The following is a 72,089-nucleotide window of genomic DNA, read 5'->3' as shown; positions in this document are numbered from 1 at the left end:
CCATAAAAGGAGAAAGAGTTTTGGTGTGAGTTATCTAGGCAGTCAACTTTGAGAAGAACTTAGTTCTTGAAATGAGGAAGTTCCTCAAAGTATTATTTTTGTTGCTATCTCTGTCTAATGTGTGCAACCACATGTATGTGCACACAAATGCATGAATACACACACAAAATCAAGAATGGAATTGTCTGAGTGTAGTATACAGGCAAAATCAATAATCAGTCAGGTCAGGAATCCATACTTGAAAACCAGAAAACATTAAAAATTATGATAGGAAAAAAAGAGGGATTTTATAGTTTTTAAATTATCATCATGAAACAAAAAGAATGCACTTCCATAAGATTTTGAGTGATATCTAATATTTTTATTTTTTTTTTAAAGATAAACCATCAAAAACAAGAAGCCAAAACAAAACTCATAGCAATACAGACCTGTCAACATGAGTTTTGTTTTGCTAAAATTTTTGCAAATTTTATATTAATTTTTCTCTAAACTGTACTCAGGACTGTGTGACATAAAGGAAAGACAGATTTCCAGAAAACATAAATCTATCAACAGTGCATTAGCTATTTTATTTAATGTTTATATTTTTATTGTTATCTACTAAATTAGCTTTATAGAGAATCATGGTGTTTTCTTCCCACTCTCATATCAATCTTTTGTAATTTCTAATACTTTCTCTAATTTTTGTTGGTGCTAATTTTTAAATACTTGCATAATTTTATATATTTAATTGACATGTGTGTGACTCTTACATAATTTTAAAATTTTTAAAAAATGATAATTGCACAATTAATGTTAGCATCTTCAAAGCCTCTAATGTACATGAATAATAGTGTTCCTTGTTAAAAGGACAATGATGCTAGAATTTAATTCTTTCTAATGTGTCAATACTACTAATTAAAAATAACAATTTTAATTTCACTGAGAATGCAGGCATTACAATTGTACATTTTCTTGAGAGACTTCTGATTTTACATCTTAAGTAGTTTCACAAACCCTCACACTGGTAAAATTTATGGAAAATATTTTGGAAAAAAAACAACCCTTTATAGTCCCTGAAGAGGCTTGGAGCACAGCTCAGTGTCAAAGGGTTTGCATAGCATGCTGAAGGCCATGGCCTCAATCCCCAGAAGAACAGAATAAATAAATAAACAAACAAAAAATAAACAGAAGAGTAATTTTCTGGAAATAGTTCAAAAACTTATGGCAAATGAAGAAATGTTAAATGAAGGAGATTTACTATAATTCAGTAATAACAGTGAAATTAAGTGATATTAAAATTTAGGTTTGCTTTATATCTTGATTTGCTAACTCATTGTGATGGGAAGAGTCCACACTGGGGCCTCCAAAGGCACTGGGCACCCTCTCCTGCCAGCTGCCTGTGGGAGAACTAATTTCCCAGCCCTGACAAGATGATATCATTTTTCTCATGACCCTGAGTTCCTGTTGCTAGAACTATGTGTCCATGAATAGGAGAAGTAGGACCCAGACCCCACTACTGCCATGGAGATTGGCATACCTGGGCATGATGCTGTTGAGAACACCTTGACCCCATAACCCACTAAATACACACACACACACACACACACACACACACACACACATAATAATTTCTTAATATTGGGATGGTTGTTGATAGGGAGAAGAAAACTAAAGGCAGTTTATTTTGAAATGATAAAATTATTTTTAAATAGATAGGTGATGGTTGCACAAATCTGTGAGTATATTAAAACTATTGTACTATAGAGCTTTAATCATTGAGTTTCAGGGTGAGCAAATTATATCTTGATGAAGCAGTTTATCTAATTAGTTAAAGCATGATTAATACTGATTATGAGTTAATCATGTCCACACTAATTTACTTCAAGTTTCAAATCTAATATTTTATATATTTTTTACTGACAAACACAAATCTACACAAAATGTGACTCTCCTCGTGCACTATACATTCTATATTTATATGCAGAGATGAATATAAATGGAAGGGAAAATGCTTGAAGCATGTAAACCACATCAATATTTAGGTTTAAAGCAGGGAGTTGGTCTTGAGAGGACTGTGAAGAAAGGTGACATTAGTGTTAAATGCATGTATTTCTAAAACCCTATTAATTAATTACATAAATAAAAAAGAGTAATCCCCAGATATCACAGGTACCCAACTATGCACTTTCAATACTAATGAAAAGTAGAAGATAATACTTAAGTCCTAAACCTTATGAAATATTAAATTCTACTTGCTTGTCATAACCACTTTTATCTTCACCACAGGGATTAGATTATTTATTCATTCACCTTCAGTACAAATTAAATTTGGGGTCTCCTGTCACTGAAAAGGTTCTGAAAATCATGATCAGTCACTGCACAAAAAGTATAACTAAGATCCAGAGGAAAAAAAAATAGGTTGCCTAAGGCGACCCAATAGTAACTATGATCTCTCAACTTCCTTTTCTCAGGGTCCTCATCATGGAATGAGCATCTCCATCTCAGTTAACACTTTCTTCTGGTAGAGGGCTGTGTACTTTGATCCCAGTGATGATCATCATGAGAACAACTTCTTCATGGAAAAGACATGAGGATGCCTACACTGTTGTGCCAATATGGTTTCTTTATTCCTGCAGTACAACCCCCCCCTTGGACCTGTGCATTTTGAGTACAGTATTTTCTCTGTCCTGAGATAGAGGTACTATGAGATAGAGGTAAGTTCAAGGCAGAGATGCCTTGATTTCCAAATAATTATACTGAGGAAGTGTTTACATGATTAGAGAATATGGAAGATACTAAAAAAGGCAGATCACACCTCAGGCAGAGAGAGAACCAGGAATAGATGATACATCAAAACTCAGTGCCCTGTTCCCACCACTGCTCAAGCACACTTCAATGTTCATCTCATATGTATCTCCTATTTGTAGAGGAGCAGTGATAGAAAGCAGGAGTTCAGTGAATACATTATGTTGAACTCTTTGCCTAGGTATAAGAATGCCGGGAGTGGAAGATGAAGTTCAGGTAGAGCTCTCAGGAAAAAGAAAACTAATAAAGAATCCTTTGGATGGATGGATGGATAGATAGATGGATAGATGGACTGATGGTCACATAGAAATAGAGTCAAAAATGTGTAATTTTTGATAATTAATTAAGAGAAAAATGGGACTTTTAAATTTGTATCATTTTGGTATGTTTGAATGTATGGTATTAGAAATTGAACCCAGGAGTGCTCTAAACTGATCTGTTCCCCCCAGCCTTTTTATTTTTCATTTTGAGATGGGTCTCTGTTGCCAAGATTGGCTTCAAACTTGCAATCTTCTTTCCTCAGACTACCAAATTGCTGAGGTTACATTCATGCACCAGTGTACATGCATGAATAAAGATTTTGAAATGTGCCCAACCCTTTGACCCAGATATTTTATCCCAATGTGGACACAAAGAATAATTTTTCAACTGTGGCATATGATCCAGTTATGTGTGCAAATTATTTTAGGTAGGTGACATCAAGCATCTTTTCCAAGGGCTACAAGTGAGTTGAAATATTTTCTTATTCTTTAATTATCTTAAAGATAATAGAGTCACTGTAAATTTTCAGTGCTTTAGTAAGCACATCTGATAATTAGAGGTGGTTTAAACTCTAATATAATGACCAGAACTAACAAGTAAAGCTATTAGCAATTGTTACTGTAAAATGCTCTATTCACACTCAAATATCTACATTCATAAATTATTTCCTTTATGCTGTCAATGCAGAAATTTTTTTTAAAAAAGAAGCCTAATTAGATGTAATGCTCAGGTGTGTAGAGACTAGGTGATGCAACAAAGCTTGGTCTCTAGGCAGTGTTGCTTACAACATAGAAAATATACAAAATTGTTCATCCTTTGTTTCTTGCACAGAACTGCAGAACCTGTAATTTGACTTCTGTGGTCTCACTAGCAGAACACCATGGCAGAAGCTCTTCCAGTTCCCTCTGTAGTGCTTATCTGCCCAATCCAGTATGTTTGCCCTTGAGACTCTGGGCCCTGTGGTCATTCTGTCTCTTTTCTGCAGGCCTAGGGTTTGCATTCTTTTTCTTTGACAATTGCTGCCAGTTTGAAAGGGTGGCCTGAAGGATTTAGGGGGCTCTGGGAAGCAGGACAGTTGTCTCACTACTTGATGGGGCAGAAATATTGATGGCTATCAGGTATGTGGAACCTGACTTAAAGGTGTCAGACCTGAAATTAGGCTGCCTATGGGAGGGCAGCATTGGTGCTGGACTCCATCTGCTGGGATTGGGGAAGGGCCACTTGGATTTACTTTAATATATTCTTTGTCACAATATGGTGGGCTGCCAGAAGCAGCCTAGGTTCTTCTAGGCTAAAAAAAAGAGTCATTCAATAAGCTTCATGAGTTGGTGGTTGAGTTCAAGGAGACCCTGGAGAAGGGGCAGGTGTATAAGGCAATGCATACATGGGAGATGTGTGTGAGTTTATGCTTCAGCTCTGCCATGGAAGAATTCTATCAATAGCCTATATGACATGCAGTTCACCCAACATAATGTCAGCCTGTAGAAAGTCTTATTATATCATGATTGTTCTTTGAGAGTTCTTTATTTCTCTTAAGCAAGCAGAATTTCTGCTCACATCCTGTGGACTGGATGACATAGTTATTTTGAGTTCACAGAAGTTTATAAAAGACAACTTTTCAGGGACAGTGAGTTCCATAAAGCAGATTGGTCTCTATATTGATAATTTCATTATGAGGTCCTGGCTTAGTGGATCCAGGGATTCCTGAAGGATGAGTGGCATTGGCACAAGGAATGAGACAAGGAGTCGTTCCATTTAAGAAATCTCCAGAGAGAGAGAGAGAGAGAGAGAGAGAGAGAGAGAGAGAGAGAGCTAATCCTGCTTTCTCTGGGTTCTTCTGTATTAAGCTTTTTCTTATCATTATGGGTACAGAATCATTAATAAAATGAGTCATTAATTTACAATTTCCAGATTTTCCCAGAATGTAACATTTCTTTGTTTAATAGGTTCCAGACTACGAAACCAGATTCTGTGTCTCCTAACCTATCATTAACCTTTAAGTTTAGAGCACACCTGGACTTTATTTCTAATCTAAGATCCCCATCTAAAAGTCCCCTTAAGTCTTATGCTTATTATAACCTAAATCTATAAACTATTCTTAAGTCATCTTAAAAAAAAACATACAGCTTAAAGACTTAAGAATCTAAAAATGTTTTTAACAATATTCTAAAAATGTATCTTATAAAACCTATTTTAATTAATGTCTACATTTATTCTCATAAAACTGATTGAGCTGCTTTCTCAGAGAGTTTGTTTGTTTTTTAGCCAAGGTACAAGATTTAAGGGTCTTAAATCTTTGTAATCTTTAACTGAAAGGCAGGCTGTATACGTCAGTCCACGTGCTGCCAATATTAAATATACTTATCATAAATTTCTGTGTAAGGTAAAGGATGGTCTATTGGAGAGGGAAATGTATTTTTATTATCCTTTTCTCCCCTGGATGGATACCATAACCTTCCCTTAATCAAATAGGCTACATATGGTGGGATTTGTGCAATAGTCATAATAACTATCTGTTTAAGCTTTCTGAGAGGCTTGAGATGTGGGTGTGGATTCTTAGTTGATATAATCAATTGAGATGCCTAGAGTTCCTGTAGCTTTTCCCAGAATGATTTTGTTCATTAATAGATTTTTTTTTCTGTTTTGACCTCAATGTCCTGAGAGATAATAGAACAGCCCCTAAGGCATGAACTACCCATTATGTTCTGGCCATCTGATTTTGATTTGGTTTAGCAATATGTATACTCATGCTTCCTGTTATCATTATGAGCATAAAAATAAAAAGTCCCAATTACATAAAAAAATTGTCCCATGGTTTTGGTTTCCCACAAGTGAGGCCTTGCCAGCACTTTCATCCTCAATGTGTCCTTGTCAGACAGCAGGAGGGGGATGCCTTCACCAATCTCATTTTCTTTATAGTAAAAAGTTTAAAGAAGTGTACACTATATTTAGAAATTCCACCTTGAAGAATACCTCTATTGCCTGATCCCTTTCACTAGAACCTCAGAACAGAGGCAGAAAAGTTCTAGAAATTAGAAGATCTTAGATCTGCATGATCCAAGGCATTATTGATCCTCCTCCCTGTAGTGGAAAATAGTTGAGTAATAAATGCCTTATCCAAAAGCTATTAAACATCAATTTCTGGTGATGTTGGAAGGTTTGGGCCAGGTTTAAAGGAAAGAAGTGAGTTGGGCTAAGAAGATAGGCAGTGTCCAAGGAATTGTTACATATTGAAGGGGCTTGAAGATGTGGTCTGGGGTGAAGGACTACTGTGTCTCATCTGATAGGCCTGAATATAGTGGTGTTTATTCACAGTTTGTTTTGTCAACCGTCCCAAATTATTTCCAGTGCCTATGGTCTCCTAACTTTACTGTCTTCAAATGTGGCACCTAGAGATAGGCTGATGTTGCAGCTGTCCTGATAATTCTTTCTGGAAGTTCAGGAAGGGTTTCCCAAGATTGGTATACTGTATTAAAAAATGAAAAACTGGATATAAAGAAATGTGACTTGCTCTGTTTCACATGATTTGTGGATGTCAGGCATCCTGACTTTGGGCCTGGTGTTACACATTTTACACCCCCTTAATTCAAACACAGTGCTTATTAGCTCTTTAGTATTTACTGTCAGGTCTGTGTCTATGACACTGAATCTCAATCATCCTTGGAATATGTTCACAGGCCTTTGTGATTCATTCCAGTCCATGCTACATGCAGAGTCATGGCACAGAAAATATGTCTGTACAACATCTCAACCCTGATCCTCTGTTTTGGGTATCTGGGGTTGTGGCTCAGAGATCCAGTGCCCCTGAGTTCAATCCCTAGTACAAAAAAAAAAAAAAACAACCAAACAAACAAAAAACATAACAAAAACAATTTGGGCATGGTCATTCCTGTTTAGAGATTTTTTGATTAATTTTTAACCCCTTTAATAGGTACAGGCCTAAATAGATTATGTGGTACTTCTTGTGTGAGAGTGAGTATGTAGTGTCTTTTGAAGAACTGGTCTGATCATCTAGGCAATTAATTATGTGGGAACTGAATTGCTCATGCTCTCACTTTCTGGTCATTTCAGTATCCTCAGAATTCATAGTGAGATTTCTTCTTTATTTCTGTAATAGTAATTTGTATTCTCTCTCATTTCTCCTTTCATTGTATTGCTATATATTATGGACTTAATGATCTTTTTATAAAACCAGCTGTTTACTTGATTTGCTTTGCAAAGTTTCTCTTTGCAATTTCATTGATTTCTGCTCTTATTATTTCTTCTGTTGTCCTTGGGAAGGATGTAATTTGGTTGTCTTTTTTACAGTTTTCAAGGTTGAAAATTTGAAGTATTAATTTTAGATTTTTTAAATTTTCTAATGTGTATATTCCATGTTATCAAATTTTTCTCTAAGCCCTACTTTTGCTGTGAGAAGTTCTGTCAGGCACACCTGTAATCCCAGCGACTTTGCAGGCTGAGGCAGAAGGATTGTGAGTTCAAAGCCTTAGTAACTTAGCAGGTCTCTAAGCAAGATAGCAAAACCCTGTCTCTAAATAAAATATTAAAAAGGGCCAGGGATGTGGCTCAGTGGTTAAGCACCCTTGTGTTCAATCCCTAGAACCAAAAAAGTAAGAAATAAAAGTAAATCTTTGCATTTTTAGTTTAAAATATTTTAAAATTTTTCTTGTGGTCTCCTATTTCTCCTATTATTCATTTATATGTATGATATTTAATCTCCAAATATTTGGGAATTTTTAAATTACCTTTTGGTTATTCATGTCTGATTTATTTTCACTGTGGTGTGCAAGCACATTGTATAATTTCTATTCTTATTAATTTGTTAGTGTGTGTTCTCTGGCTAAGAATTGTTCTGTGTTGGCAGTTGTTCCATGTGATTCTAAAAACACTGTGCAAACTCTTGTTGCTGTAAGACATACAGTCATGTTCCACCAAACTCATTGACATTTGATTTGGATGTGCTGCACATGCCTATTTTAGCATCTTGGAAGGCTGAGGCAGATGATCTCAAAGTTCAGGGCAGTGCCCACAAATTACCAAAAGTTTATTTCAAAACTAAAATGTTTTTAAGAGTTCAAGATGTAACTCAGTGGTAGACTGCCACTGGGTTAATTCCCAGTACACACATAAAACAAACAACCACCACCAAAAAAAAGGAGGCAAGGATATGTTCAAAGAAATGTATGGTATTGCAGTTTTGTGATTGTGAATACATCAGAGGGTACTTTTCTGTTACTGGGGATGGAACTCAGAGGCACTTTACCATTGAGCCACAACCATCACCTTTTTCTTTTCTTTTTTTTCTTTTATGTTGAGGCAAGGTCTTAAGTTGTGAAGATTGTTCTCAAGCCCATGATCTTCCTGCCTTTCAGCCTCCTGAGTTACTGTAACAATGGGCCTGCATCATTTATCTAGCTGGCTACACTAAATTGTTTTGTTTTAATTCCAGTAATATCTTCAGTTTAATGTAACTATTTTCTTATAAATGTTAAAGTTATTTTAATATTTTGACTTTTTTTGCAATTATACTTAAAACAAACATACCAATATGTAATTATATAAAATGTTTACTCTCTTTATATCCTCATTATAAAATATTTTTCCTGTTGTCAAGTTTTATTTTTTTTTTAATTTTTTAGTTAGTCTGTTGAAATATTAAAATACAAGCACACACATTAGCATTGGCTTACATAGGGTCAGGATCATCAATGTCACTGTTTTCCACCACCACATTTTATACCACTAAAAGCCTTGTGGAGGGTATAACCCCTGAGGTTATTTCCTATCATAATAGTGACTTAAGGATTACAGCACAAAGAAACTGCCTGAAGCTGCAGAACAGCTAACTTTATTTTTTTTTAAGTAGGAGTAGACTGTAAAACAATAGTTGAGATCTACATGTACTATGTCCTGAGTCCCCTTGTGGTCAACAGAAGGTGACCATTTACCCTTCCCTTCAAAGCACTCCCTTCTTGGTGTCAGACTTTCCTGCTCTGCCCCCATCTTTAGCAGAAGCTAGTGGACCTCTGGGGTCAGCTCCTCCTCAGCTACCAACATGTCTGTTAACATCATACCTAGCTGCACATGCAATGTCTCAGGTCCAGCTTTCAAGACTTCTAACTGATGCACTCCAGCCAGCAAGTAGGCAGTACTGCCCTCTCTACTGCTGGCTGAAGTAGGAGGAAGGCAAGATTTGGAGGGCATCCTGGTGAGCTGGGAAGCAGGGCATTTACTTGGTCCCCTCATTCACACTTCTGTGAATACTTACACTACTCCACTGAGAAGGGATGGGAATAACCCATGGAATCATGAAATCAGAAAGATGGGATAGCCTTGGCTGACCTGCCATTGGCTGCTTGTTTCAATGTGAACCCCTCCAGGAACATCACCAGAGGTGTGAGGACAAGTGCATGAAGTACTGCATACATGGCATACATTAAAGGCATCTGAGTGGCAGGCCACTACCCTCAGGCTAGGCGTCTGAGCAGCAGGCTGCTTACCCCAGAAGCACAGCCCTGGGCATGAGGCCATGTGTTGCAGTCCCTGTGCTTGCTCCATGGCCCACTCCTTGATTGGTTGCTGCAAGGGCAGTTAGCAGAATTGCATTGGTGGCTGCCTGTAACCTGCTAGCTACTGCCCGAGTGTATGTATGTGTATATATATATATATATAGTAACTGCGCAATAAAATCAGACCTGCTTCTTGCTTGGTCTCCAGAGGTCTTGATCAGTGACTCTGAAGCCACATTTTTCTCTTCCCTGTTCTGTGGACCTCCTCGCTGCACAAAAGAGAACCCATGCAGCTGGCGCCTGAGCAGGGGTCTGAGATAAGCCTATAAGACAGGGTATGGCCCCTCAGAGAGTTGTGAGGAAAGGCAAAAGGGAAACCTACTGAGTTCCGCCAACGATTCTCACTCTCTTAGATACTAGAGGTTTAACCCTGAATAAAAGAGAAGCCCAGAAGTTCTGGGATATAAACACTAACCCATGGATAAGTGCTACTGATGTTTCTGATCCACTACATTTTTTTTCTATTATAACAGCTATTCAGCAAAGTTTAGGGGGCCTGCAATAGACTCTTGTCATATAATGATGGCCCTGAGGAAAGATAAGGTTGTGAATGACAGACGGGGGGAAAAGGGTGAGGGCAACAATCTACTTCAAAGTAAGCAACTGAAGCAGGCTTAGGAAAGTGGAGGCGAGAATCTACTTCAAAGCAAGCAACCACAACAGCTGCAGGAGGGAGACAAATGGGAAATGGTACCTATAGCCTTCATGGTGCAGGAAGAAGTGACCAGAAATGGTGCAGGTGTGCCTTCTACTGATAGGCAAAGATTATATTCTTCACTGAGTCAATGGAAACTGCCTCCTTATGAGGCAATGCCAAAGCCAGCAAAGGACTATGAACATTTAGAAATTTTGCCTCCAGACAGACCCAAGCCATGGTCTCCCAGAAACCCATTCCAGGAGGCCAGAGATCCTTTTGAAGACCTATGTAAGATAAGAGATGAGAAGTAGAGTAAGGGAATACAAGCCTTCCCAGTCAACATGGCCCCATACCAGAGCACCCTGCCACTTGGTATCCACATGCATTGGATTCCCTGAAGAAGATAAAGAAGGCAGTAAAAGAGGATGGGCCCCAGAGGAGGCCATTTGCAGAGCAAATGCTTGAGTCACTCAGTCTTGAACTTAATTGCCCTCAAGACTGGAAAGACCTAGCCAGAGCAGCTCTTGAGCCTGCAACATTTTTGAAGTGGAAGGCATTATTTTATGATGAATGTGAACAGCAGGGGGACAGTAACCACACCACGAATGTTGACCTCCCAGGTGAATGCTTGCAGGGAGAGGGAATCTACAGTTCCCCTGTGGTACAGGCTATAGGCCCACCAAATTATTTTGATCAAGTATGGCTCTGTGCTCTGAGAGCCTGGAGGAAGGTACCAGCTAGGGGAGGTACAGTTTCTATACAGAGCTTAAGGCAGAAAGCCACTGAGAACTTGCCATAATTTATTGACAGGGTAAACAAGGTGGTAGAAGGGAAGTTATCTCATGAAGAAACAAGGGCAGCCTCAGCCAAGGGATTGATCTGGAATAGACTAAATAAGGAACATAAAGCAGGAGTGGCACCAGTACAATGGCACACTGGATGACTGGATTTTGGCCATATAGGATATAGGAATACAAGCAGCTCAAGCCTCTCTGCTGGCTTCAGCCATGGCAGTTGCATAAAAGCAGGACTAAGGAGGCTTGCAAATAGCTAGTCAGAGACTGCAAAAAATGAGCACCCTTTTTCCTATTGGCCCTTTACAACCTGCTGGAGTAAATCCCCAAGAATTAAGATCCAATACTTTATGGTAAATGGGTGTCACACATTTTGCTCCTTTTGGAAATTTAAAATATATTCATATAATCATTGATATCTATTCAGGTTGTGTAATGGTCACAGCCTCCACAGGAGAAAGCACAAAAAGGGTCATCTCTCATCTACTTAAATGTTTTGGAATTACAAATGTTCCATTGCCTATTAAAACTGACAATGGGCCAGCCTATGCTAGCAAGACATTTCAAGTGGTTTGCAATGATTGGCATATACAGCACTTAACTGGGATCCCCTACAACCCTTAGACTCAAGGCATCATAGAAATAACACACAAGGAATTAAAGGCCATGCTACAAAACAGAGGGAGGAAATTATACCAAGATCCCTTGTGATGCCTTGAAAAGAATCATATTTGCTTTAAATTTTCTTTCAATTCCAAAATGTTGTAAGAACATAGCAGCCCATAAGCACTGGGGCCCCCTCTCGGGGCCCTCCCATCTACCTATGGTCTCATGAAAGAATCCCATAACAAATGCGTGGGATGATCTGGGGCCCCTCCTAACCATGGGTGGAGGGTTTACATATGTTAACAGGAGACTCACCCCATCTGGGTGCTTGCCAGAAAGTCAAGCCCTGGAACCCCAGTGTGGGAGGCCAACATAGTACCTGACAATGTTTGTCTCCTCTTCTGATTGGTGTGGCATCATCAGACACTGTGTGATCTGGTTGCCTAGGTAACCCAGAAGATTGCCCCTATTTTTAGGGTATAGCAACTGTGTCTTCCTGCATGGGCGTGCCTTCCTACATCCCCAGGAGTAAAGCTATGCTCACCTGTTCTTTTATAATATTACCCCTTGCCCTGTTTAGGATAGAATGTTCCATGGAAACACCATTTGTGTGTTCCCTTCTCTTACTCTGCCCTTGGGTGTGGCCTTTCTAAATGTCAGTCAACCTGCTGACAGCAGACATCATGAAAAATGACTCAGCCCCTTGAAACATGACCCCTTGCCTCATTTGAATAGCTTCTCCTCAATAAAAGGGGTCAGCATATGTGGGCTCTCTCTCTCTCTCTCTCTCTCTCTCTCTCTCTCTCTCTCTCTTCAGACCTTAAAGTCAGAAGAGGCATCACAGCACCCCCAAAGAAAAATGTATTTCTGTCTCTTGTGTGGTTATTTTGTGCAGCCTAGTTCCCCTGGAGTGACCCCTGAGTGTTTTAGTCACGTGCAACTTGGCACCCCAGAACCACCTACCAAGAAGATGAAGGGACTAACTCTGGAGGAGAAACCTCACAAACAAAGGACTCAACAATGCAAATGGACCTCAAATAAAAGTAACCTGGGTGATATTAAAGGTCTTGTTGAACAAGCCATGATATTGGCTCCTTTGCCCGGTGGCACCCCCATCCCTGAGCCTATGACAGTGGTCCTAGTTTGTGCAATGCTCACTGCTAACAGTGAAGCCTCCCATGAGTTTAATTGAGCTTTGATCACTAGGCCATCACCTTTAGCAGTGGCTAATTAGGACAGGGCTTTACCTAGCTCTTTTCCAATAATTCCAACATTATTGATCCTGAGTTATCCATCCAAGAGGTAGCCATACTCTGGAATGCCAGCATTTTCATACCTACTCTGCCTATTTGTTTCTCCATAGTAGATATTGAAACCTATATTCCAGGCAGTCCTCTCTGTTTTGCTCTTGCCAATGAAACTAATGTATATAACTATAATAAGTCATATGTTAACTATAAAAAGTCAAATAAGATATGTCAGTGGGCTATCTCTCACTGACCTTAGAGTTATAGTTAATGATACCTATAGCCATAGACTCTTCCATGGCAAATGCAAGAAACCCTTGCTGCCAACATGCCCAACAACACATTTTGGAAAGCCCCCCTCAGATAATGATAGCATCTCATGGAATCAATGTGTCATTGCCATAATTTATCTCCTTAATAAGAGGAATTTCTCTAGGGAAGAGCACCATCTATGTGACCTGGGCAGGCACAGCTCCCTGGAATGTAAATGATGTGCCCCAAAACCATATGGGCTATTGCAGTAACTGCTATACAGGACAAGCCACTACCAACCAGCTTGCGGGATATCAGTATGGCATGATGGATATCACGCCAATATTGCTAGCTGCTAGACCCATCAAATGGGAAGCAGCCAGCTAAATGAATGAATCTACATTGAGTCCAGACCCTGACCATAGATTTGCCTTTGTGCCAAATTATACACATACCCACTATGCACAAGCTTGTGTTATGCCACCCTTTGCCATGCTAGTAATCAATGATATTGATGGCATAAATATCATTCATACAGAGATCCCCTGTACAGTCAATACATGCTTCTGGCTCAAAAATTGTCTAACCAATGCTACGAAAGCTAAACATGTATGTATCCTCAAAGTGTCCCCAGTAGCCTGAACTCCTCCACTTTCTGGACAGTGAACCTTTCCAGAAAGTGGAGGAGTCCATGGGACATGGAGATGAAGAATCTTCTGCATGACATCCTACATTTGACAAGGCATGCAATTAGCTTCATCATCGCTGGGATTATTGCCCTGATAGCTGTCATCACTGCCACAGCCACTGCCGTTGCTTTGCTCACTCAAAGAATCCAGACTGCTCAGACTGTAAACAATTTGTCTACTGCCATGGCAGAAATCTTTGCCATTCAGAATGATTTAAATAAACTGCCCCAAGCCGCTATCTTAGTCATTCAACAAGAACTAGACCTCCACCAGGAACAACTAGATATTCTGTTTATGTTGCAAAGGCTCACTTGTGATCCTGAATTTTATAGTACTTGTGTCACCCAATATGCTGTATCTGAAAATGTAACCTTACACTTCTCCAATTTTTTCTCAGTATATTAAGGGTGCTTGGGATGCTTACTATGTTATGACTAGGCATAACCTCACCAAGGTACCACAGTCTGGCTGGGCACAATTCACGAGCCACTTGTCAAGCAGGAATGAACTTTATTTTTAGCACACACGCTGCACCACATGAGCTCTCCAGGAATTCCCCGAGAGCTCAACAGCCACCACTGGCACTTCCTGCGAGCACTCTACCGGAACTCCTAGGTCATTTTCTATTTTCCCGCTCTTGAGGCAGTCTTCCAGGTCATGTGGGTGGAGCCAAAAGAGTCCCCCAATGAGCAGCTCCATGGTCTGAAAGGGCGGGGAAACAGCCAATGAGCATCACCACAGAGGAGCCAATCAGCTGGAAGTTTGCTAGGGCCCCTTCAGCTGTGGCTCTCAACATCTCCCCCTCTCTGTTTAAACAACAAGCATGTGGATTAGGGACCATGCCTGCCTTAGGTTGTACAATACTACATATGGTCCTTACCCGTCATTGTATGAGCTGACCTCAAGGCGTTAGCCTCCTGTCTTAGGTTGGTACCACTGCAATTGGATCTTATCCATCATTGACTACTGGTCCAGCATACAGCCACACCTGCGGATAGGCCTTTGTACCAGTGGGGGGTGAGGTTCTTTGCCTCACCTCTGTTGGCCCCCAAATATTAGCTGAATGACCATCACAAGCAGAAGGGAGGAGGATACAAAATGCCTCGACACCAAGCCAATTGACGGCTCCTTTTGGAAAAATTGTACCACCGATGACATCATCAGCAAAAATACCCTGGCACTACCACAAGTCGCAGCACCAACAGATAGTTCACAATGCATGCAAGTGATACATAGTACAGGCAAGTTCTGCAAGCAGTTCAAAGCAGAAGAATCCATTAATATGTCCATTTCCTCCCAAAGCAAATTGACTTTTTGACTGAGCATCACTTGTTGAGTTACATTATTTATTGATGCATCAGTTTATACAGTTTGTTGTGATAACTATTGCAGAAACTGTAGTTTGGTTTTATCTTTATCTTCACCAGCACTAAGATGAAGATAGGAATTCTGACAATGATGGCTAAAGAAAAAATTATGTAACATTCCAGCAGGCACTAAAAGAAAGCAATTTTCATTATCCTGAACAGAATTATTAAATATAATGAAAAGGAAAGGTGAAAGTAAACAAACAGATCTGTTAACCTCCTTTTTTGTTCACATATTAAAACAATCCTCAACAGCTCTTTACCCAATTTAAATTAAACCATTTAAATCACGTGAATAAGAAAAAAAAATATTTGGATCCATTTTTTCATGAAGGCTCATCATATATGTTATATGGACATACCCACATACAAACATACAACACAAAACACAAGCATGCACACATAATACATACAACACATAACATAATATTAAAGGTCTTGTAACTTTTTACAGGTGAAATCTCCATTGCAATGTATAAAAACTCCATAGTCAAAAAATAGAACAGATCAGCAAAACACTAACCTAGGTCTGTATGAGCTCAAAAAACAAAAAAGAACTTCATGATGTGGGAAAGGGCAATAATAAAATAGATATTGAAAAAAGCATCCTGGTTTCATTAGCCTCCAGGTGTAGGAGAACCACTGTTGCAGATGTAAGGATAGCCAAACTGGAGTTCTGGATATCAAGCTGTTATGGATTTGAGCCAAATCATCTTCTTTTTGGTCTGTAGAAATCACTTTAGTTAATCTCTCTGGAATGCAAATGGGCTGCTGTTCTCCCTGTGGAAACACACAAACAGACCCCGGACTCCAGACAATCACTGGGTCAGGACCTTTCTATTGTCCTGTTAGAATATCCTTCCAAAGTACCTTGAGCTTATGTACATTTTTTGGACACATATGGCTTTCCGCAGCACTAAGCCTTGATGAATCCAAATTTAAAAGTTAAGAGTAAAAAGAGTTATTTTAAATTTATCTTTGGGGGATATATACCCCTTCCCAATTCCCTATTTTTGCTTTAATAAGTACATTTTAATAGTTTGATGAACTCTTTCAAATATGCCTTGTCCCTGTGGATTGTATGGGATTCCTGTTATATGAGTAATGCCAAATGATGAGCAAAATGGTTTAAAAGAGGTAGAAGTATAACCAGGGGCATTATCTGTTTTTAACTTTTTTGGAACGCCCACAGTGGCAAAATTTTGTAAGCAATGAGCTATAATATCTTTAGTTTTCTCTCTGGCATGAAGGGAGCCCATCAAAAATCCAGAAGAAGTATCAACTGTAACATGCAAATATTTTAATTTTCCAAATTCTGGCAAGTGTGTGACGTCCATCTGCCAAATATGGTTAGGTATCAGTCCCCTAGGCTTGACTCCAAGATTAACTTGTGGTAAAAAGGTCACACAATTTTGACATTGTTTTATTATTTGTCTAGCTTGTTCCTTAGTTACTTTAAAATGTTTTTGTAAAGTATTAGCATTGACATGGAACTTTTTATGAAAATTTGTAGCTTCTTCTAGTGTAGAGAAAATATGTATGTCATGTGTAGTTTTATCTGCTAAATCATTGCCCAAACTAAGGGCTCCAGGCAATCCTGTATGTGCCCTGATATGTCCTATAAACAATGGATCTTTTCTGTCCCAGATTAGACTTTGTATAGTGGAAAACAAAGAGAAAACAGTAGAGGAAGGGGAAATCCTACCAGCATCCTCAAGGGATACTATAGCATTATCTATATACTGACTATCGGAAAATAAATTAAATACAGAATCTTTAAACATCACAAAAGCTTGTAATACTGCATTAAGCTCTACCTTTTGAGCTGATTGTTTGGGTACTAAAAATGTAAAAGTTTGATCAGGTGTAACTATTGCTGCTGTACCATTATTTGACCCATCAGTGAATATATTTGGAGCATTAATGATAGGTGTTTTTCTTGTCAGTTTTGGAAAAACTACAGGATCCGAAGACCAAAAAGACAACAAAGGATTAGATGGTAAGTGTTTATCAAATGAAACACTAGATTTGCACATGATTATTGCCCAAGTATTTAACTCATTAGCTAACTCATCAAATTGATCCATAGTATATGGAGTAATAATTTTATTGGGAGAAATTCCAAACACTCCCTTTGGTGCTTTTATTCCTTTGAGTATTAATTGTCCTATAGCCTCAGGATACCTAGTAAGAATAGTGTTAGGAGAATAAGATAAATGTATCCATAATAATGGACCTTCTTGCCAAAATACTCCTGTAGGAATATTTTTTCTTGGTAATACAATAAATAATAAAGGCAAACTTATATCAATTCTGTCCAAATGCATATTTTCCATATATGTTTCAATGATTTTTAATGTATTTCTTGCTTCAGGCATTAACATGCGGGGTGAATTTGGATCTGATGAACCCTTTAGAATATCAAATAAAGGTCCCAACTCTCCTGTTAGTATGCCTAGATAAGGCATTTTTCCATTTATGTCTTCTAATAACTTTTGAAAGTTGTTAAGTGATTTGAGTTGATCTATTTGTATTTCAATTTTTGGTGGACAGACCATCGATGAGGATAATAGAACTCCTAAATAATTAATTGGAAAATTTAATTGTACTTTATCTATTGCTATCTCTAGATTATATATATATATATTAATTTTTATTGTTGATTGTTCAAAACATTACATAGTTCTTGATATATCATATTTCACACTTTAATTCAAGTAGGTTCTGAACTCCCATTTTTACCCCATATACAGATTGCAGAATCACATCAGTTACACATCCATTGATTTACATATTGCCATACTAGTGTCTGTTGTATTCTGCTGCCTTTCCTATCCTTTACTATCCCCCTGCCCTCCCCTCCCCTCCCCTCTTCTCTCTCTACCCCATCTACTGTCATTCATTTCTCCCCCTTTTATTATTTTTCCGTTCCCCTCACTTCCTCTTGTATGTAATTTTGTATAACCCTGAGGGTCTCCTTCCATTTCCATGCAATTTCCCTTCTCTCTCCCTTTCCCTCCCACCTCTCATCCCTGTTTAATGTTAATCTTCTTCTCATGCTTTTCGTCCCTATTCTGTTCTTAGTTACTCTCCTTATATCAAAGAAGACATTTGGCATTTGTTTTTAGGGATTGGCTAGCTTCACTTAGCATAATCTGCTCTAATGCCATCCATTTCCCTGCAAATTCTATGATTTTGTCATTTTTTAATGCAGAGTAATACTCCATTGTGTATAAATGGCACATTTTTTTTTAATCCATTCGTCTATTGAAGGGCATCTAGGTTGGTTCCACAGTCTTGCTATTGTGAATTGTGCTGCTATGAACATCGATGTAGCAGTGTCCCTGTAGCATGCTCTTTTTAGGTCTTTAGGGAATAGACTGAGAAGGGGAATAGCTGGGTCAAATGGTGGCTCCATTCCCAGCTTTCCAAGAAATCTCCATGCTGCTTTCCAAATTGACTGCACCAATTTGCAGTCCCACCAGCAATGTACAAGTGTACCCTTTTCCCCACATCCTCGCCAGCACTTGTTGTTTGACTTCATAATGGCTGCCAATCTTACTGGAGTGAGATGGTATCTTAGGGTGGTTTTGATTTGCATTTCTCTGACTGCTAGAGATGGTGAGCATTTTTTCATGTACTTGTTGATTGATTGTATGTCCTCCTCTGAGAAGTGTCTGTTCAGGTCCTTGGCCCATTTGTTGATTGGGTTGTTTGTTATTTTATTGTCTAATTTTTTGAGTTCTTTGTATACTCTGGATATTAGGGCTCTATCTGAAGTGTGAGGAGTAAAGATTTGTTCCCAGGATGTAGGCTCCCTATTTACCTCTCTTATTGTTTCTTTTGCTGAGAAAAAACTTTTTAGTTTGAGTAAGTCCCATTTGTTGATTCTAGTTATTAACTCTTGTGCTATGGGTGTCCTATTGAGGAATTTGGAGCCCGACCCCACAGTATGTAGATCGTAGCCAACTTTTTCTTCTATCAGATGCTGTGTCTCTGATTTGATATCAAGCTCCTTGATCCATTTTGAGTTAACTTTTGTGCATGGCGAGAGAAAGGGATTCAGTTTCATTTTGTTGCATATGGATTTCCAGTTTTCCCAGCACCATTTGTTGAAGATGCTATCCTTCTTCCATTGCATGTTTTAGCCCCTTTATCAAATATAAGATAGTTGTAGTTTTGTGGATTGGTTTCTGTGTCCTCTATTCTGTACCATTGGTCCATCTGCCTGTTTTGGTACCAGTACTATGCTGTTTTTGTTACTATTGCTCTGTAGTATAGTTTGAAGTCTGGTACCGCTATACCGCCTGATTCACACTTCCTGCTTAGCATTGTTTTTGCTATTCTGGGTCTTTTATTTTTCCATATGAATGTCATGATTGCTTTCTCTATTTCTACAAGAAATGCCGTTGGGATTTTGATTGGCATTGCATTAAACCTATAGAGAACTTTTGGTAATATCGCCATTTTGATGCTGTTAATTCTGCCTATCCATGAACAGGGTATATTTTTCTGTCTTCTAAGATCTTCTTCTATTTCTCTCTTTAGGGTTCTGTAGTTTTCATTGTATAAGTCTTTCACCTCTTTTGTTAGGTTGATTCCCAAGTATTTTATTTTTTTTGAGAATATTGTGAATGGAGTGGTTGTCCTCATTTCCATTTCAGAGGATTTGTCGCTGATATACAGGAATGCCTTTGATTTATGTGTGTTGATTTTATGTCCTGCCACTTTGTTGAATTCATTTATTAGCTCTAATTGTTTCTTTGTAGACCCTTTTGGGTCTGCTAGGTATAGAATCATGTCAACTGCAAATAGTGATAATTTAAGTTTTTCTTTTTCCTATTTTTATGCCTTTAATTTCTTTCATCTGTCTAATTGCTCTGGCCAATATTTTGAGAACTATGTTGACCAGAATTGGTGAGAGAGGGCATCCCTGTCTTGTTCCAGATTTTAGAGGGAATGCCTTCAATTTTTCTCCATTCAGAATGATGCTAGCCTGAGGCTTAGCATAGATTGCTTTTACAATATTGAGGTATGTTCCTGTTATCCCTAGTTTTTCTAGAGTTTTGAACATAAAGGGATGCTGTACTTTGTCAAATGCTTTTTCCGCATCTATCGAGATGATCATATGGTTCTTGTTTTTAAGTCTATTGATGTGGTGAATAACATTTATTGATTTCCGTATATTGAACCAGCCTTGCATCCCAGGGATGAATCCTACTTGATCATGGTGCACAATTTTTTGATATGTTTTTGTATCCGATTCGCCCGAATTTTATTGAGGATTTTTGCATCTAGGTTCATTAGAGATATTGGTCTGTAGTTTTCTTTCTTTGAAGTGTCTTTGTCTGGTTTCGGGATCAGGGTGATGTTGGCCTCATAGAATGAATTTGGAAGTTCTCCCTCTTTTTCTATTTCCTGAAATAGCTTGAAAAGTATTGGTATTAGTTCCTCTTTAAAGGTTTTGTAAAACTCTGCTGTATACCCATCCGGTCCTGGGCTTTTCTTAGTTGGTAGTCTTTTGATGGCTTCTTCTATTTCCTCAATTGATATTGGTCGGTTTAGGTTGTTTATATCCTCCTGTCTCAATCTGGGCAGATCATATGACTTAAGAAATTTATCGATGCCTTCACTATCTTCTATTTTATTGGAGTATAAGGATTCAAAATAATTTCTGATTATCTTCTGTATTTCTGAAGTGTCTGTTGTGATATTGCCTTTTTCATCCCGTATGCTAGTAATTTGAGTTCTCTCTCTTCTTCTCTTCGTTAGCATGGCTAAGGGTCTGTCGATTTTATTTATTTTTTCAAAGAACCAACTTTTAGTTTTGTCAATTTTTTCAATTGTTTCTTTTGTTTCGATTTCATTAATTTCAGCTCTGATTTTAATTATTTCTTGCCTTCTACTTCTTTTGCTGTTGTTTTGCTCTTCTTTTTCTAGGATTTTGAGATGAAGTATGAGATCATTTATTTGTTGGTTTTTCTTTTTTTATGGAATGAACTCCAAGCCATGAATTTTCCTCTTAGAACTGCTTTCAATGTGTCCCAGAGATTCCGATATGTTGTGTCTGTGTTTTCATTTATCTCCAAGAATTTTTTAATTTCCTCCTTGATGTCTTCTATAACCCATTGATCATTCAGTAACCTATTGTTCATTCTCCAAGTGATGCATGACTTTCCTTCCTTCTTCTATGATTGATTATCAGTTTCATTCCATTATGATCAGATAAGATGCATGGTATTATCTCTACTCCTTTATATTGTCTAAGAGTTGCCCTGTGACATAATATATGATCTATTTTTGAGAAGGATCCATGTGCTACTGAGAAAAAAAGTGTAACTGCTTGATGCTGGGTTGTATATTGTATATATGTCAATTAAGTCTAGGTTATTAATTGTGTTATTGAGTTCTATAGTTTCCTTATTCAACTTTTGTTTGGAAGATCTGTCCAGTGGTGAGAGAGGTGTGTTGAAGTCTCCCATGATTATTGTATGGTGGTCTATTAGACTCTTGAACTTGAGAAGAGTTTGTTTGATGAACATAGCTGCACCATTGTTTGGGGCATATATATTCATGATTGTTATGTCTTGTTGGTGTATGGTTCCCTTGAGCAGTATGCAGTGTCCCTCTTTATCCCTTTTGATTAACTTTGGCTTTAAATCTATTTTATTTGATATGAGTATGGACACTTCTGCTTGTTTCCGAAGTCCATATGAGTGATATGATTTTTCCCAACCTTTCACCTTCAGCCTATGTATGTCTTTTCCTATCAAATGTGTGTCCTCTAGGCAGCATATTGTTGGGTCTTGTTTTCTGATCCATTCTACTAGCCTGTATCTTTTAATTGGTGAGTTTAAGCCATTAACATTTAGGGTTATTATTGAGATATGGGTTGTTCTTCCAGCCATATTTGTTGATTTATGTTACTAAACATGGTTTGTTTTCCTTTTTGATTATTTTCCCCCCTTTACTGTCCTACTTCCCACTGTTGGTTTTCATTGTTATTTTCCATTTCCTCTTCCTGTAATGTTTTGCCAAGGATGTTTTGAAGAGATGGTTTTCTAGCTGCAAATTCTTTTAATTTTTATTTATCGTGGAAGGTTTTAATTTCATCTTCCATCCTGAAGCTTAATTTCGCTGGATACACAATTCTTGGTTGGAACCCCTTTTCTTTCAGTGTTTGAAATATGTTATTCCAGGATCTTCTAGCTTTCAGAGTCTGTGTTGAAAGATCAGCTGTTATCCTGATTGGTTTACCCCTAAATGTAATCTGCTTCCTTTCTCTTGTAGTTTTTAAAATTCTCTCCTTATTCTGTATGTTGGGCATCTTCATTATAATGTGTCTAGGTGTGGATCTCTTATGATTTTGCACATTCGGTGTCCTGTAGGCTTCTAGGATTTGGGATTCTGTCTCATTCTTCAAGTCTGGGAAGTTTCCTCATATTATTTCATTGAATAGTTTGCTCATTCCTTTGGTTTGGCCCTCTATACCTTCCTGTATCCCAATGACTCTTAAGTTTGGTCTCTTTATGTTATCCCATATTTCTTGGATGTTCTGCTCATGATTTCTTAACAGTCTTGCTGAGCTGTCTATGTTTTTTCAAGTCGAAATACTTTGTCTTCATTGTCTGATGTTCTATCTTCTAAGTGTCTACTCTACTGGTAGTATTCTCAATTGAGTTTTTAAGTTGGTTTATTGCTTCCTGCATTTCTAGGATTTCTGTTTGTTTTTTATAACCTCTATCTCCCTGTATAGTTGATCTTTTGCTTCCTGGATTTGTTTGTGTAATTCATTTTTGAAGTGATCTTTCATTGTCTGATTTTGCTGTCTAATGTCTTCCTTGAGACTCCAGATCATCTGAAGCATGTATATCCTGAATTCTTTATCTGACATTCCATCTGCTGCAGCTATTACCTCTTCTAAAGTTGAGTTGACCTGCATTGCTTGTGGTCCTTTCTTTCCTTGTCTTTTCATACTGGTCGCGTTTCTTTCTGCTTGGTGAAACTGTTGTGTTTTTGAAATTTTCCCCTATATATTTATATTGCTCTTGTATAGTTGAAAAGTCTCCCTTGCAGGGTTGGGCGGCGGCTGTGCTCCTCCTCCAATTGGGGTGATCTGTCTACCTCGCTGCCGGGCCGCTGGGCCTGTTCTACCAGTCGGTCACAGGTCTGCCTACCTTGCCGGCGCGGGCGGCGGCTCTGCTCTGCCCCTCCTCCAATTGGTGTGACTTGTCTACCACACCTGTGGACCGCTAGGCCTGTTCCGGGTGCGGGCGAAGGCTCTGCTCTGCCCCTACTCCAATTGGGGTGACATGCCTACCACACTGGCCTGTCGCTGGGCCTGTTCTGCCTGTCGGTCGCAGGTCTGCCTACCTTGCGGGCATGGGCGGCGGCTCTGTTCTGCCCCTATTCCAAATGGGGTTACGTGTCTCCCGCGCCAGCAGGCCGCTGGGCCTGTTTTGCTGGTCGGTCGCAGGTCTGCCTAGCTTGCGGGCGCGGGTGGCGGCTCAGCTCTGCCCCTACTCCTATTGGGGTGTCGTGACTACCACGCCGGCAGGTCGCTGGGCCTGTTCCGGGCGTGGGCAGTGGCTCTGCTCTGCCCCTACTCCAATTGGAGTAATGTGTGTACCACGCCGGCAGGCCGCTGGGCCTGATCCGCCGGTCAGTCGCAGGTCTGCCTACCTTGCAGGCGTGGGCGGCGGCTCTGCTCTGCCCCTACTCCAATTGGGGTTACGTGACTAACACGCCAGCGGGCCGCTGGGCCTGTTCCGGGCGCAGGGGGCAGCTCTGCTCTGCCCCTCTGGCTTGATGACAAAGTGAGAGAGACTCAGGTGTTTGTGAATCACTTTCTTTACCAGGATACCAACTGTTTCTGTCGCCGCTGGTATCGATGAAGTTCTCTCCTCCGCCGCTTTCTGATGACATCAGATCTCTGCCATGTTGGTATCCCATGCGAATGGCAGCATTTTGTTCCCTTTGCCGGTGACCAAAGCAACGGGTGAGTCCTGACCGGCCCTCACAAGCCCCATCTCAATCCTGTTGCCACTGCCTATGAAGGCTCGGTTGGTATTTACCTCCACAGTATTCAGCAGGACCCGGACCGAGAAGCAGTTTCCGCGGGTTCTTTAGCCCTGGGCCAGAGCAGTTCCGGGAGCCGGAATTCGGCCACTCCGTGCTCGGTGTATGTTCTGATAGGAGCAGGCTCCAAGAAGCAGTTTCTGCGGGTTCTTTAGCACTGAACCTGAGTAATTTGTCTGCGAGACGCAGCCTGGAATTACCTGTTCTATGTCGAAAACAGGGATGAGATATGGGTCAGCTCTCCAAGATGGTGGCCGCTGGCTTCCTCTGTGGTCTGACCAGTGTGGAGAACCGAATTGGACCACTTCCTTCCCCCGTCTCAAACCCAGAATTCAGCACTGAGAATGGTGATTGCACAGCTGGCAGAAGCCCGCAGAAACCCGCAGAAACCACAGCGCTGTATCTTTGCGTTGCTATGTCGTTGTTTCCCAATGCGTGCCGCAGACTCTAGCCGCGGGGCAATTTGCTGAATAAGCAGCGTGACCCTCCGTGTATACAAATCTCTCGCATTTGAGCCCCCGTAGCTGATCCTCGTGCAATGGAAATCCTTCCTCTAGGTTTTGGAGCACCCCAGTTTTGCAGGAAATTCCTAACAAGACAGCTTTTAGCCGTTCTAACTCGTCATTCTCCCGCACAGTGATGCAGTACATGGGGGTAATGCACTCCCTTCGCCGCCATCTTCCCCAATAGATTATAATTTCTTAATAAGTTTGTAAGTGTGGCATAACATTCTAGCAATGTGTTTTTATTTTTGTGTGCTAATAATACATCATCCATATAGTGAAATATTTGTAGTTCAGGATTTTGATTTCTAAGTGGCTGGATAACTTTGTTAACATAAATTTGACACATAGTTGGGCTGTTAGCCATCCCTTGAGGGAGTACTTTCCATTCATATCTCTGATCATGACCTTCATGATTCAGCGCACGGATAGTAAATGCAAAACGTGGACTATCCTCAGGATGAATCAGAATTGAAAAAAAAAAAAAAACAATCTTTAATATCTATAACTAAAACATACCAGGTTTTTGGCAAAGCAGACAATTGGGTAATCCCCAATTGAGCAGGTCCCATAATAACCATCTCATTATGGCTCTTAAATCTTGCAATAATCTCAATTTACCAGATTTCTTTTTGATGACAAAACTGGGAGAATTATGGGGAGATACAGAAGGTTGTATATGTCCTTCCGCTAATTGTTGTTTGACCAGGTCATGGGCTGCTTGTATCTTTTCTTCAGTCAGGGGCCTCTGAGGAACCCATACTGGCCTTTCTGATTTCCAAGTATTTTTTATTGTCTCAATGACCCCTCCTGAAAACCTAATCCATGTCTATCTATTTCTTCATCTATTTGTATTGGTGCCACTATACTTTGTCCTTTTTCTTCCAATCCTTTTCTTTTCCTAAAACCTTGTCTAGCCATAATAGTGGACACATTTGAATTGATGTTATTTGTTAATGATAGTCTTAATTGTTCTAGGACATCTGTCCCCATAAATTTATGGGAAGATGATCAAATACATATGGCTGTATAGTCCCCTTACATCCTTCAGGATCCTTCCAATATAATACCATTGCACTTCTATGGGGATTAATCGCCACTCCTAGGCCTCGAAGCATTTGAGTGGCTTGTTGTAATGGCCAAGGTTTTGGTCATTCTGGACAAGAGATGATGCTAAGGTCTGCACCTGTATCCAGTAGCTCATTAAATTCATGTCCTTGAATATTTATTTTTAGAGTGGGGCAAGAATCTAAATTTAAAGAAAGCATAGCCCAATCTACACCTGTGGAGCCTAATCCCCTGGAACCTCTTTCTACAGTACAACTGGAAAATTTATCATGTAGGCTGGGTATTATTAATAACTGTGCTATTCTATCTCCTGGTGAAATTACTGATATACCCCATGGAGAACTGGCTATAATTTTTATTTCACCTTCATAATCGGGAACAATTACCCCAGGACTTATCATAAGACCCTTTAGAGTAGAAGAACTACGTCCCAATAATAAGCCTACTGTTCCTTGGGGAAGAGGTCCTTTTACCCCTGTGGGAATGATTTGAACTCCCATCTCTGGAGTTAGTACTGCTCTGGCGGAGGTGCATGTGTCCAACCGTGCGCTCCCTCTGGTTTGTCTAATGAAGGACCTAATGGATAACATGTTCTAGGCATTACCCTGATGGTGTTGCTGGGTTCCTCCAATGCCTCATATATTTGTGGTCGTGGGCCCCGGAGCACTGGGCCCCCCTGTCCATTTTTTGGCAATGGAGCCCGATGCCTTTCTCCAAGATATCATAGGTAAACACCTGGTCCTTGTCCATTTTTTGATAATGGAGTACCCTCTATGGTGGTTTGAGAATGGCATTCATTAGCCCAATGTCTCCTTCTATGGCATTGTGGGCAAATACCCAGTATTCTACCCCTTTGATACCCAGTTTTGTTAAACCCTCCTCCTATGGGCAATTCCTTTTAAAATGTCCTGTTTGTTCACAATTGTAGCATGTTTTTGGCCTGGCATCTAAAGCCTGTTGTACTGTAGCTACCAAGACTTGTTCTTGTTCATTAATGTTTCTACATAATTTAATATATGTGTTTAAATCTCTATGTTTCCATGGTCTAAGGCCTCCTTGCACCATCTGTTTACTTGCTCAAAGGATAGCTGTTTAATTAATTGCATTGCTTGTTATGTATCCCAAAAAACTCTGGTAGCTGTTTGAATAAGCCTATCTATAAATTCAGCATAAGGTTCATTAGCTCCTTGTATTACCTTAGATAACTGACCTTGTAAATCTCCATGTCCTTGTAAAGTCTTCCATGCCCTAACCTCATCTGCAGCAATTTGTGAGTATATGGCTGGATCATATGCAATTTGTTGCTGCTGACCCTCATAAAGTCCCTTTCCTAACAACATATCTAGATTTCTCTGAGGATAACCTGCTACTGCATTTTGCCTAGCTGTCTCCATGCAGAATTCCTCATTGGCAACCTTCCATAACAGGTATTGTCCTCCATTTATCACAGCTTTACACATATTAGTCCAATCTGCTGGCATCATGTTCAAATTGGTAATGGATTCAACCATGCTTACAGTGAAGGGTACTTGAGGACCATAGGTTGTTACAGCCTCTTTTAGCTGCTTCACTGTTTTGAAATCTAAAGCATGGTGAATTCACTGCCCTCCTGCCTGATCAAATACAGGGCATGCTAATCTTTGAGGTCATGTCTCAAGATCCCATCTATCAACTACGGGAGTTGGGGGCCTCCCAGCATATGTTGTCTCCATAGGTGGAGCTGTTGGTCGGACACTTACACCCTCTGGTGATAGAAAGGTGTTAGTAGCAGCCTCCCATTGTAACTTCTCCCCTGATATCCCTTCCTCCTCTAGACCTTTTTCCTTTTTCTGACTAACTCAAGAGATTTCCTCTTTTACTTGATGTAAGATGTCTTCTCCTAGAGTAAGCAAACAAGATTGTACCAACATCCATAATGGTAATGTGCCAACTGGCAGAGTTCCTGAGCTTTCCTTTTGTATCTTTTTAAAATCTTCACCATGATGGTTCCATTGTGATATATTTAACAACCCCTCTTTAATGAACCATGGGCTACACCTTTGTATCGTCTTAATATATGCCCTAAATATTCTTGAGTTTACTGAGATGCCTCCTTCCTCTAGCACTTTACTTAACGCCCTTTCAGTTAGGTTCTTACTAATTTTTAATTCCATATTTCTGTGACGAAGATACCCCTCACTAAGATAATGCAAAAGAAAACCAAGACAAAAATGAAACAAAAGTGGAACAAAAATTCATTATATCAGCCTTTCTTCCTCCTGAAATGTCCATCGGTCATTTCTCCCTATTTGTTCCTCAAACACAAATAGTTTTTCCTCAGATGTGAGCAGTTTTTCTTCTGTCTCACCCATCTCTAGGGACAGGCAACTTAAAACAAAAGTGAAACAAAATGAAAGAAGGATCTTAAAATGGCTACCCATCCTCTCACCCTGCCCTCAGGGGCAAGCAGTTTACCTTATCACTTACCTGCAGTCATCCCCGTACTGGCCACCAAATGCTGCAGTCTGGCTGGGCACAATTCACGAGCCACTTGTCAAGCAGGAACGAACTTTATTTTTGACACACACACTGCACCACACGAGCTCTCCAGGAATTCCCCAAGAGCTCAACCACCACCACCGGCACTTCTGGCAAGCACTCTACTGGAACTCCTAGGTCATTTTCAATTTTCCTGCTCTTGAGGCAGACTTCCAGGTCACCTGGGTGGAGCCAAAAGAGTCCCCCAGTGAGCAGCTCTGTGGTCTGAAAGGGCAGGGAAACAGCCCAGAGGAGCCAATCAGCTGGAAGTTTGCTGTGGCTGCTTCGGCTGTGGCTTTCAACACCAAGGCAATTGTCAAAATCAATGAGATGAAGGTGTCTATCTTGACAATCTTTTCTTTCTTCCAGGGATTGACTCATCATTGGAAAAACCTGATAACCATATTAACTAATCCTTATAATTCTATTACCCTGGCCCTATTAGTCATAATAATGATAATATTTTCTTGTGTTGTGAGACACTTACATGACCATGTAAAGGCCACCGAACAAAAAACAGCAATGCTGGCTAAGTCCTTGCAGCACAGTCAGAGGGGGGAGATGTGGGGACAATTGCATGAAGTACTGCATACATGGCATACATTAAGGGCATCTGAGTGACAGGCCACTCCCCTTGTGCTATGCGTGTGAGTGGCAGGCCACTTACCCTGTAGTCACAGCCCTGGGTGTGAGGCCATGAGTTGCAGTCCCTGTGCTTGCTCCACGGCCCACTCCTCAATTGGTTGCTGCAAGGGCAGTTAGTAGACATTGCATTGATGGTTGCCTGTAATCTGCTTAGCTAATGCCTGAGTATACATACATGGTAACTGTGCAATAAAATCAGACCTGCACCTGCATGGTCTCCAGAAGTCTTGATTAGCAACTCTGCAGCCATACTCTCCTCTACCATGTTCCATGGACCTCCTCGCTGGTTGAGAGAGCACCCATGCACAGAGGCACCAGGGGTTAGGGCTGACCAGTGTTTCCATATGTGGGTGAGGCCCTCACTCTCTGTTTTCTTGAGGCATTAGCTTTGGTAAGTTGTGAGACTGCCTGGGGACCCCCCACTCTTTGTGGGATCTCAGACAAGTGAGATACCTAGGGCTGGCTCTGAAATGTGGAAACTTGGCCACCAGGTTGCAAATTATGTTTGTTTCAGAACCAAAAAAATTGAGATCACTTCTGTGCTCCCCTTACATGAGCCTCTTCCTCACACAGATGACCCCAAATTCCCTTAGGATGCTGTCTGGTCCCCCTGCCCATGACATGTATATAGCTGTACATAGTTACACTAGCACAGCCTGACTTACCATCCCCAAGCAGGCCCAGGAACAGCCAGAACTGCAGCTTTGGGAAGCAGAGATAGGTTCAGACATGGTCCCTCCCTGTTTCCATATGTTTCATCATTGCAAAGTCCTTATGCTTCTCAAAGCCTCCCCCATTTTCCTGCCTGCTTCTTGGGGGTTATTCTAGCTTCTACTCCTGAGGATATGATCAGCTTCTACTCCTGAGGATATTGCTCAAATGTACCAGCATTACCTGGGAATCCCTAAGGCTACCATCAGTTGTCTCTAATGTGCAAATTTAGAAATAGAATAATAATAAGAGAGGTAGGGGAAAAATAACCCCATCAACCCAAACCTGAATCCCACAGAGAGATCTAGGGACAGTCACTCCTCTTGGCTGAACTTCCCCTTCTCTACCTTGAGAAGGTTGAAGTGACAGCTTCAGAGATCAACACCCTTTGACATAGGCATTACAATGAGATTTAGAATGGGCCCAACTGCCTCCTCTCATTGTTTGAAATGGTAATGTCATAAGGGGTCCCAGCAGCCACAGCACCTAGTGGCCAAGGCCTTTAGCCCTTCCCCTCCAGATGGATCAGATTCAGTGTCTGATTTCCAAGGAAAAAAAAATGCCAGAAGTCATGGAATATTCAATTAAGTAATAGAAAGTCTGCATTCTATGTCTCCACCACTCCAACCACCCCCCCTCTCTCATGTTCACTGTAGGAAATTAAGCTGACATCTTGTCCCCATGGATGACCCCAAGAGCAAAGATCCAACAGTGTCCTAAACAAAAGACAGAAAAGCACAAAGACTCACCCAAAGTGGATCCTGCCAATAATAGCAATGGACTCTGAGGCAGATCCTTCCATCTGACCCTCAGAGGAGGCCACAGCCCAAGCCTTGTGACAGATCTGGAAGCAGATGCACCAGGTGAGCTGGCCTGAGTCCTGATGCTGAGAAACTGGAATCTCACCACTGTAGATGTCAGCCAGGGAATTAGAGAGATGCTGCCACACAGCAGTGGACAATTCGTGGGTCTTTTAACACCTGCAGTCTGCCCTTCACCCCACCTCTGCCCAGGCTCTTTCCAGTCTTACTGATCTACTTTCCAATATTGTCCCTGGCCAAAGTCACTTTTGCCTTCTACTTTTTACACTGCTAAGTCTTCCCCAGGACATTGCTCACAGAGACAAGCCAGGCTGATTCCTTCTTGTCCCTCAGATTTCAGCAGAAATGTCAACTCACTAAGACTTTCAGACCCACAGTTAGGAACTCAGACCTCCCTGCAGTGCCAAATTGGATTCTGTTATAAAAGTTGCTCCTTTCTTTCATGCTCCTGGAGAACAGGGAACATGGCAATCACTTCCGGAGCTGCACCCAGGCCCCAAACACCTGCGGCATGAGTGTGCACTAGGTCTTAGTGCTAAATGAAAAACTGAGAGTGTATCAGACACCTCTCTGTTGCTGAGCAGCTCACACTGTGCAGAGATGTAATCTGGGGAGGTCCACTTGGGTGGGAGGCAAAACACACAGAGTGCTCACCCCTGCTCCTCTTGCTCTGTTGACCGTGGTGGGCACTTCTGACCCCTAGTGGCCAATACCAATACTACATTACAGGCAAGAAACCCAGAATCAAATCCTTCCTCTGGGTTTGGATGTCCTCAAGGCTGTGGGCCCTGGGACCCAGGAGGCAAAGGAATAATTTGCAAAGTCCAAGGTTTATGGAAGGACATTATAGTGTCTTTTGTCCCCCTCTTTCCTTCTACAGGCTATGCAGGGAGTCCCTAGTTCTCTCAGGAGGCTTCTTCACCTGGCCAGGACAATGATCCCAGCCTTACTTCTAAATAAGAACTGCAAGTCTCCTACAAGCACAATGTATTTTCTGGACCCTGGAGGAGTGTTTCAGTGCTCTGCTTCACTCTGATCCATGTCTCAAATTCATCAAGCACCAGACTGCTCTCTCAGGAGAACCTCTAGAGATGAGAAATACTTTTCTACTACTTCATTGGGCTGTGGGTCCAACTGAAATCACCAGAAACTTCTAGGAGTCTATGGAACCCTTGGATCACCTGGTGAAGGCGACATGGATTTGAGGCTTCCAAGAGATGAAGATGATGGCCTCAGCCTCTTCACATATAGGGGATCTATTTCTACTTCATGGTGACCAAATTGGTAGGGACAGGATCCCACAATCTGCCCTCTTGAGGCTGCTCTTCAGGTGTCTCCAACCCAAGCAGACCTTGGAAAACCTGGAGATCTCTGCCATTATCCAGGCCTGTCCCCTTTCCCATACAGTGGTCTAGGAGACCGGACCTAGAGTCCCTGTTGCAGAGCTGAGTACAACCACTACCTTTCTCCTGTAACATATCTAATGTGTCCTTTTACACTGATTTTCTCCTGGCAAATCAGCATGTAATTAGACAGAGTTGGGCCACCTGATCAGCCCAAAAGGATTGGTATATGAAATATTAATCTCAGCTATTTATAAAATTCAAAACTGTATAAAGTTCTAAATAACACTTATATAGTACTGTGTAACAAGAAAATCAAGTTGTGCCCAAAACTTGAAGTGTGGTTCTTATGCAGCCAAACAATAATCTGTTATCATCATTATAGAGAGAAATTTCATAAATCATGATCATCACAATCACCATCCTAACTGTAAAGAATGATGTTTGCTACTATTTACTATTTTCCCAAGTCATTTCTAGAGAACTTCACCTATTTCACTTCTCACAATGACACTTTGATTCAGGTTTTAATACTATACCCCCTTTGTGACATCCAAAAAGATCAGAGACTGAGAAAATGGAGCTGGGATTCATTGTTTTGGCCATTCTCATGGCAAAGTACACAGAGCACTCCATCACCAAAGTACAAATGTACAGATGATTCAGTTACAATGGCTCTGAGTACACATATACATACCTATATTGCTTCCCCATATAAGGAAATTCTTCTTGAGTTTGCTTTTCATTGAGAACAATGCAATAATTACTACTGTTCAGAGATTGTTCACAGATTCTTTAATTAGCTAAGAGAAGCTGCTTCCATTTATATGTCTAATCTGTATATTTCTATGTAATAATATTTCTACTTTATACAGCAGCTTGCTCTCTGTTAGCTTCAAATGTTAGAAAAATCATAATTATTTTTTACTGAAGAGTTTAGTAATATTGGCTGTTAAAATTTGGATGAGTGTTCCCAAAGTTTCATATTCAAAAGCCTGGTCCCAGGATTGTTGAAGGAGTTGCTATGGATCTTTAGGAAGTGAGACCTATTAGAAGGTCTTTAGGCATTTGGAAGCATGGGTTTGAAAAATGGATTGGAAAACCTAAATCTATTCTTCTTTCTCATGTTCTTCTTTTACTTAGGTGGGAGAACTCCCTACAATATTTTCTCCCATAATAACATGCCATCTTTCACAGAGACCCAAATCACAGGATCATGGTCTTGAAACAAGATTTAAATTAAGCCTCTTTTGCTGGGAGCAGTGGCACTCACTTGTAACCCTAGTGGCTCAGGAGGCTGAGGCAGAAGAATGGAGAGTCCAAAGCTAGACTCAGCAACTTAGCAAGGCCCTAAGCAACTTAGCAAGAATCTGTCTCTAAATAAATATTAAAAAAGAGCTGAGGAGTCTTAGTGGTTAAACACTTCTGTCATTAATCCCCAGTACCCAATAAGCTCACTTTACAGTGCCATACTGGTTTATATTTGTTGTGAGAATATATATATATATATATATATATATATATATATATATATATATGCAGTAAAATTTAGAAAATATATTTAGCAAGACATAAATGACAGAGAATCATTTAATGTGAAATAGACTAATAAGTTACAATGCTTATTTTGCTATGTGTACATATCCTCTGCTCCTAGTTACATTGACTCCATTGAGGAAAGTTTCTGTTAACATAGAATATTCATGCATAAACCCAACATAATTGAGCCAGTCTGTATGATTTACAGCACATCTGGTCTGTGTGACCAAAGAGATGGCAATAGTGTCTCTCAAATCTCAGTTGTGACATTCCTGAATGTCTCTGTACATAGCCAGATATTCTTGGTGGGAAATATGACCACTCATATTTAAGGTTTTATGTGTAGTTAAAAATTGAAATATTTTTAAAACTAAATTTAGCATTTCAATTTTGAAATTGTATATCCACTTTTCATAAGTCTTTCCTTCACTACAAATTTTGATATATAAAAAAGATGGGAATTTTGTGAAAAGCTTTTACACATTAGAGATATTTGTAAAGATTTACTTTAATCTTAATACTCAACAAAATGTCTAAACCTCCTAAGATTCTTCCAAATCTGCTGCATTTTTGCTCCCTGTGACTTAAATAATTTTTTCTTCATAAACTGTCTTAGATTAACAGGTGACAACACTGGTTTCTCTTGTGTGGATTGTCTGATATCAAATGACTGATAACATTCCTCGGAGGATTCATAGACTGTAGGAGCTACAGTGACCTAGCTGAGCTGTACTGCAAACAGATCACTCATACAATGGCTAAAAAGTGCATTTCATTCTGACTCACATAAAGAAAGTATTGAGATTTGGGGGACAGAGGTAGGAAAATCTCTGCTCTTTTCAATAAATTTATTCTGTCTTAAAAATTAATGACGATTTATCCAGGGATCCCAAAACTGACATGGGTTCATCTGCATTTCAGTCCCAGAGATTATGAGAAATCAATGAGAATTATAGTGAAGACTTTTTGAGGGCCAGGCCTAGAAGTAATGCTTATCACCAATGTTTGTGTTTTTCCAGAGAGGCTTCCATTTTTTGGTGCCACCTTTATTAAGGGAAGGCTGAGAAATGTAGACTGTGTGCGTCCCAGAGAAAAGAGAGAGGGCACATTTTGGGTAATATACTCTTAATCCTGCAGGTCTTTTCCCCAGATTAGTTTTCTGATGTTTTGTGAGGTGTGGGAGAAGGGATGGTCACGTGGGGTAGAGAGGACTAGCAAAGGGAAGAGAACTGGCAGCAGAGAGAGGGGGTGGACAGGTAGACGAATTACCTACTCCTACTTTACTTAATGCCTCATGGTTATAAATTTATGTTTCTCTCAAAATCTTTTCTATTGTGCCCTATATGTGTAATAAGAATAGTAATGCTTTACACTGCTGTCATATAGTTAATTTTTTTTTATTCTATTTTATCCTTCATTATTGTAATCCCTACATACTACTGGTTTCTGTATTTATTAAAATTTATATATGGATATATACATGTGTATGTTTATGTATATATATATATATATATATATATATATATATATATATATATATATATCTGTGTGTGTGTGTGTGTGTGTGTGTGTACACTATTTTCATTCTTTGTGGTGTTTTCACCACAGTTCATATTTAGAGATAATTCTCTATTAACATATTCAGATTAATTCCTTGCACTCAAGTCTGAGTGTGTGTTTCAAGAACGTGTTCAGTCCACAATCCTGCAATATCTTAGTTGGTGTCTGTTATAAACCTTCTGAGCATTGAGCTTCATATTTCTTTGTAGATATGTTCCTGGGTGATGTTTCCACATGGGAGATTTGGTGGGTCAGGTCTTACTATATAATATCCTAATACTTTATTATTAGGTGCTTCAAATTGTCAATTTTTAGCATTGCTGTGACACAGATGCATCTTCTCTTTGCAGTTTCTATAGTGTGCTTTTCATCACCATGATTGTGGGTGCATTGTATCTGTTTTCAAGTTCCTTCTGTGATGAACAAATAACATGTTGTTATTTCTGGGTTTTCTAAATTTATTCATTTATCATTTCTCCAAAAATTTCCAAGAACTTCCTAGAAGCTCCAGAAGCATTCACTTGAGGATATTCTTCCCACTGGAGAATACTAGATATCACTATAATGCTGATTTTTCTGAATAAGTGTCACTATTCAAGACATAAGAGGATAAGAAATTAAGAATCATGTGGTTCAGTGGAAACATTTTGATTTTGCATTCAGGTAGAGTGGATCCTGAAACCCAATACAAGTGTTTAATAGTCATGGTGCTTGGAAACATTCCATTATATTACACAGAATATGCCCCATTAATAAGAAAATGCAGAATGATCCAAGTGTCAAATGCTGGCAATTTTTCAGTCTCATCTTTGCCCACAACCTTGATGGTGTGATTTTACTCCTATACCCGTCAACATGCAGAATCTCTTCCTAAACCTTGAATCCGGGCTTTCCTTATTTGCCATGGCCCATATAAAGCTATGATTATGAAAGTGTGTTAGTTGGGTACCTAGGATCAAAATGTTCTGAATGCTTTAGCTTTCATAATCCTGTCATGGGAACAAGTCCACATTAACCTTTTGGAGGAAGAACTTTCATGGGAAGGAGAATGAAAGTGTTTCAGTTGATAGCTCATTCACTGAAGTTCAGCAACATTCTCAACCTGAGATAATCACATGCAGCATTAGACCCCAGCTGAGCCAGTCTGAGTTGATCACTGGCTTAATCAGGAGCCAATAAATTTGAGTATTTTTATGCAATGATAGATAACTAAATCATTCATTGTAGGCAGGATGCCAAGATTCAATCACCTATAACATAGAAGATATATGGCAAACTAGAATTGACTCGTGCTCATTTTCTTTTCTCCTAATTTAAATTTAAAGTCAGACCTCTTGTTAGATGGTGTTGAACTACACATAAATATATGCAGACACACGTGCTTATGATGGGTGCTAAAGCTCTCACAGTAATCCACACCACAGAAAACAGACATCACAGCCTTGCCATTAGGTCCAAGTTCAAATTACAAGATTTCTTTTAATCTGTTTAAAATAGAGCCTAAACTATTGAGAGACTTAAATGCATGTAACCTCCACCCCCTGGGACATCTGTCTTCCTTTGTTTGCTTTGGTATCTGAAGTGGGAATGGCTCTGTGCCCAGCATCAGATGAGACACAGTGATTGACTGCTGGGCAACTCCTGGTTGGAGCTCCCTGCTTGCTCTCAAGGCAGCATCTCTCCTGGACTTTGGCCCTGGGTAGAACTAACAGTAAAAATCTGTACTCTCTTCCTGCTGGCTTAAAAGGAGGGCTGCCTTCTCCCAAAAGTCAGGGGAGCCAGAGCTCTGCAAGCTGGAGTAGCTGCTGTGACCTGAGATGTGTTGGAGGCTTAGAGCAGAGTGAGTTTTCAAGATATACCTCCAAAATTATACATACTTCATTAGGAAGTTTATATCGAAAACATGATAACATTTTGGATAGTTTGGGTTAAGTTATTGCAATTGATTTCATGGTTCTTTTTAATATTTAATGTGAATATTAGAAAATCTTAAATTACACTTGTGACACATTTTATTAATGTTGAAAGTTGGTGCCTTACAGGGTTGTTTCCCAGTTCAAAGCTCATACTCATACTCCCTCCTGAAAAGACCAGAAAACAGATAAGTTAAATGAATTTTAAAATAATAGCCATTGTGTCATTTACATTTATGAATAATATGTCCACACATATTTAATAAATTTACATGACCAAGGTTGATATGATACAAGGTTAATGCAAATATCCTCCTGGATGGGCCAGATCCCACTACTTAGAGGAAACCATGCCTTAAAACCCAAAAGCCTGAAACTCTGGGATCAGTTTTCAGAACCTCGGAAGGAAAAAATAAATGAAATAAAAGACACAGTGGGGTATGAATGATATTACAGAGATTCCAGAGGCTGAGGGAGAAGGATTCCAAGTTGGAGGTTAACCTGGGCAACTTCGAAAGACCTTGTCTCAAATTTTTTTTTTTAAAAAAGGACTAGGGCTGTTACTCAGTGATAGTGTATCCATGGGTTCAATCCTGAGTACTGGAAAAAAAAAAGCAAAAAGTGGGGAACAACAGCCACCTGTCACTGAGTCCTCAATTTATCCTTGGTTGGATGTACTCTACTGTCACAGACTGCTCATTATGCTCAGAACAGAGGGCCTGGCCTGAGGCCATGTGCAATCTGGGGCACGTGGGTGAGATCTTTTCAGTCCAGTGCAGAGCTAGTGAGGAGGGGTGGGCTTTGCATTCTGCTGTGGCTTTTGTCTCTGGAGCCCACCGTTCTTCTGCTTTGTCTCTGCACATACTCTCCTGTGCACCCGGGTTGCTCTGCCACACAGGTGCTGGAAAATCCAAAGAAAAAACATTGGTCACCCTGATGCTTAGGAAATGGTGAGTGTGAGGGGTGCATCTTGAGACTCAGGAGGCTTTTGGGAACTGGAGGGACCCACAGTGGTGGAAACTGGAGATGATGGAAAGGGACTGTGTGTGTCCTCTCCAGAGTGTGCCTATCTGGCCCTCCTCAGGGCAGCTCAGCTTCAAGGGCACTCTGCATGGTAGCAGGATGTGGTGTGGTAGCATTGGAACCCAGAACACCCTCTCCCATCACTTCATGGTTGCTTGAGCCCCCACCAGAAGGCACATCTGGGATCAACATGTGGGCAGCCCAGCATCTCCACAGATTGTGTGGTGAAAATTGGGCTGATCATCGGGAGAGAATCCCAGCTCTGTGTGTGGGGTTCCTGCATGAGAATAGCTGTTGTCAACAGGGACTGCCCACACCGCCCCCCCCCTCCGCCCCACTGTTTCTCCTTCCTCCTGAGCTTTTTAAATATATGGGAAGCAGGTTTCAAATCTGGAAGCCAGTATTGCAGACTACCTTTTCATTGCTCTCTGAATAAATTCTTCAATTTCCAGCACCCTTTCCATTGTCAATGTGAAATTTTTTTTCTCCACATGATCAACTCTTTGTTTCCCATGCTGCATGAAAAACGGATGCAGCATTTTTCAGGTTTTTTTTTTTTCCTTTCAAGTAGTGGGTGGCAGTTTTTAAAGATTTTGTTTTCTGTTTTAAGTATTTTGCCTGAGGAAAATAAATGTAATTTCTTGATCATTTCATGGAAAAAAAAATTCTTCCTTCGCCTTTGTCTTCTATAGGCACAGACAACTCACCACAGTGCCTTTGAGATTCTCCTTCAGATTTCACTGTGTGAAGTGTTCTCATTTTATTCTCCCATCTTTTCCTGGCACTGAGTTTCAGAACTTCCTAACTAGGGTGCCCATCCTCCATGTCTGAAGCCTCTTGGGGTGTCTAGTGAGTTCCATTTTCTGGGTTTTGTCCTCCTAGAAAGCAGTTGGAGGTGTGGGTCTAGAGCCGCTCAGGGGAGTAGCTGGAGGCCCTGCTATGGTTTTTCTTTCATCCAAAAGGCATTTCCATTGTTTGTTGGGTTGGTTTTAATTAGCTATTGTAAATAGCAGCAAATGAAGTCAGGAGTGAAGTCAATTGTTTGACACACAGATTCCAATCTCTTTAACTGTGGACCCAGAATTATTATTACTGGATCAAATGGTAGTTCTATTTTGAATTTTATGAAGAACCTTTATACTGATTTAAAAAAAAAAACAATAAAAGAGCAGGTTTTTACTCCAGATGTGTCTCAGTGGAGTGGGTAGGTGCTTTGTGGTGGGGGCTCTCCCCATGGGTTGTGGGGAGATGAAGAAACCCCTGACCCATGTCACCTCATTCCTACTCTGGGACTTAGTGCCTTGCTCACTGGAGAGGGAGGAGCATGTGGAACCACACTGTTCCCAGGCTGTGTGATGTCTTGGGTGGTAATTTTGGGACCATAAATGCCTGTTTGAATGTAGGTCATTTTTTCAGGTTTGTTTTTAGAGGATGAGAGATGAGTAAAAGAGAAGAAAAATGCCCTGTTGAGAAGCCCATTGTACTCTTTGGTGTTTATGGTCACTACCCAGTTGTAGCAGTGCCAGTGGTCAGTATAGGCCTGTGACTCTTCCTGGTTCTGGGAATTGATGCTCCACTGTTGGCTCTTCATCTGGTGACTGAGCTTATGTCAAGTGTTTGAAGAAGGCATTTTTTGAGGATGTGGATCATGGGGCTGCTGAATCTTCTGCTCCTGATCTGAAAGAAAAGGGTGCTAAGGGAAAATTTGACACTTCAGTACTGAGTAATGTCAAGAAAGTGTGTGAATTCTATACCTCAGAACCAGGAGCTCATAAGGAAGAGCCCAGTTTGGTGTGGAGTCAGCTGGAAAGTTTACTGCAATAAGAGTGAAGTGGTCACAGGGACACCAAGTGAGAAGGAAGAAGACAAAGAGCCATGAAAAAAATGTCCATGTGCATAGTGATTGAAAATAAAACCAAACATCATGTCTTCTGACTTTCCACAGAAAACTGGCTTTCTGTGTGTGGAGAGTAGGTCCACCTCCATAGTATGGACTCACGGGAGGGTGTAGGTGCCTGCATAGCAGGGACTAAGCCTCTCTGGTGTGCAGATAGATGAATAGACCCCAGACCCCACTCACTTCATTCCTGCTCCTGGACTAGATGCTCCACTGACTAGAGAAAGAGAGAGATGTGAGACCCTCCTGGAAAGGCAACATGATGTCCTTTGTGGTTATTGTGGGATCCCAAAGGCCTGTATGCATAGGCCACTTCTAATTCTTTTTTTATATTTGCACTTAGAGGATGCGAGATCAGTAAAAAAAGAAAAGATCCTTGCAAGAATCCCACTGTACCTCTGGTTGTTAGATCACTCCCAGTTGTACAAATGCCATTGGCTTCTGAGTGCTTACTTCCAGATTTGGGGTTCTTTGGTTTGCTGTCAGGTAAGTGAGGAGATGTGGGAACATCAAGTGTGTGGTGTCTCCAGCCAGGGTGTCCTGGGCCTGTGCCAGGAGTTTGAACTCGTTGTAGGGTGTGGGCAGTGTTCTCCCATTGCCTAAATGTGAGCCTAGCTCCTTTAGTTGGTGAACTTTCTCAGGTGGTGGCCTGAAGAGGGAATGCATTTTGGTTTCAGAGAAAGGCAGGGGAACAAAGAAGAGGCCTGTCCAGAGGCATTTCTGGAGGACCAACTTGTGCTTCAGAGGTGCCACAGAAACCTGATGTCATTATGGCAACCATGGTGACTGTGGTGCAATTCTGAAAGAGGAGTTGGTGTGCTGAGAAGAGCAGGGCTTCGCCTCCAGGTGCTTGGACTCAGAGGGTGTGGGTACCCTATCATGGGTGCTGAGCCTCCCAGGGTGTGGGAAGAGGAATAGATACCAGACCCAAGTCACTCCATTCCTGCTGTAGGATGAGAAACACAGAGAGAGAGACCGAGAGAGGGAAAGTGCTAGGCCTGATGAGTTCAGCATCAACTTCTGTGGCAGAGGTGGATGGGAGAGGCAGTGCCCAGCTGTTAAACAGATCAGTCTTTTTAAAGAAACATTTTAAAGTTTACACCCAGAGTAAATTCAGGGGACCTTCAGGAATTCATTTAAAATTAAAAAGACTATGATGTGAAATACTAAAAAAGAGACCCAAAGGCAGTTTGGTACAAACAGCAGGCAAAAAAAAAAAGAAGAAAAAAAGAAGAAAAAGCCTTTCATTGACTATTTTAAAATTTGTTTTTGCCTTTGTTACATTTTGATTTGTTTTTTGAATATATACTGATCAAAAATGATAGGCATTTATGCATTTGTACAAATACCTATTTGTTTATGTTTATTTTTAGCTTTTAGCATTTAGTTCAGTTAGCTTTATGCTTTTTTTCCTATTTCATGCTTTATAATTTTTATTAGTAGTATTATTTTGTATGGGGGGTGCTGGAGATTGAACTCAGGGCTTTATGCATGCGAGGCAAGCACTCTACCAGCTGAGCTATATCCCCAGCCCCTCATAGTTTTTTTTCCCAATTTTAATTTTTCTATTATTTGAAAATTAGGTCATTGATTAGTATAAGATGAATCCATCTTATACTAATCAATATTATCTTATACTTCACATCGACTATTTCACAACTCTTTGTTTATAATTCCTTCTTTTTGCCAACAGGGAAACTCTACTGTTCTCTCACTGTTCTTTTAATTCTTTACCTCTATTCATTTTTTTCTTAATTATTGTGTTTTTGTTTGGTTGTTTTTTGTTTTTTATTCTCACCTCTTAAAAATACATCTCTGCATAGACATCACCCACCTGTAGGATCTACAAACCCTTTTCAACCACCCGATTTCTTCTTCATTTCCTCTTAAAGAACTGTATCTATAGTGGGAAAGATACACATTCATATATCCTCATTGCTCCCTCATATCTACCATTTTATTTGAAGACTGCTATTATTTATAGATCATTATTTCAAAGACTAATATGTTTAGTACATATTGATTTTGTTCTTATCAACTTTAATTTCTTTTCTGTATATTTTAATTCATTTATTTTTTACTTTTTAATTTTTTCTATTTTCTATCTTATTCTTATTTTTATTACTTTTTTCTTTCACTTTTAGATTTCCCTCGACTCTCTTCCTTTCTTTTACTCTACTAACAACCAACCCCTAATGTACTCTCTTCCACTCTCTTTCATTTTCAACTCTATTTTTTTGCTCCTTCTTCCTCATATCATCACATCCTACATCACTTCTATTATTCATGATTACCACATGAAATTGTACATTCTTACATAAACTTACTTTTATTATTTTGGGCAATAACTGATCATATCATTTCTCAATATTGTAAAAATCAACATTGTATATTTCATTGCAAGAGATATTTGGTTTAATACTGTAAATTGTTTGCATCGGTTGTTGTTAGTGTCTGTCTCCCCATAAACTGTGAGATAGAAGTAACTTCAAGGGATATTGTAAATCCACAAGGTTGAAATTCTACTGCCTCAAAACAAACTGTTAGATGGGTAGGCATACAAACAACATAAAAAAAAAAAAAAAACAAGGGAACAAATTGCCTCCAGTAAACCAGATTACATCAGAAACAGAATCCCTCAACACCATAGTGAAGAAAAGTCAAAGAAAAAATTTAGAAAGTATGTAGTTAAGAATGAGGTGTTTCACTGGGTGGTGTAATGCATGCCTTTAATCTCAGTGGCTTCAGAGGCTGAGGCAGGAGGATTGGAAATTCAAAGCCAGCCTCAGCAACTTAGCAAGGCCCTGAGCAATATAGAAAGACCCTGTCTTTAAATAAAATATTAAGCTGGGCAAAGTGGTGCATGCCTGTAATCCCAGCGGTTTGGGAGGCTGAGGCAAGAGGATCGCAAGTTCAAAGTCAGCCTCAGCAACTTAGCGAGGCTCTAAGCAACTCAGTGAGATCCTGTCTCTAAATGCAATTCAAAATAGGGCTGGGTATGTTGTTCATTTATTGAGGGCCCTGGAGTTCAATTTCTGGTACCAAAAAATAAATAAATAAAATATTAAAAAGGGCTGGGGATGTGGCTCAGTGGTTAAGCACCCCTGGGTTCAATCCCTAATTTTGAAAAAATATTATTTCAACAGAGGCACTAATAATAATATGGGGAAAGAAGTCTTGGTGTTTAAAAGTGCTCATCAAAAAGCACAGTATGTACCTTAATCCCAGAAACTTTGTGGAATGAGGCAGGAGATAATAAATTCAAAGCTAGGCTCAGCATTCTAGTGAGGCCTTCAGCTACTTAGAAAGACCCTTTCTCAAAAATTAAATAAATAAATTAAACTGGGCATGTAGCTTAGTGGTATAATGCCCCTTGTTCAAATTCCATTGCTAAAACACACACACACAATAACAACAAAAACGAAGGTGCACAAGCACACAACACACACACAAATTCTTTATCTCCTTTAGCAAATATAGCAAAATACCCCCAAAAAGGCATCTCCAAACATGTGAAAAGAGATCACACAACTCTACTGCAGAGCAGAAAGGCCCAGGTGTGACCTCCCTAACAAACACATTTTTTGGTGTGGATTTTGTGGTGTGTGTGTGAGTGGTACTGGGGATTGAACTCAGGGGCACTCAACCACCAAGCCACTTCCCCACCCTTATTATGCATTTTGGTTAGAGACAGGCTGTCTTGCTTTTGCTGAGGCTGCTTTGAATTCACAATCCTCCTGCCTCAGCTTCTCAAGTCAGTGGTCTGACAGGCATGTTTCACCACATGCCTTTTAGTTCATTTATTTCTTTTTTAATTTTTTATACAGGGTCTTTCTAAATTACCCAGACTGGTCTCCAAATTTCAATTCCCCTTCTTCGGCCTCCTGAGTCACTGAGGTAGAGATTTGTACTGCCACACCCTCCTGGAAATGTATTTAATAAGAACACATGAACCAAATGCCCTTCTCAGAAACTTAGAAATCACAAACAAATTGGAAGACTTAGTGCAAGCACAGGAGGAAAAAAATGTAGGAAAATTAAAGGTCTAAAAGATATGCAGGACATCATCATGTTCATCTCAGCAGAGGAAGAGTGACAGAGATTGTCTCTGGGCCTGTCTGAAGCTGAGATAGCCAAAAATCTGCCAATTACACTGAGATGCATTAATAGACAACAGATCCATAAACAGATCTTTAATACCATGGCACACCAAGTGGAGTTCTCACACCTATCCTGAACATGATACCGTAGGGCAGCAGGAAGCACTTCCTTTTAAAATCCACAAGGACCGTCTACATAAAAGTTCACAGATTAGTTCACAAATTTTAAAATCCAGTTTCAGACACTTGAAATCACCCCAGTTTTCTTCCTGTTCACAATGGAATAAATACTGAAGCTAACTGCAGATGAGAAATTAAATGAAACACCTCCTTCTTAAGCAACAAGTGGTAACAAGAGAAAAAGGATTAAAAAAAATCTGAAGCAAAAGTAAAATAAAAATACACTGAAACTTATGGAATGCAGTAAAGGAGGAAAAAAAAAACACAAAAACAAAATCAAGATGTTAACAGTGAAACTTTACAACAAGGATGAAGAAAATTCGGATCAAGTAACTACACATCTCAAAAGGAAAACTGCCAACTAAAGACCACAGAAGCAAAAAGAAGGAGAAAAAATGAGCACTAGAACAGAAAGACCTGCTGTAGAGGACAGAAATCATCAGCCAAACAATATGCTCACTTTTTTGAAAATATCAACAAAAATACCAGGCACAGTGTTTTGTGCCTATAATCCAAGTGTCTTTGGAGGCTGAGGCAGGAGGATCATGTGTTCAAAGCCAGCCTCAGCAAAAGCAAGGTCCTAAGTAACTCAGTGAGTACCTGTCTCTAAGTAAAATAAAATAGAATAAAAATAGAGCTGGGGATATGGCTCAGTGGATGAGTTTCTCTGGGTTCAATCCACAGTACAAAAAAAAAAATCAAAAGAAATGAGAGACAGTTCTCAGGACCACACCCAGTGGAGCCTCCTCACATGCTCCCTGCCACCAGGTCCCAGTGGGATGGAATCTAAGTGCAGAGATAAGGGGCTGAGGGAGGCCCTGGAGAGTGCAGGCACACCTGTTAGTGGGTTTGCTGCAGAGTCACAGGAGGCCAGCAACTATGCCCAGTACTATAGAAGAAAGGAGACTCAGGACCACCTGAGAACATCACTTTGCCTCAGTGACAGCCATCCCTGATTCCTTTCTTTCTTCCTCCTCTTCAGAGCTTCTTGCTCAGATAATATGAGTCTTTATGAATCAATCCTGAATGGTGGAAACTTACTGTTTAAGGCTCAGAATCAACACATCTTTTTCCTGTGCCATGGTCATACCCTGTCACAGAAGGTACCTCAGCATGTGGGAAGATGTTCCCTAACAGCCCACTGCACCTAGGAGATTCAGGGACAGTAAACTCCTGCAAGAAGGCCCACAGGAGACTTCTTTGACTCTTTATTTGAGATTCATTTCCATGGTGGTGAAGCCTACACACACTCTAGCAGTGGGGAGCTGGGCAGCACTGGGCTCCCCTTTAGGGCAAAGTTTGGCCCTGAACCCACTGAACCACAGCACAGCTCCCCTCACCTCCCTGGGATCTCAGGATAATCTCAGCCCTCAGGATGGAAGATACAGAGCCAGGTACTCAATACTGCACACAGAGGAGAATTAACCTTAGGTATTATTAAGGCTGGGCACAAATGTTACCCCACATATAGAACTCCAGTAAGGGGACACAGACTTATTGTAAAATGCCTCAGAACTCACATGAAAAGCCAGAGTTGAGCACCTCCCAGAGGACCAGGCCCAGCCCACCACCCACCTTCTTGTTCTACCCCCTTCATGGGGCCTTGTTTTCACCAGGATCCAGACAGTGAATGGTGAAGACATGAAAAGACACCTGCAGAGCAGGTGTATGAGGCAGAGGTGGGTCAGGGCGTGGTGGGTGTTTTCACAGTAGCTGGGGAGGTCACAGGAGTCTCCATGGAGCAGGTACTGTCAGAACAAAGACCTGAGATATTGATCACCTGCAGCCCAGGGCCCACAGAGGACTCAGTAAAGGGACAGTATGCAGTGAAGGCCCTGAGTCTAAGTAACCTTCTGCCCAGAAAAGGAAATAAGCCTGTGTAGCTGGGGGTGAGTGAGCAGAGGAACTTCAATAGATGAAAGCAGAGGCCCTGAAGAAGCAAAGCCACCAGGAACCAAGTCTTCCCACATATTTTCTCCAAGCATAAAGAGCAGTGTAGATGCTAATTTTCTTGTCCATCTGGAAAAATTTAAAAATCACTTTCTTTTTAAATATAAAACTTAGCAATGTTGTAATATATTATACACTTTCAATATATGTGAAAGTGTCCAGTGAAGCCCCCAAGTATAGGATTACCCTACCTGAGATGCTGAGGACCAGAGCAGGAGGCTACTGGGGAGCTCAGGAGGTCACATGTGGACCATGAAGGTGGAAGGGCCTTTGAAAAATCCAGCATGGTCTTGAAAAGATAACAGGACACAGGACTCTAGGGTTCATTGGAGAGGTCTCCAGAGGAAATGGAGACTTGAATGGTATCAAAGACAAGAAAGAAATAAGGAAGAGACAGTGGGCACAGAGTGAGAAAAGATGCAAGCTTTACTGGGAGACTCCATCACATTCAGAGGACAGGGTGTGGGGCCCACCAGCAGAGGCATTACCAAGGTGATCAGGAGAGAGACACAATGAGAGCAAGGACATTTTTAAGATAGGTAGGATGTCCTCAGAGCTAAGGAAAAAAAAGAGCCATCCCCTGGGCAATATGCTACTGACGGAAAAGAGATATGAAGAAAAGACATTTAAAATGGATTTACAAATGGAGAGATCACAGAAGACTGTGAAAATTAAACCAGCAGATTAGGGTGGGTGAGAAAACTTGATTGGAAGAGGTAATTCCAGAATTAAATGATAGTGTATAAACAAGTTTTCAGCAGGTAAACATAGTCTGAAAGGGGGGTATCTGTTACAGGTAGAAATGTAATTAATAGAGTATTTTATTTCTTAGAGAGAAAAATAGAAAGCAAAAGAAGTCTTTATTGTGTGTGTGTGTGTGTGTGTGTGTGTGTGTGTGTGAATGCTCAAAACCAGTGTCTTCTGGATAATTACCACAGTAATTCTGTTGTGGGAAAATTCATGGTACAGAGAGGAAAGATGACGTTCTAGCTTCAGACTGATTTGCAGAGGCATGACTGCAGTGTTAGCTACACCCAGAGGCAAAGACACATCCAGTTCAGGCAGCAGTGAGTGAGGACACAGGCCTTGAGAGAGATGAGAATTGGACAAAATCACTTACTGATGGCAGGAACAATCCACCCTTTTTCAACTGCTCTGACATTTAACACACAGTACTTCCTCTCTATTCACCAAAATGCATGTGTGATTTTTCCAGTAATGACCAGTCCTCTTTAAGACTTCTCCTTTTTTGAGTTCAATTTATCTTTAGCATGGCTCTTCCATCTGTCTGTTTCTTGGTAACCTGTGTCATTTTTCTTTATAGCAATCACTCCCACAAAAGTGCAATATTTCTTTGACGGTTGTGAACTACCATAAATATTAACAGGGCCTGAGCAGAGGGTCCCATGTGCCTCATGTGACTGTCATATAAAGTGGGGGCAGCATTATCAGAAAATGCTCTCAGCCTAAGGGATCTGTTGCTTTCTTTAGGTTATGACTGTCAGGTATGAATGTAATTATAGAATGATAATTTTGCAGGTGACACGGACCGCTTTTGTTGATAGGGAGAAATGCCCACACATTTAGGTGGCTGGGGATGAGGAATTCTTTGGTGAGTAGCCACTCATTCTGTGTGACAAAAAGAAAAAAAAAAAACTTTGAATATCTCTTTTATCTCATATACTGCATACATAACACCACAATCCAGGAAAAGGGAGGAGGGTGACACTCAACACCATGAGTTCAGTCCTTGCCAAAGGGAGTGTATCCACTGCTGGATAAGGAAGCTATCCTGTTACTCCAATAATTTAAAAACACACAAGCCTCTTAAATTTTTTTTTACATTGCTTTTTACATTGTATTATATACTTTTGTATTGCATATTTTATGTAACCTAGAGATGTTTTAAAGCATATAGGAGAATGTATGTAGGTTATATGCAAATGCCATTCCATTTTGTATGAAGGACTTAAGCAATCTGCAGATTTGAGTATCCTCAGGAGAGGGAAGTCCTAGAACTGGTTCTCCAAAGATACTAAGGGATGACTGCATATATTATTGAGTTTGGTCAATAAATGAGTCTTTTAATCTCATCTAATGATAGATGATAGTAGAATATGTAAAGTAATAAAGAAAATTTGATAGGTAAATATTCTTTTGATTCTAATTCACCCTTTCTTTTAAATAAACTGATTTTCCAAATGAAAAAAAAAATAAATAAAAATACACAAGCCTCAAAGACAGTAGTTTTGCAATTATTTTCCTCACCTCTAGTCTGTTTCTTTACTCCACCTGAGTTCTTGCTCATTTTGCTTCCCTCTCCTCTCCTGCTTTTCTCCTTTTTTTCCCCTCTAATCCATTGCTCCACTTGATCTTTCTCATTCCTTCAACTCCCTTCACCTTTTGTCAGTCTTTATCCCCATTCTCCTGATTGCTCTCAATCTCCATATTTTTCTGCCTCTTTTTTCCTCATCCACACTCTCCCTCCGCTCTGCCTGCTGCAGGTCCCTGGCCCCATGCTCTGTACACCCACATCCCAATTGTCTTACTGAAGTGCTCCTCCCTGTGCTCCTCTTATTATCTGCAACCCATCTTGTTGTCCCTGCACCACAGTTGCTGTGTATTATTCCTGCAGATAATACATCCTCTCCTCCCTCTCTCTTGAGATTTCTCCCCTTTTCTGCCCCTTTTATATGTGGATATCCTTTACCTCTCTGGAGACTGACATTCCACATTTCTCCATTTGCTTTTTCCCCTGCTGCTTTCTGGCTGCTTCTTTTACTCTCATACTCTCTCTCTCTGCAACTCCCTCACTATCTTCTACCTTGCCATCTCTGTAAGGGCCTCTTTCTCCATGTTCTCATTTCTCTTATTTGCAGTCCATATCTTTCTCCTGAGCCCTCTGCACATACATCATGGAGAAGGGATTGACTGAAATGCCCACCTCCAGGGGAGCACTTTCTCTGCTGCAGTGGAATCTAGGGCAAGAGAACCCTGAAAATCTCATGTCACAGAAGGCCATCAACAACTCTTTCTCTATTTTTCCTATGCTCAGAGAATGTGTCACAGTTGGTCCAATCCATCCTCTTAGTGATAGGAACTGGCATTTCTCCTCCAGGGAAGCTGGGGTAGCCTTGCACCAAATAATCCCAGATGACATCCCATGCTGCCTATGACATCTTTTTTAACTTTATGCCTAAAATTAAGAAAATATTATTTTTCTGAATCTAAACTTCTTGGCCTAGGACTCAGCAGTCAAAATGGTGGATGACAGAGCTTTGCCCTTCTCTTTGCCAAAGGAAATCATAAAGAATATAGGCTTCTTGTAGGTGCTGATTCTTCCATCTTGAGACAGATCTCATCCCAGTGGTTACAAAATGATTGGCCAATTTCCAGATCTTTTATTGTTCTTTCAGGCAAAAGAAAAAAAAAAGTACAGGCAGAAAAGCCACATGTCAGCTCATCCTGTTTCTTGCTATCAGAAATAAACAACTGGGCTTGGGCTGTACCTCAGCAGTAGCTCTCACCTAGCATGTGCAAGGCCGAGGGTTCGATCCTCAGCACTATATAAAAATAAATAAAATAAAGGCACATGTAGCTTCTTCTGCTTCTTATTCCTTGCTCATGCTTACCTGCATTTGAGTTATTTGCAACAATTGGCATAGTCGGCAGGATTAGCTCCTCTGGTTCGGTCCCACCTCAGGCACCAGGCAGGCTCCATATCTCCTAACTTTCCAGTAGTCAGCTCTCAAAAAGTTAATCCTCTGCATGCAGTTGTTTGTAGTGTTAGGCTTCCCCAAGAAAGCAGAGAAGGGCTCCTCTAGAGTCCCCTCTGTGGTATCAAAATTTGTAACTGAAAGTTCGGTTCCTGTTTTCAAAGCCAATTAATGTCAATTTAATAATGAGGACAGGGTTTTGGGAAAAAGAAAGAGATATCAAAGTTCTTAGATCCACAGCAGGCATTTCCTTCTGCAGTGGGTACTACGCGTCTCCCAGCTCTCAAGAAAACCTGTTGAATTTGTTGAATATCTTGATCTGTATATTGAGCCTGTTCTCTTAAGGCATGGTAACTACCTTCCCCCATTAACTTTTCCTCCATAGGTCCAGGGGTACTTTGAGTCTCATTTTCTTGAGCTTGTTTCAGTGCCTCATCTTCCCACCAACTTCTCAATAGCAACCACTGAGATCCTTTCAAAACTGTTTTTGTTAATGTCTCCCAGTCCAAGGGAATAAGTAATTTAGAAGTTCCCAAATTTTCTAACATACCTAGCACAAAGGGAGACTGAGGGCCATATTGAGAGACCGCAGCTTTTAAATCCTTTATAAACTTGTATTCCACTGCAGTAGACTGAACATCAATCATTTGGGGGATTATGAGGGTTTTGTTGTCTAGTAATAGGAAATAAATGTGGTGGATTAATAAAACCGCCAGGGGGAGCTGGAAGATCATCATCATCATATATCATGGTAAGAGGAAATGAAAAGCGCTGATGTTCTCTACCCACATCAACTTTAGACTTTGTCATTGGAAAAAAAAGGAAGCATAAGAAGGAGCAGTAGGTTTAAGAGAGGACCTTCACTTTTTTAATTTCATTTGTTCCACAAAGGCCTCCATTATTTCTTTCATACTAGAGTCGCTATCTGAACTTTCTAAATCCCTTTCATCATCCAAATCTGATTTAGGAGAATCACCTTAGGAGAATCACCTACAGTATCACAGATATCTTTCTTGGGCTCAATTTCATTAATTTTAGTATCAGATTTTGACGTATTAACTTTGACTTCATGATAAGAACCCTTTTCACTATTACTCTCAAATAATTGTAATGCTTGAGTTATGGCACTACACAGTTTCTAAATCTTTAAAGAAATAACATTTCCTGCCTGATGCTGCTTACGGAGCTCTTTTTGAATGAGTTTCCATTCCTCTAAATTTAACTGGACCTTGGTTTTATACTGGAACCAGTAAAACAATGACATTCTATAATTTTAAATAACTCCTCAAGTTTCTTATGAGATGTTTTTACACATATGGAATGTAATAATCCTTGTAGTAACTCTACATATTGTTCCTTTAAGGACTGGGAGTTTCCCATGTTAATCCCAAAAGTCCCCCTTTCATTTTCTCAACCCTGTGTGCTGACACTTTCAGTGCTGAATCCTGCCAACTACGCCAATTGTAGCTTCTTCTGCTTCTTCTTCCTTGCTCATGCTGACCTGCGTTTGAGTTATTTGCAACAGGCACTGTGTCCAACTATACCTAAAAAAATTAAAATTAAAATTAAAAATTTAAAAAAAAAAAGAAATAAACAACTGAGAAGAGGAACATCAGCCCTGAAGGGTTCACATTTTCTTTTTTGGAGTAATTGTATTTTGTTCTTTCCATCGAACCATGTGGGCATTTCAAAGCCCAAAATGTAAAAGATTCTATGTAGATATTTTTAAATGGTGTTTCACTGCAATTTCATTATAAACTTATTTTATTGCCCTATTAAGATTCAAAAAATGATATTAATAAAACAAATTTTATATGTTAATTTACTATGAAATATATTTGATTTGATTCTCATAAAAAGGGGGAGGGATGCTGAGTAGGGGCACTTTCCTATTAGGTATTTCGGAATTCTTCTCAGTTTGATCCCTTTGCTTCTAGATATTAAGTATATGATTCACATGGATGGGTGAATCTGCAGGACCTCATGTTAAATGAAATAAACCAGGAACAGAAAGTCAAACACTACAAGGTCTCACTCATATGTGAAATTTAATTAAGTTGATTTCAAAGAAAAATAAATAAATTTTTCAGAAGTTCCAACCGGCCGACGTCCAGAAGTTCTAATCAGCTGACATCATATTAATTTCTTTGGCCAGAACCATATTATACAGCTACCCTTTTTTTTTTTTCCAGATTATCTAGAAAATTAAAGTTGGGCCACTATATCTGTGAGATATGTTTGTGTATTAATCCAACAACTGGTTGAAAATATTGGAGGGGAGATTTTGCCTGTACCAAATGTGCAGTCTTCTTTGTTGTCATTATTCCCTATATGAGATGGTATCATGACTATTCACATAGCACTTACATTGCATGAGATGTCATCTAGACATCACTTAAGATGTATAGAGAGAATGAATGTAGATTTAATTTGAATATTAGAGGGAGGTCTTATTGACAGGAGACAGACATGAATGGTGGGGACACAAGGTTAAGAAAATAATTCTATATCAGGGGCCCACTGTGCTGACCCCTACACGCTTTTTTTTTCCAAGAAGCAATTTACCTGCACCCCTGTCTGACTTCAGTGAAAAGGTTATGTCATATTATCAGTGAACTATTATCTATATTAGAAATGCAGGCCTGAAATACTGTTGATAAGAGGAAACCAATTACCCTGAAGAAGGAGACTTTTGTGACTCTTTTCACAGACCAGCTTCTGAAACTCAAGGATATAAGGATAATTTCCCATAATCATAAAATCTATAAGAATTTATAGTTAAGAATCTAGTGAGAAGAACAAATAAATAAATTAATTAAGAAAAACAACAAAAGAAAAATCCAATGAGAACCAGTCAGCAAGGGCCAAAGTGACACAGTTTCATGGCGGTGAGGACTTGACAGTCTACTGTCATCCAGCTGTCAGTCAAAAATCAAGAGGAAAACATAGGCAGGACTCTCTGGAAATTTCTTTTAGATCTCTAATAATACTGGAGGGCAGTAAAGGCACTCTCTTTGCTCTCTGAGAGGACTCACTTTCTTCCTTGAGCATGTCCCCTTTCCCTTCTCCAATTTCTTCTAATAAACTCATGCCTGTTACTCTGAGCAACATGTCTGAAATCTTTTTGACTAGATTGAATGAATTGCAATTTGCAGGATGAATTAATGTGACTGTAATGGCTAGCTCAATCCTTGATGCCAATCCAATAATGAAGACAAGGTTTTGAGAAAAATGAAAAAAAAAAATGCTTTGCTAGTAAAGAAAAAACACAAGAACTCTTGTCCTAGAGCCTATGATTCTTCACATAATGAGGAATGGGGAAGGAGAGTGTTAAAGGGGTGATTCAGAGAAATAAGTTAGAGAGGAAAGATGAGGAAGGACAAGATAAGGGTTCTCCTGAAAAGAAGATCAGGAAGAAGAAGATCAAGAAAAATATCAGGAAGGAGAATATTGGGAAACAGAAAAAAAATGTTAAGTTTTAAACCAATAAGGGATATAGTCAAAGCATCAAGTCCTGTTACAATGCCTTATTTTCCCAGAAGGCCCTGTAACAGTTGTCCATTTTATGCTTTGAATATGACCCTTGTTGCTCTGCCACTTCAACTTTTTTTTAAATGGACTTGTTTCTTCCTCTTCTTCTCTCCCTGCTTGCTCCTCCCTAATCTCAGGGGAAACAGGATCACCTTTCCTCCCTATTCTTGGCAAAGTTATCTGTTCCTGAGTATACACCAACCATAGTATCAAAGTCATCCAGATTTTTGGGATGGCACTGGAAAGTTTCAGAAATGACTACCTCCCAAATTAGTAAGTGAATGTAACCCCTAATAGAGAACAGGAAGAATGTAGCCTTTGAGTTCCCCTTTAAAAGTGTTGAACCCCAATGCAAAGAAAAGACCCAAGACTACAATTTTAAATCAAATTAAAGCAAGCTTATATTGTGTGCACAAAAAAGAGCTGATCAGCTGCTGTATCTCCCAATCTGAGCTAGAGATCAGCACCCCAGATCTCCAGGAACAAGGTTTTTTAGCATAAAAAGTTGCACAAAAGGGGGTGGTGTCTTGAGAACTTACAGATAACAGGATTTGGTAAGCAAAATACAAAGGCAGATAATAGATTAATGATCTAAATGGCATGATATCTCAAAGTAGGGAGTAAATTCAAATCCCAACATCAGAATTTACGAGGCACTGCTGAGGTTTTAGAAAGGGTTGTTATCTGGTCAAGGAAACCCAAGCATGGGTGAGTTCAAGGCAATGGGCAGGAATTCCAAACAAGTTTAGAAATTGCAGTAATTTATAGTAAAACAGAAATTAATTTTTTATGACTTTGTGATGAGATGGCTCCCAATCTTAAGATGGAATTAGGATGGGTTCATCAAAAAGCCCCCTGTTCATGCTGATGGGCAGAATCACAGCCTTTGAGACAGAAGTTCCCTGTGTTTCTCCTTTCCTAGCAAAGCAATAAACTTTTTCTCTTTTTCTAAAAAATTGGAAACAAGGACTGAGTTTTCAGTTACAGCCCTCAGTTCTGTAACACTCTAACCAATCCCCTTCTGATACCAAGGAATGTCTATATCTTCTTTGGTCTGTATATTGTCTCTCTTAAATGCTGCTAGTGAAAAAGAAAAATAAATAAATATTAGGTAAGCAGCCCACTGAGAAACTGATGTGACTCCATTTTTGAGAAACCAGCCTCTACCTCAGAGCAAGGGCATGACCCTTGTCCTTGGAAAAACCCACAGAGCACTCCTAGGCACATACCCACCCTGCTGAGTAGTTTGTCTGCAAATAACAGGAGACATCTGTGGCGCCAGGTGTCCTTGACTCAGGCTAGATGAAGACCCATAGCAACCCCCTAGCAACCACCAATCAGCATGAGACAGGGAAAATACCTGGGATGCCAGATGACCCCCAGTATTTTATGGTGGTTGATAACATGTTGAGAAACCATGTAGTTTAGCATATATACCCCTCATGGCTTAAACCAATCAGTTCAAAGGAATCTCCCTCTTGTACTAACAAATCACCCCTACCCAACTTGTTCCCACCAGTGAATGTGCTAATCAATGTTAAGAGTTGTTGTTTGATTTTCTTGTGGTGTGAAATGATTTGCTGTGTGATGTTGTGATACATAGAGTATCCCTCCCAAAACCTATAAAATCTCACTGAACAAAGGATTGGGACTCACTCCCTGGGACTGGTGCATTGGAAATGGTTGTGAGTCCAAGCTCAAGCTTGCAATAAAGACTCTTGTGTGATTGCATAGGATTCGGCTCCTGGGGTCCCATGAATCTGGCATTACACCACAAAGCTGGCCACAGCATGTGCCAAGAAGGCTGAGAGAACATCGTTTAGAAAAAATAAATGTGGAGTAGGGCTAAGGTAGATTTGATGCAATTTAGCGACCTTTTCTGACACCTCAGCTTTACCAAATGTTATTGAAATATTGGTCATTGTGTTACCAAAATTTTGGTCCTTGTACTCAATGCCAATCTAATAATGAGGACATGGTTTTGAGAAAAAGAACAAAGAAGTTTTATTGCTTTGCTAGCAAGGGAGAAACACAGAGGAGTCCTATGCCAGAGCCTATGAGTCTGCCTAACAAGGAAAAAAGAAGTTTTGTTTTAATACTTTTTTAGTTGTAGATGGACAAAATATCTGTTTATTTATTTTTATGTGCTCCTGAGGATTGAACCCAGGGCCTCACAAATACAGGGCAAGTGCTCTACCACTGAGCTACAGCTACAGCCTTTTTTTTTTTAAACACCGTATATGTTCTTTTTTGTTGTATGATAGAAGAATATAATTTGACATATAAAACAGAGGGCTTTTAAAGAAGCTAATTAAAGACTACATTCCAGGTGTGCCCTTTCAGGGAGTCCCAGGTGAGCCCTTATGGTGTGTTGAATTTCACTTATTAATTTGGGAGATAGTCACTTCCTAGTTCTTCCAGGTGAAATCTTCTTTTCTTGGTCAGATAACTAAAGCTAAACTTGTTTTTTGCCCCCAGAGAGAGGGAAAAGAAAATGAGGGGAAAAAACATATTTTAAGCAACAGGGGAAGTATTCAAAAGGTGAAAAGGACCACAGTTACACAAACTCACAGAGCAAGACTAGGCTCAGACAACCACCCTAGCCCACTCAAACAACTCAAAATGTGTGCATTGCCACATAATTCTTCATTTCCTCAACAGATGTAATGTCCTTAGTGCAATATTATGCATGCAACTGGGGATTCCAGCAGGTCTTTCTTAACTTTATGATATTCTTTATTACTGCTACATTGGGAATTACTGCAAAGAAAAGCAGGTTTTTAAATAGAAATACTGGATCTCTCAGCAGGAAAACTCAATGGCTTTATTTCCAAGAATTCAAGGTGCTGCATTTGAGTGATTTGTTTCACAGTGATCTCCCTGTGCTCAACTCCAGGCAGAATAAATCCTTCTTTTGTTTCCAGATCACCCAAGCTGTCTTCTGTAGTGCGGAGCAGCCATTTCCTTCTTTATCTTTTTAATGTTTTTTTTTTTTTTTTTTTTTTTTTCCAGAATGAGAAGATATCTCATTCTGCATTTGGTCTTGTTATCTGGGGATTTTCTGTGAAAGGAAATCCTTTAACTCACTAAGAACATAATAGATTAAGAGACCAGTTTAGTGAAAAGTTGCTCCAGGGCTCAATCAACTTTACAAAGAGTACATTTAAATTATAACAATGCTCAGCAGGAACTCAGTGAGTAGACATCATAACACTTTCTTCTTCAGTGTAGGTTCTCTGTCCTGTTGTATATGCTTCTTTGTCAGCAAATGACTCTCTGAAGCCAACAGGATCTCAGAAGGGTGGCATTTGGACTGAGGAGGGAGCATCATCCCTGAAGCACAGATATCTGGGATGCTGTCAGCATTCAGGCTGGCCCTGTAGCTGCAGATCACCCTCTACACAAGAAGATGGGATTTTGTTAACCAGCCTGATGGCAAAATTAGGCTGAGGCAATGTGGCCAAGTCTGAGATAAAGAACCTGCTGAGAGATGGCTCAGAGGATGCTTACTGAGGAGTCAGCTTCCTCCAGGACAAGCAATATCACCCTTTGGAAATCTTTGACACCATAATAATATTCCCCCTGAGAAGGCACAAAAGTGTAGGAGATATCAGGCAACACTAGATTCCAAATCAACTCGACAAGTGTTAATGACTTAGCAAGAACCTATCTCAAAATTTAAATGAATGAATAAATAAAAAAGAACTGGGGATATGGCTTAGTTGTTAAGTGCCTCAGGATTCAATTCCTGGTACCCCAAAAGAAAGTCTTATATGAGAAAATGGGTATTCTAAATTGTTCCTCTATAGTAATCACTTTACTTTCTCTGTGTGTACCTTGTCACCACATGGTATATATCTTAAATGAACACAATAAAATTCATCTTACAATATAGGAGGCAGAAAAGGAGACCGAAAAGATGTTAAAATATTAAGAAATTAGGAAAAAAGGAGCAAGGGAAGAAAGACAAGAGATGTAGATCATGGGTTAGCTCTGAGGTAGAATACATAAACTTCAGAAACTAATTCAAGGTCTTTGCTTCACTCAAATCTCTACTGAAATGTCTGTACAAATGAAATATGATCTAGAAATAAACTTCAAGTATAGCTACAGCCTTCTAATCTTAGTTTGTTTTTTCTCTGCCCTTTTCTCCTAGTGACACTTATTATCCTTTCTACTCCCCTTACTGTCCTTACTTCAATGCAGGTCAAAAGCTGAATTCACCCATGAAGAAAGAATATAGCTTGTTTTTCAAAGAAAATAAAGCAAAACAACACTCTGGTTCACTAGCATGCTGGCTTTGGTCAATACATGCATAGATTGCTTTTGCTTCTAGAAGCACACAGCCCTGTAGCCTCAAGCACCTCAGCCCTCACTTCCAAGCTTGCCATTTGCTGCCTATCAGTTTCTTGGTGTTATGAGTTAAGTCTAATATTGAGGGCCACAGCCGAGTCGGGATGGTGCATGGCATTTTGCCAGAAGGAGTGGTTAAGTGATGACCCCAGCGAGCCATTAAGATGATGATAATTAAATTATAATTGCTGTGACTGGATGATGCTGGATAGAAACAGGCTGTGTATTGAGTTGTATATGGACCCTGCTGTCCGAAAATAGGGCGGCTCCTGCTGCCTCCTCACTACTTTGGAGTACCCATGGAGTATTAGTGGGGTCCCGGTTGTTCGCAGGGAGCCCGGTGGAGGGTGAGAGAGTTCCCGGGAAGTGCACGTGGAGTGCTGGTGGAGTTCCGGCAATAAAGGAGTTCCTGTTTGAACCTACAAGTGTCTCAGGGCAGCTCGGTTATTTTTGTGCCCAGCCAGACTGCGGCAGTCTAAGTGTTCTCAGTGTTCCCAGGAACTGGCACTGTGTCCAGACCAACTAAGCACTGAATCGGGTTTTCTTATCCTCAGCACTACTGACAGTTTGGTCCAGATGGTTTGTGGTAGAGGTTGTACTAAACATTTAGGATATTAAGCAGCATCCCTGGCCTCACCCATGTAGAAGTCACTAGCACATAAATTGTTGTCATGACAACCAAAAATGTCCCAAGACACTTCCTGGGAAACCATTGAACTAAATAATTGTTAAATAAAATAAAGATGATCACCAGCATCCAAGCCTTTACCTGCATTGGTGTGTGTGTGTGTGTGTATGTGTATATATATATATATATATATATATATATATATATATATATATATAATTTTTTTTTAATTGTAACGTACAGTGTTGTGCTCAGGGTCTGCTTAACACTATGATCTTTGTAGGAACAAGATGTCAGAGATGAGAAGGAATGGTTCTGGGAAATAGACCACAAAGTTTTTTTGTGTTTTTTGTTTTGTTTTGTTTGTTTATATTTTATTAGTTGTTGATGGGCCTTTATTCATTTATGTGCCTCACACATGCTACTCAAGCACTATACCACTGAGCCACAAGCCGAGCCCCTAGATCACAGTATTTTTTAAAAGCATTTTGTGTCAGGAGTATGAGGCAGGATCCCAAATTCAAAGCCAGCCTGTGTAATTTAGCAAGACTCTGTCTTAAAAGAACCAGGGATGCAGCTGTGTGTTGAAATGTCCTTGGTTCAATCTACAGTACTGAAAAGATACAATTTTTTAAAAAGATCTTGGGCAGTTAGTAAAATAAGCTTCTAGCACATAAAATACTTGTGGGGGGGCACTCAAGCCATGGCTACTGTAGCCTTTGAGTTACAGGGAGGCTGAGTGGTCACCACAGGCATTGCCACACAGTTAGAGATCCCTCAGGTTGAGGTCCAAGTCCCACCTCAGTTTCCAAGCTCTTTCATGGTCTCATATCCTCATTTCCTCACTATCCTCATGCCCACCTGCTGTGGTTTGAACATGGTTTGAGTGCCCCCCCACCACCACAAAGTGTTTCAGGTGCTAGAAGCTTATTCTCCTGTATGCCATGTTGGAAAGTGATGGAACCATTAAGAGGTGGGGTCCAGGAGAAGTGATTAGTCCATGGAGGTACAACCTCCAAAAGGATTAAAGTTGGTCTCAAGGAGTCTCTTTCCAAGAGAGTGGGTTGGCATAAAGTGAGGTCATCCCATGTACATGGCCTTCTGTGCATGCTGCTGATTCCCTTTGTGCTTCTTCACTGTGTTGCAATATAGCCAGTGGGGTCCTCCTTGTGAGAAATCCTTTGGTGATACATTATCAGAATGTAGCATTCAGCCTTAATTAAATCCAACTGTGGCCATGTTCAATTGTAGCTCTTTCCCATTTGCCTGCTAAAATTCTAAAATTAGCCAATCATGGAGAATGTCCTCTAAGTTCTCCATTCAGGGTAAAGGGAAGCATTTCATATATATATATATATATACACATACACACCTCTGGACTGCCCATCCAGGTGTGTTTGCTAGCCCGGTTCTGGTAACACACCCTTCTGGCTGAAATAAATATTTGCCTTGCCCTCCAACTTCTAAGGATGTGTTTGATTTTTTGCAGCACCTTTTTTTTTTTGAGTGGTACCATTTATTGAACTCAGGGGCAACCAAATACTGAGCATCATCCTCAGTCTTATTTTGTATTTTATTTAGAGATAGGGTCTCACTGTGTTGTTTAGCACCTCGCCATTTCTGAGACTGGCTTTGAACTTGTGATCCTCCTGTCTCAGCCTCCCAAGCTGCTGGGATTACAGGCATTTGCCACCATGCCTGACATCACCTTATCATTTTTAACACTCTTCAGAGCACAGGTATCATGTTATTGAACTCTTTGGCTGTCAGAAATGTGAGCTAAGTAAACTGTGTTTGTTTTTTTATAAAGTACCCAGATACAGATGTGTTAATATAGAAGAACAGAATGCACTAATCCACTACCACCCTCCATGGTCCTCTATCTGCTAGAAAATGATCCTGCTCTCTCTTTTCTCCTCTGTGGTTCATAGTTGCTTTTTCACTCTGGACTATTTGACCTCTTTGTTGTTACTGCAAGTTGCCTTATAATGTTTCCTCTGTGGGCTTTGAGCTCATCTGTCTTCCCCAGGCAGGGTGAAGGAGTCCTTATCCCAAACACCATCAGCACTATCACTCTTGAACATCAGCAAGTAGAATGATATTTTTCTCCAACACAGAGCCAGGAATATGACGCGCATTCTGCATGACTGATGAAGGACTTTGTTCATGGGTGAATGTTTGAGTCACTAACATTGCTCTTCCATCCATCCATGTAGACTGAATGACTGATTCCTTCCATATTGTCAGATAGCAATACCAAATGTGCTCAGGAGAGGTATTTGTCAAACCAGCTTTCTGACAAGGCTTGTATTAACTGGATTTTTTTCAACTCATAATTTGAATGCTATAAATACACCATCAGAATTCTTAATCCTGAAAATCTTACAATAGCATTCTAAGTATGGTGTAGATTTACAAAAAAATCATGTACAGCCATAGGAGGTGAAAATGTACTAGTAAAATTGGACCTACAGCACCAAGTAGTTGTGATGGCTTAAAATAACCAGACTCTTATTTCTCAGGAATAATTTTACATACACAATTAGATCCACATGCAAATGTTTAACTACAAGTAGATGCTTATGCCATTGAGACACAGTGGTTTATTCACTACTCACCTGGCTGGCAGAGCCAGAGAAGTACTTGCTCATATTTCAACTAATTCCTCCCACTTTTTTGCATTCTGAAAATACAAATACCTGGGGGTAAGGGAGAGGAGGGTATAAAGGTGAAGATCTGCCTCTAAATTTCAAGTTTGCACTGGAGACCAGTGATGACATATCACCTTCATGTGTTTGTCTAACATCACTGTTTCTGGTTCCTAAGAGATCAGAAGTTACTGAGTTACTGACTCAACACACTCAACTCATGCTTCAGTTTAGATGTATTTGCAATAATTGTGCATTGCATGTAAGATACAAAACAGATTGGGGCTGGGGATGTAAGAGTAGAGAACTTGTCTGCATGTACAAGAGCCTGGTTTCAATCCCCAGCACTTGTTAAGGGGCAGGCAGATTCCAGTGGTGGGAACATGAGGTTATTAGAATAAACATATAAAATGGGCTCACTATGCTGAACCCTGCATGTCCTCTACTTTAAGAAGCAATTTACGTTCAGCCCCTCCAGGCCTAAGTGGATGAGATATGTCACATTTCTCAGCAAACTACCTGTTATCTGCAGAAGAAAAGCAGGCCTGAAATAATGTGGATAAGAAAAAAAATCAAATTAATCTGAAGGGAAGAATTTTTGTGACGCTTTCCACAGACCAGATCCTGAAACTCAAAGAGATCAGGATAAGGCTTCATAATCACAAAATCTGTAAGAATGTATGGTAAAGAATTCAATTAGAGGGCTGGGGTTGTGGGTCAGCAGTAGAACACTCGCCTAGCCCATGCAAGCCCCTGGGTTCAATCCTTGAAACACATAAAAATAAGTAAATAAAATAAAGGTATTGTGTCTAACTACAACTAAAAGATAAATATATTTCTTAAAGAATTCAATAGAGCCAGTTAGCCTGGCCAAAGTGACCTAGAGTTGTAATGGTAGTGAGGACTTGGGAGTCTGATATAATTCTGCTGTCATCCAAGAGTCAAGAGGTGGACATGGGCAGGATTCTGGAAACTTCCCTGGGATTCCCCAAACAAGTGGACTGTATTAGTGGCACATTGCCTTCTTATCTTCAAGAAGACCCCCTTCTCTTACTTCAGTGTCCGATTTTCCTTTTTCTTTCCTTTCAATAAACTCATTCCTGTGAGCAACATATCTGAAATCATTCTTACTTGAACCCCAAAATTGTGAATTGGAATTAGAGTCTTCTTTTTTCTTTTTTTGGTTCTGGTGATTAAACTCATGGGTGCTTAACCACTGTGTCACATACCCAGCTTTTTAAATTTATTTTTATTTTGGACAGGTTTTTGCTAAGTTTTTTAGGTCTTACTAAGTTGCTGAGGATGCCCTTGAACTGCAATTCTTCTCCCTCAGCCTCCTTTAAATCAATTGGGAGACAGGAAAACCAAGGCAACATTGGGGAAGACTGCACCCCATAGTACTTGGCCAATGAGGAACCATGGGAAGGACTTTTAACACTAAGGGATAAAATGCTGCAAATGGGGTAAGGTCTTCAATCAGGTCCACATAGGGAACAGACGATCTCATAGCCCAGCACATAAGAAACCGATTTTGGATTTCTGGGCCTTGAGCCTTTCTTTCTTGCTCAGCCCACTCTGTTCTACCCTACCAAGTAGTGCTTTCACCTGCACTTTCAGTAAATCTGGATTTTGCTTGTTATTTCTCTTTGTCTTGCTCAATTCTATGTTCAGGTCACCAAGGAACTGAACCTAACTGGCACTCTCATGATAACATAGTGACATCCTCACCTGATGTCATCCTCACCTGATGGGGGATGAGCTGAAGCAGCAAATCAATTACTAAATTCTTCATATTTCATACTACTGAACTTTTTATTTTGAAATGCCAGTCATGGGAATTTGGAAAGATTGTGTGGAGTCAGGGTGTTTATAGGGATCACAACTATACAATGGTGACCTGAGTCAAACAGTAGCGTATTATCAGAACCAGGTAACTGACTTTGGTACAGTACTGTTAACAATATTATGGGCCTCATTTGTTGTTCACCAACTTTTATATAATTTCTGTATGTGTGAATTTGTGTGTGTGTGTGTGTGTGCGCGCACAGTCAGTTTGATTCCATGAACAGAATCCTGTAACTACCACAACCAGCAGGACACGGAACATTCCTGACCACATCAAAATTGCAACCCTTATAGAGTCATACACCACAACCAAATTTTAAAATTGATTGTGCTTCATAGCAGCATGATTCAAAATGGGCCAAAGATAAAAGCAAACAAAATGCCCCTTGACTCAGGAATGGAGAAGCAAACTATGGCTTCTCTATGCAAGATTATTAATCCTTAAAAAGGAAGACAATTCTGTCACATGCCTTCAGGGGATATATCCAGAAGTGTTCAACTAAGAGATGGGAGGTAGCATGGTTGTTGCCAGAGGCTGGGGTGGAGAGATGAGTATGAAATTTTGAATTTGCAAAATAAAAAAAAGTTTGGAAAATGAGTGATAGTGATCATTCATTGCACAACACTGTGTATTTAATGACACTAAATTGTACACTTAAAAATGGTCAAAATTGAACTCTACACAGGCCTTGCACATATCATGCAGTGAAGGTCACAGTGTAGCCTGAAGGTTCTATATGTGTAGATTTTCCACATCACTGACCAGAGCCAAAGGTTCAGCTGTGGCAACTTTGCCCACAACCTGATTGGTGTGGGTCTGCTCATGGTGTCCCTTTTCAAAGTTTCCTCCTCTATGTCCACAGTATAGATCTTCACCCAGCATCTCACTTCCATCATACCTGCAGGGAGTGCAGCCATCCAGAGAGGGTATATTAAAATTCAGGTTCAAGACCCTAGAATTTTCTGAGTAGCATTCAAAATGCCTGGATCCTGCTAAGAGGGTTTTGTACAGGAACATGATGTTGGAGAACTACAAGAACCTGGTTTCCCTAGATATAGATACCTTATTACATTGTCTTTGATGGAGAGATGCCATTGCCAATATTATTGTATGATTCAACCCTCCCATCTATTCCTAGTCCTGGATTTTAGAGCTACATGAACAAGGTGCTCAGAGCTACCATATCTAAATTCTCTTGTAGTGTCTATTACTCAAGGCTTCCTGATCCAAGCCTGGAATACAGATTTCTGTATTAGTGTACTTGAATACATGATTTAAAGCGTATTTTGGGTGATGACATTGCCAGGAATGATAATGGACCAGAGAGACTCAGGATTGCAAAGACAGTGTCCTCCAATATTCTCTACCCATCTCACATTTGTGGCTTTTTTTTATACCTTCTCCAGTCTCCAGAGCCAAATACTCACCTCACTCATTCTGTTAACAGAGCTGACATTTCTCCCTCTTGGAAACTATCATTTAGGAGAAAAAGCTTGGTGAGGCCTCTTCCATCTCCTGCCATATGACTCCCAGACCCAGTGGGCTTTGAGGATAGCTCCCATCTCCATTCTCATCATCTTTGGTGTGAATGAGCTTGTCTGCTTTACCTTTGGGGGGTTCATTGACATATGGAAAAGAAATGCATTTTTGACCATAGGGAACAGAATATCCACAGCTATATTAATTGAGAAGATATAAAGAATGATTCTGTCTTAGAGCCTTTGAAGTTAGTGGGGCCCTGCCTCCATCTTGATATTGGTCTGTTCACACAAAATAATACACTTAAGATATTGGATTTAAATTCTTCATAACGACGAGAGTATAATTTTCACTATTTTATCTCATTTTTTTGTACTGGAGATTAAACCCAAGGCTGCTTAACCACTGAGCCAATTCCAATCACTTTTTAAAAATAGTTTATTTAGAGGTAGGGTCTTACTGAGTTGCTTAGTGCCTCACTGAGCTTCTGAGTCTGGCTTTGAACTTGTGATCCTCTTGCCTCAGCATTCCAGCCACTGAAATTGTAGGTATGTGCCACTGCTTTCACCTTTCTCATTAAACTTTAATTATTTTTTAGCAGTATTAGAAAACCAATTTTTTGTAATAATCATGGGACTAAATTTACATCATAGAAATCCAATCATTAATGAGTGGTAGCTCTTGAAGCAGTGATCAAAACTGGAAAATAGGATTGATTTTCCACTGACTGTTCAGCATCAGCAAGAGATTAAACAGGCAGCTTCTAAATTCTGATTGATGCATCGATATATTTGATTCCTTCTTTAATATCAGCTACTTTGAGATGCAGGCTAAGTGATAATCTTTTTTCTATAAATTAATTCTGATAACTTATGCCTTCTCAATCTTTTTTTTTTCCTTCTTGAGCTAATATGGAGTTTTTAAAAAAGTGGCATAGCTGTTATGACTCTGTTAAAGAGAATATGGAATATCTACATCTACAACTACTGTACTTTTGATCAGATTAACATCAGACCAGATATTTAAAGAATATAAGATGATGTCTGGAAGAGGATGGAATTCAGGAAAAAGTTTCTCAAGAAAACAGTCATTTTTGTCCCACAGTAGCTAGATTTAAAATTGAAAATTTTTCTCTTGTCCAGAATCAGTTTTATAAAATAGCTCATGAAACTTATATTCCAAATGAAAGCCTTATAGAGAGAGATGTCAGGTAGAAGGCTAAGGAGCAAGGAAAGCTGTCATTTTTAGCATGATAGCCAAAGGGCATCAAATGGAACATCCTGACCTAAGGTGATAGAGGACACTCTTTCATCTTAGATATAAATCTATGGATTTGAGACTTGAGTGAGGTCTCATGACATTCTGTTAATCCAGAGGTAGAGATAAGGAAGTACAAGGAAAGGAAGATTATTTACCCTAATAAGGTTTGAAATCTCATTATCACTGGCTTTTAGATTCTATAGGTATGTTGCCTTTGTTAATAATCTTTTAATTGTCAGTGGAGAAACTATTACACTCTAAAAGACCAAGGGTGAAAGCCTCAATTCTTACCTGTAAGGACTGTGGCATCTGAGTTCCAATCAAGAGATTTAAAAGTTTTTACTAAAGTGTGATTTCACCAAGAAAATTATCAATTAGCTCAAGACATTTCCCTCTAGTCACCAAAAATGTAAGGTGTGGAATAGATCAGAAGTTTAGAATAGACTGAATGGGGAAAGTAACAAGAAAAGAATTGAGATAATCAATGATAACCTTAGATAGTGGCTGCAATTAATTGATACTTGATCTGATATCTGTTTTTGGGGTGGTGTGTGTGTGTATGTGTGTGTGTGTGTGTGTGTGTGTGTGTGTGATAATAGTATTTGTAATGTGGTATGGGATTGACAGAGACAGGGGCAATTATGAATGAAGCAGAAAACTTGAATGTAAGGGGCTTCTGCCCACTTGCCATTGCTCTGAATACAGTTAGGTACCTCTTTGGGGGTTTAAAAAACAAAGGTAACTTTTCAGGCCACTAAAAACTATCCAGCTTCTATTGTGGACAAACAGTATTGAATTTTTATGTTTACTTTTTACCCCCAGGGTCAAGAACCCTAAGGCTGTGAAAAAGAAAAGTCAGGGGGAAGGCTTTGGATGGGTGAGATTAAGAGTAACTGTTATGGGCTTGGGTGAGTCAGGTGGGCCTGGAGAAAAGGGAGTGAGAAATATAAGTCCCCTCAGATCCCACAGGTTCTGTTGTGGAGACAGAAAATAGACTGAGACTGAGTACAGGCATCTCTGGACTCAGGAGGTTGGGATAAGAGAATAGACAAACCACAATTGCTAGATTTAATGGAGATTCAACAGAGTATGACAGTGTTTCAGGATTTTTTTCAGAAAAATCAGCAGCAAGAGTAGAATCCCATTGGATTATCTGCTTCAGGATGCCTAACCTGGATTTCAGCACCAAATTTAAGGTTCTGGAATGAAGAGACAAAGAGAGAGTGGGGAAAATAGGACAAGGCTGCCTCTCTCCATGCAGTATTAAACAAGAGATAAAGAGAAATGTGCCCTCCTCAGAGAGACTTTCAGAAACCTCTTCCCTGTCTGCCTCACCCTCACAAAGAGTTCCAGAGCAGCAGAGGGCAAGCAGTGGACCAGACTGGTATATGATCCTGTTTTGTACTTGAAGTTTTATTGGAACCAGCCATGCCCATTAACTTCTTGAATATAGATGCTGTTTCACAAAGCAAAGTTGAAAAGTGGTGGCACAGACCTTATGACCCTCAAAGTATAAAACATGAGCTTTCTGGCCCTTTGTGGCTATTTGCCAACTTCTATTCTAGAGGGAGGCAGAGAGGCCACAAGTCTTGCCCCCATCACACCCCTGTGCTGTAATTTGAATAAATGTTCCACTGGAGCCCAGATGCTGAGGCCATGGTCCCAGCCTGTGGCATCCCTAGGAAGTGGCAGAACCTTTTTTTTAAGTGAGACAGGGTCTCACTAAGTTGCTTAGGGCCTCCATAACTTATGAGGCTGATTTGAACTTGTGATCCTCCTGCCTCAGCTTCTCAAACCCCTGGGTTTAAAATTGAGAGCCACTAGACCCACCTGTTCTTTGTATTATTCTGCCTCAAAACCTTCACATTCTAAATACATACTTAGAATACAATCAGAGGAAGAGAGAAAGGTTGAAAAAGAAAATACTGGGAAATAGTATTGATAAAATTATATTTTTATATCATGTGCATGTATGAATGTGTAACAATGAATCCCATCATTATGTGTAATTAAAATGCACCAATAACATGTAAAAATAAATTTGTATGCATATAAAACAGAAAAAAAGAATTTCAAATTTTTTGTTTTGTCTTGTTTTTGTTTAAAATAGAAAGTTTATTTGTTCAGTACACCAAATAGGATGCAAGAACTGTCATGACAAATATATAGGAATATGCAGATCAACATAAAACAGTAATTTAGTTTGAATTAAGGGAAATCTCTACAATTGTATGACAACATACTCCCCAAAAGACTTCTTTGTTAAGTTAATTATACAATTCAAGAAAATAAAGGGTAATGGATTAAGTGGAAGTCAGTTTGTAAATTTTTCATAAAAATGAAACTCCAACTTTTATTAATCCATTCCAGTTAAACACTACAACTAAAATTTCCAAGTAAGCACAGAGAAGATGCAATTAGTTTCCTTTCTCTCTCTCTCTCTCTCTCTCTCTCTCTCTCTCTCTCTCTCTCTTAGCTTGAACAGTGCAGAGGAAAATGTTTACTACAAATACTTCAGGCATACTATTAGACTAAACAATGTAGAACACAGTGCACTAAATTTCAAACTCAAATTGTACTAAATGCTTATCTTACTATGGTACATTTTGGTCCATGATGTGGTTTACTGTCAAGATAGATCACAATGTGTTACAGAAACACACAGTTGCTTTTTCCATTTGTGTGTGTGTGTGTGTGTGTGTGTGTGTGTGTGTGTGTGTGTGTGTGTATACAGGAAGCAGTCTGGGGTGTGCTGGGTAATATGTGGTTCTCCACCACAATATGTTGGTTCAAACTGAAGAAAGAAAATATTTTAAAATCTTATCTAGTTCCAAAACAGCAACCTGGTTCCCATAACTGTAATTGGGAGCACTGAAAATGGTAACCACATTCTGATCATGGCACCAATTTTATCCTTCCATTACAAGGTGGTGAGCATGAGAAACCAGTGTGAGACCATTGGCATGGTTAAATGTATCTGAAATGTCTTGTCCAAAGGTGTAGCCAGCACCTCATGGTGAAATACACCAACCACAAGATCATCTGGATCTGACCCTAACAGATCACACACTGGGCCCTTATGTGGAACTTCTTGTAAACAATCCAGGACTCTTATATGATCCAGTGTATCTATGGATGGAGAAAGGCCACCGTGGAAGCAGATTATCTGTCCATCTACTAACACTGTAAGTGGAATATAAATAAACTGATTTGTAAAATATATCCAAACATTGGTATTTACATGCTTTGGTAGACATTTATCATAAAAGTCATAGACATAGGTAATTTGTTTGCTTTTATGATTTCCTCTCAGTATTGTCATGCCTTCTGGAATGACAATGCTACAAGAAGAGTCACAGTCTCCATGGAATAATAACTTCTGTCTCTATAGTCATCATGAATAGATGGTTTTTTATCTGGTGATTTTCCACTAATTCTAAAGGGTTTCATAAGGTCATGGAATTGACTATTTACATCTCCCACAGATGGTAATAGGACACAAAACTTCTTGCACATTTGATTCTTTTGTTAAAATTTCCTTAGCTTTTTTAGCAGTATGACGATTCCTTAGAAATCCTGGCATGAAACCACAAATAGACCCAGCTATTCCACTCTTTGGTTTATACCCAAAGGATTTAAAATCAGCATACTACAGTGACACAGCCACATCAATGTTTATAGCAGCACAATTCACAATAGCTAAACTGTGAAACCAACTTATGTGCCCTAAACAGATGAATGGATAAAGAAATTGTGGTATATATGCACAATGGAATATTACTCAGCAATAAATAAGAATAAAATCATGGCATTTGCAAATAAGTAGATGGAGTTGGAGAATATCATGGTAACTGAAGTAAATCAATCCCCCACCCCATAAAAAAGGTCTGTCTGATAAGTGGATGCTTAACCATAATGAGGGTGAGGGGGGAGCATAAGAGGAATGGAAAAACTCTGGATGAGGCATAGTGGAGGGAGGGGAGGAAAGGGAGGGAGAGGATAGGGGCCAGAAAAATTGTGAAAGGAGATCAACATCATTACCCTAGGTACATATATAAAGACACCAATGGTATATGTTTATTTTGTCTACAACCAGAGAAATGAAAATTTGTGCTCCATTTGTGTAGAATGAACTGAAGTGCATTCTCCTGTCATGTATAACTAATTAGAACAAGTTAATTAATTTAAGAATTTTGCTTAGTCTTTTCACAATTTTTCCACACTTCTTGTTAAGCTCTTGACACTCATTCAGTGGCTTACCCACGGTTCCAGCTTCTTGGTGACCCCTGGTTGTTTTGGGTGGCCCCCTCCCCACCCCAGCCCTGCCCCTGCTATACTCTCTCCAGCTTGGACATGGCCTCCAGCTCCCAGCAAAAGACAAGGTTGAGAGGAGGGCAGCTGAGGGTGGAGGGGCAGCTTAGGGGCACGGACTTCAGGAGACCCTGCCCATTGCCCCAAAGGATGCACCCCAGAAGCCCATGAAAAGTGCAGGAATTTGGGGAAAGTGCAATGGGGGCCTCAGCACCCTTCCCTCTCACCAGCCTTTCTCTCGCCCCTTCTCCAATCCATGTGTATTGATTAAATTCAAATCATCTTTTTTTCAAAAGCTTATTCCTATCTTTGGACTTTCAGGCCACTTTTCTACCAAACCAACACTTTAATGAAACTGTCTTATGGCTCGAGTGTGGGATCCCTTCAAAGTTTTCCCCATAACCTCGGATGAACAGCACTGTCCTTTGTCAATGTCTTTTTTTGGGGGAGGGGGGGTGCTGGGAGTTGAACTCAGAGCACTTGACCACTGAGCCACACCCCCAGGACTATTTTGTATTTCATTTGGAGACAAGATCTCAGCTGAGTTGCTTAGGGCCTCACTTTTGCTGAGGCTGGATTTGAACTCGGGATTCTCCTTCTTCAGCTGTTAGACCAGGATGCAAAGAAAAGACCATTGACTCCAATTAAAATCAAATTAAAGCAAGCTTATTATTCAACTGGCCAACCTGCCTTTCCCAATAAAAACTATGGGAACAAGACACCACCGCAGCTTTCTTGCAGCCCAGCTTTATAGCCCAGAAAGTTACACAAAGTGGGAGGTTACAGATAACAAAATTACGAGGAGCATAACACAAAGGCTAGTTTATATTTTTGCTGGCCCAACAGAAGAATTTGTGAAGGTCATTAGAGCCTCAGAGGGAAGGCCAAGATTTATGAGGTGTCATCAAAGTTTCAGAGAGGGTTGCTATCTGGTCAGAGAGAGCCCTGGGAGTTACTGCAGCTCACAAGCAGCCACTCTTGCTAACACAAAGCTCAGATGAGACTCTGTGGCAGATACAAGTATAAGCTAGCATGCACACTATGACCATTCTGTAGAAAGAGATTCAGAGGGGAGCTTCATAAGTAGATCCATCTTGGAAATACCAGCCTCCTCCATCAGAAGGACCTTCATCAGTCATATGGATTCTCATAATTTTTCTCAAGTGCTCTTCTCCAAGCACCCAATTAAACTTTAATATCTGGTCAAGATTATACTCCTTAAGACCACCTGACAGAATTGTCTGCTCTATTCCTCAGGAATTCTCTCAGCATAATGTCCTTTCCCATCTTTTCCTTGCATTCCTACATGCCCCATTTTAAGGGCTGAGAGAAGCCATGGAAAATCTGCCTATGTTTCCTTTGAAGATAGGCATTTCCAAAGCCTTGGCTTGTAGAAGCATTGTAAGCATTGGGAGAACCTGGGGTCTAGTTGACTTTGGCTTCCTAACAAAGGGCTTATAAACTACATGAAGTGGGTGGTGAACATTACAGGATTCTTGCATTGGAGCTACTTCCCTGTAGGTTATAGAATTGACCACCATCCCCCAGGCCTGACATGCCCAAAAGACCCTCTGACCCAGACAATGGCTTGTTGTGAAGACTTTAAAAATGAAGTAAACATGGCAACACTGGCATACACTTTTCACACATAAGACACATGCTTATTTTATTCCCCAGAGCTACAGAGCTGTTTCCAGTCAGTCAAATTATCTATCTTATGAGCACATAATCAAAGGGTTCTTTTCACTGTTTCCCTGATGTACAGTTCTGTAAATGACTCCAGGCTATGAAGAGCAAGTGACAGGCTCTATATGGAGGAATCCTGTTTATGTCCTTCAAAAACCTAAAATATTTATCCCACTATTTTTAGGAAGTTAACATGATGGGTAAGAAAAATATGAAAAGATGACTCCAAAGGGGAAGAGGAGAGCAGAAACAAGGGGGCATCTTCTAGGAAGGAAGACAGAATATAGAAGCCATTGACACTGTGACCTTCAGAAACAAGGACCATGGCAGGTATAATGGCATTTACCCCTAGACTGTGGGTTAAATGGTATGGGAAAGGGGGTTTTTGTATAAAATGCTCAATAAGAAATAGAATGCTGAACCTTTAGAACTCCCTCCACTACCCTTCCACACCCTGTATACAGTAAGAGCTACCTCCTCAGTATGCAATATTTCCCTAGACACACATATAACACTGAGTGTATGTCTGTGTGTATTGCTCCTTCCCTCAAATTGTAAATAGGTTGCAATTGAA

At 40.0% G+C, this 72,089-nt stretch overlaps 1 pseudogene; it reads right to left on the bottom strand.

Moving 5' to 3' along the window:
- Positions 1-14,358: 14,358 nt before the first annotated feature.
- LOC114082665 (serine/threonine-protein phosphatase 2A catalytic subunit beta isoform pseudogene) lies at positions 14,359-68,968 on the bottom strand (annotated as a pseudogene).
- Positions 68,969-72,089: the final 3,121 nt, after the last annotated feature.

The sequence above is a fragment of the Marmota flaviventris genome, chromosome 1, assembly GCF_047511675.1.
Source record: "Marmota flaviventris isolate mMarFla1 chromosome 1, mMarFla1.hap1, whole genome shotgun sequence".
In the NCBI taxonomy this organism is placed as follows: domain Eukaryota; kingdom Metazoa; phylum Chordata; class Mammalia; order Rodentia; family Sciuridae; genus Marmota; species Marmota flaviventris.
Note: the sequence above shows the minus strand (reverse complement) of the source record. Positions and strands in the feature narration are given on the sequence as shown.